Source organism: Primulina tabacum, chromosome 15 (assembly GCF_025594145.1).
Source record: "Primulina tabacum isolate GXHZ01 chromosome 15, ASM2559414v2, whole genome shotgun sequence".
NCBI lineage: Eukaryota > Viridiplantae > Streptophyta > Magnoliopsida > Lamiales > Gesneriaceae > Primulina > Primulina tabacum.
Window position 1 is genome coordinate 17,354,414 of NC_134564.1, and position 72,089 is coordinate 17,426,502.

Genomic DNA, 72,089 nt, shown 5'->3' on the forward strand with positions numbered 1-72,089 from the left:
GTGTTTATGCTATGATCGATGTCTCGTGTCATTCCAATGGCCATTTGATTGACCATGGCACGATCTAGACATCTAGGAGCATGATATGAACCGTGGCTAAGGGCCATAGGCCAACCAAGATCCATACCAAGCAACAAAAGAAACGAAACCATATGCTGAAAAATGGAAGGGGCCGAATGGGGAAAGGGGCTGTTCTTGTTGATTATTTAAAAACCGATGAGCCATGGACCAAGCCACCAAAAGGGAGACTTAGTCACGTCTTAGACATGCTAGGGAAGTGATCCAACCATGGCTAAAGGCCCTTGGGGCAGCCAAGATCAGATCCACAACCCTTGACACAAAACTGAAATTTCGAATCACATTTCTGCACTTATGGGGAACTTGCTGTCATTTCGGTTTTCCAGCAAGTATGGGGCTGGTTTGAATGGACCAACATGGTCCTAATGCATCCTACTACATGTATACAAGCCGCCTTGGGAGCCTAGAGTCGATCCAATACCTGAAACCATCAAAACTCAGAAAAACGTGAAGCTTGTCAAGGGAAGTCGAAAATTCTGCATGTGTGCTCCAAAATATTTTGACATGGATCTCGATTTTTACTTGCTAAAACATGATCATGTACTGAAAAATAAATGATAATATGACTTGATTGAGGTTTGAAAGAAATCTAGACATGCCTGGTTTCGTTTCGAAAGAAAACGAAAAGAAGAGACGAGACGGCGCGGAGGAGACGGAGTGGCTTGCTTCTCTACCTTTCTTGGCTCTCGATTTTTCTCCCTTTCTCCCTAGCTGTTATTCACGTTTTTTCTACTGAAAAGGGGTCTTATTTTCGGTGGAGGTGGAGGGGGGAGTGATGGTTATGAAGGTGAGGAGAAGGGTGCACAAAAATAGGATCATATCAAGACCAAGTCTTCATGCATTTGAATTTTGAATTTTGAATTGCTATCAAATGATCTCTTGGGTGGTTCTAGACTATAGTGGCCGATTTTATCATGCCAAACAAGGGTTAGGATAGTGGTCTAGTATTAATTAATTAAGGTGAAAAAATAGCTAAAAGAATTAGCATGCTAATCAACCAAGAATGGGTCAAAGGTGAGTTGGCAAGTCCTAGTTTGTTCTTCTAGGGGTGTGGCCGAAAATGCATGATAAATGGTAGGGGGAAAATTGATTATCTAGTAATTTAATAACCCTTAAAAGCCTTACTAATCCTTTAATTAATTTAGTGAACTAACCCCTTAATTAAGTAACTTAAATGAGCTCATTTCTTAATCACCTCCAATAATTAAATTAAAATCCTCAACTAACTTAAATAATTCCTTAAACTTCTTTTTAACTTAAATGAACTTACTTGCTAGCTAAATTAACTTCTGGAAATATTTCTCAAATCTTAAATTCTATCTCAAAACTCCAACTCCAGTCCGGCCTCACTGAAATAACTGAAATGCTAAAAAAATCAAACTACTGAACTGAAATAATGAATAATTAACTTCAAATAAATGCATTTAAAATAATTATGCAATGAAGTCAATTAAATTTTAAAAATCTAGAATTATACATGGATTATACGTCTACTGATTTACGGGTTCTACAATCCTTCCCCCCTTAAAATAAATTTCGTCCTTGAAATTAGAACTTACCGAAAAACTCAGGGTATCGACTTCTCATCTCCTGCTCAGACTCCCACGTAGCTTCCTCCTCTGAATGGTTGAGCCATTTGACTTTGACTCGCTTAACGAGCTTGTTCCGAAGTTTCTTCTCCTGTCTGTCTAGGATCTGCACGGGTCTCTCCTCATAAGATAAGGTCGGAGTAAGCTGCAACGGCTCGAAATTCAGCACATGCGAAGGATTTGCCATATACTTCCTCAGCATGGAGACGTGAAAGACATTGTGTACTCCGGCCAGATTTGGTGGAAGAGCCACACGATACGCTAGCGTCCCAACTCTGTCGAGGATCTCAAACGGTCCAATGAATCTCGGACTGAGCTTCCCTTTCTTGCCAAATCTCATGACACCCTTCATAGGTGCCACTTTCACGAAGACATGATCGCCCACTGCAAACTCTAAGTCTCTCCTCCGCTGATCGGCATAACTCTTCTGTCGGCTCTGAGCAGTCCTCATCCTATCACGGATCTTGACTACTACATCTTCTGCCTGCTGAACAATCTCTGGACCCAACTCTGCTCTCTCTCCTACTTCATCCCAATGAACAGGAGATCTACACTTGCGGCCATACAGTGCTTCATACGGAGCCATACCTATAGACGACTGGAAACTGTTGTTATAGGTGAACTCTACCAATGGTAAGTTCGACTCCCAACTCCCAGAGAAATCAATGACGCAAGCGCGAAGAAGATCCTCCAAAATCTGAATAACTCGCTCTGACTGCCCATCCGTCTGCGGATGGAAAGCTGTGCTAAACAGCAACTTCGTACCCAAAATCGAATGCAAACTCTTCCAAAATGAGGAAGTGAATCTGGGATCTCTGTCGGATACGATCGAAACTGGAATACCATGGAGTCGGACTATCTCTCGGATATACAGCTCTGCATACTGAACCATGGTGAAAGTCGTCTTAATAGGCAAGAAGTGCGCTGATTTGGTAAGACGATCTACAATCACCCAGATGGCATTCGATCCTCTGGCTGACCTCGGCAATCCGGTCACAAAGTCCATGGTAACATTCTCCCACTTCCACTCGGGAATAGGGAGAGTCTTGAGCAAACCTGCTGGTCTCTGATGCTCGGCCTTCACTAACTGGCAAGTCAGGCACTCGGATACAAAACGCCTGATGTCCTTCTTCATCCCTGGCCACCAATACAATAGCTGCAGATCTTTGTACATCTTCGTACTCCCAGGGTGAATGGAGTACGGGGACGTATGGGCCTCTGATAAGATGTCTGCTCGGATAGAATCACTGCTGAGAACCCATATCCTATCTCGGTATCTCACAATACCGTCGCTGACTGCATACAAAACACTGCCCTTGGCTTCATCTCTCTTCTTCCACTGTGCCAACTGCTCATCTGCGGTCTGACCACTGCAAATACGGTCCAAAAGAGAAGATTGAATGGTCAAGGTAGATAAACGAGGAACTCTACCTCGCGGATAAGTCTCAAGATCGAACTTCTGCATCTCAATCTGAAGAGGTTTTTGAATCGTCAAGTGAGCCATCACTGCGACTTTCCTGCTCAAAGCATCCGCAACTACGTTAGCTTTACCCGGGTGGTAGCTAATGTCACAATCGTAGTCTTTCACAAGCTCCAACCAACGCCTCTGACGCATGTTCTGCTCCTTCTGCGTAAAGAAATACTTGAGGCTTTTGTGGTCGGTAAAGATCTGACACTTCTCTCCATACAGATAGTGCCTCCAAATCTTCAAAGCAAAAACTACGGCCGCTAACTCCAGATCATGGGTGGGGTAGTTCTTCTCGTGGATTTTCAGCTGTCGAGAAGCATACGCTATCACTCTCCCATGCTGCATCAAAACTGCACCTAAACCAAGCTTCGAAGCATCGGTATAAAGGACAAACTCACCAGATCCTGACGGTACAGCCAAAACGGGTGCTGAGATAAGAGCTTGCTTCAAAGTATCGAAGCTCTTCTGACACTCCTCGCTCCACACAAACTTCACATTTTTCTTTGTCAGTGCTGTGAGTGGAACGGCAATAGAGGAAAATCCTTGGATGAATTTTCTGTAATATCCTGCTAGCCCAAGGAAACTGCGGATCTCGGATGCATTCTGAGGCACAACCCAATCTCTGACTGCTACAACTTTTGCGGGGTCTACCTCAATACCACTGCTAGAAACAATGTGGCCCAAGAACGCCACCTTCTCTAACCAGAATTCGCACTTACTGAACTTTGCGAATAGTTTATGTTTCTGCAATGTCTGCAACACTGTGGTCAGATGCCTGCTGTGCTCCTCCCGACTCTTGGAGTAGACGAGAATGTCATCTATGAACACTATCACAAACTGGTCGAGGTACGGCTGAAATACGCGATTCATTAGATCCATGAAGATCGCTGGCGCATTCGTCAGACCGAACGGCATCACTAGGAACTCGTAGTGGCCATAACGAGTCCTGAAAGCTGTCTTTGAGACATCAGCATCTCTCACCCTCAACTGGTGATAACCAGAACGCAGATCTATCTTGGAGAAAATCGAAGCTCCCTGCAACTGGTCAAACAGATCCTCAATCCTCGGCAGTGGGTATTTATTCTTCACTGTAACCCTGTTCAACTCCCGGTAGTCAATGCAAAGCCTCATCGTGCCATCCTTCTTTTTCACGAATAAAACTGGCGCGCCCCATGGAGAAAAGCTCGGGCGAATGAACTCCTTGTCGAGAAGTTCCTGAATCTGCTTCTTAAGCTCTGCCATCTCTGTCGGTGCTAGTCGGTATGGCGCTTTGGATATCGAAGCCGTACCTGGCATAAGCTCAATGGAAAACTCCACCTCTCTCTCTGGTGGCATACCAGAGACGTCTTCGGGAAAAACGTCTAAGAAATCTCTAACTATCGGAACATCTGAGGCTGACTGGCTGGGTTCCTCGGGGACAGATAAAAGGGTTGCTAGAAATGCCCGACACCCTCTATGCATGAGCTTCCTAGCCTGAACATAAGGAATAATGCGCGGTAAAGGAAAGTACCTGTCCGGCTCAAATAAGAACTGCTCCATTCCAGGCGGTCGGACAAGAACGGATCTCCGCTGGAAGTCTATCAACACTCTGTTCCTCAATAGCCAGTCCATCCCTAGGATGATGTCAAATTCCGGCATCGGTAGCACAATCAGATCCGCATAAACAAGATTACCGTGCAGCTCAAGGTCTATATCTCGGATAACATTGGTAGCTGCCATCTCCTCGCCTGACGGCAACACTACTGAAAAGGCTGTATCTAGCCCAATGGTCTGGATCTTGAGAAAGTTTGCAAAGATCTCCAAAATAAACGAGTGAGTGGCCCCTGAATCTATCAAGGCCTTGGTAGCGGAACCAGATATAAAAATTCTCCCTGAAAGAGCGGAGCTCTAAGTTGAATCCCACTACAAGATCTAAACTTATAGACATGCAAAGGTCTAGGTTCCTCTAGCTTAATTTCCCCGAAATAAATCTGAGTAGAGCATGCAATCCTATAACAGTTCTAAGTTCAAAATCTAAATCCCGATTCCCAAAATGCTGAAATTCGAAGAATAACTTAAAGTTTAAAGGTACCTGTCAACAACATAGTCTCCGGGTTGGTTTCCGCGGCATGGAGAGCAAAAACTCTGCCTTGGGTAGGCAGATTCCTCTGAGGACACTGCAGCAACATGTGGTCTGGACTGCCACACTTAAAACACTTTCCTGAGCCAGCCATACATGCTCCAGGATGGCGACGTGAGCACCTGGGACAGACTGGGTGCTCCTGAGTCCTCGGGGCTAGGCGTCCCCGCTGCTGCTGCTGCTGCTGCTGCTGGCCTCTGTTCCTAGGCGGTCCATGAAAAGGCCTCTTATTCTGCTGCTGATGCTGAAGAGGAGGAGGGCGGTGCGGTGCCTGGACTGGGCGCTTGCCCTGGCGATCCCTCTCGATATCCCGCAGATCCTGCTCTGCGGCTAAGGCCTTGGAGACGGCAATCTCATAAGTAGCAGGGTCAGATACCCTAACATCCCGGCGCAAGATCGGCCGTAAACCCACCAGGAAGTGCATCAGCTTGGCTTTGGCATCATTCGCTATCAGGGGCACAAAGTGACAGCCCCTCTCGAACTTACGGATAAACTCCGTAACCGACATATCCCCCTGTCTCAGACTCATGAACTCGGTGGTCAGCCTGGTGCGAACCTCCTCAGCAAAATACTTGGAGTAGAAAACCTCCGTAAAGCGGGTCCAAGAAAGTGTAGCCAAGGTCAGGGCTACCGAAGCTCCTTCCCACCATAAGCGGGCGTCTCCAGTGAACAAGTAGGTGGCACATCGGACTCGGTCTGCATCTCCCAGCTCCATAAAATCGAAGATAACCTCGAGGGATTTGATCCATCCCTCGGCAACCATGGGGTCAGATGTCCCAGAGAATTCCTTCGGGCGCATCTTCATGAATCGCTCATAAACAGCCTCGGGCCCTGTCGGCCTGGCTGCGGCTGCGGCTACGGCTGCGGCATTGCCCCCCGCAAACTGTGCGAAGAACTGTGCCTTGGGCAGGCAGATTCCTCTGAGGACACTGCAGCAACATGTGGTCTGGACTGCCACACTTAAAACACTTTCCTGAGCCAGCCATACATGCTCCAGGATGGCGACGTGAGCACCTGGGACAGACTGGGTGCTCCTGAGTCCTCGGGGCTAGGCGTCCCCGCTGCTGCTGCTGCTGCTGCTGCTGGCCTCTGTTCCTGGGCGGTCCATGAAAAGGCCTCTTATTCTGCTGCTGATGCTGAAGAGGAGGAGGGCGGTGCGGTGCCTGGACTGGGCGCTTGCCCTGGCGATCCCTCTCGATATCCCGCAGATCCTGCTCTGCGGCTAAGGCCTTGGAGACGGCAATCTCATAAGTAGCAGGGTCAGATACCCTAACATCCCGGCGCAAGATCGGCCGTAAACCCACCAGGAAGTGCATCAGCTTGGCTTTGGCATCATTCGCTATCAGGGGCACAAAGTGACAGCCCCTCTCGAACTTACGGATAAACTCCGTAACCGACATATCCCCCTGTCTCAGACTCATGAACTCGGTGGTCAGCCTGGTGCGAACCTCCTCAGCAAAATACTTGGAGTAGAAAACCTCCGTAAAGCGGGTCCAAGAAAGTGTAGCCAAGGTCAGGGCTACCGAAGCTCCTTCCCACCATAAGCGGGCGTCTCCAGTGAACAAGTAGGTGGCACATCGGACTCGGTCTGCATCTCCCAGCTCCATAAAATCGAAGATAACCTCGAGGGATTTGATCCATCCCTCGGCAACCATGGGGTCAGATGTCCCAGAGAATTCCTTCGGGCGCATCTTCATGAATCGCTCATAAACAGCCTCGGGCCCTGTCGGCCTGGCTGCGGCTGCGGCTACGGCTGCGGCATTGCCCCCCGCAAACTGTGCGAAGAACTGTGCCATCCCAGCTAACATCTGGGCACTCATGTCCGGTGGGGGCGGTGGAGGAGGTGGTAGGTCTCCCTCCGGTCTATGCTCCTCTCTGTCCTCTCGGCGAGGCTCCACCTCTCTGTTGCGCTCTAAAATGCGTCTAGGGGGCATACTGTTCCAACATAACCCATACGTAACTAACATGCATAATTCCATACTTTATTTTAAATGAACTCTGAAATACTGAAAATCTGGAAGCATGCTGACAAAATAATTCATGCTATAACTGAAATGCTGAACAAAATGCTGAACTGAAAAAAACTTACAGACCAAAGGCGTGGCTTCGTGAGCTTCTCGCGGTCAGTAGTAGTGAAACCCTATACAGAACCACCGCTCTGATACCAACTGCAAAGGCCCTCGAACTACTTGCTTGAAAATTTGCGGAAAATTAAAAAAAATTTTTTTTTTTTTTTAAAAAAGAACTTAATGGCCTCGCTCATAAAATCACTGGTGAAACAAGTTCAATATTTCAAAATAATTGCAGCGGAAGAAGATAAAGTTTGCCAAAAATCACAATTTAAAAATATCCAACAACTGATAAAATTGTTTGCGGAAAAACATAACAACTGCTGCACTGAGGTCCTCGGGTGCCACTACTGCCGACCCAAGCTGGCTCACTGGTCCCCGCCCTCGGCCCTGGCCTCATCAGTACCTACAACAATCAAGTCTAGTGAGCCTAAAGACTCAGCATGCATAAATCGCAGGTAACGAGTAAAAATCTGAATTTAAAATATACATGTGATAAAATATCCTGTCCTGAGGCATACTGAAAATAATCTGTACTGAGCAATTATAATACGTGCATAACTGAACTGGAAGTCACTGTAAAAATATTTGCTCCTTGGAGCCTGTACTGAAATAACTGATAAAATTTTCTGTTGAGATTATGTTTTACGCCTGTGGCCACTGCACTAAGCTGAACTGATCGGTAACTGGCTACCGGGGAGGCTGAAACTGAACTGAGCTGGCCGGTCACTGGCGACCGGGTGGTACCATACTGAACTGATCGGTCACTGGCGACCGTATAAAATAACACTCCCACATAGTGAATGAACCACAAGCCATATCGCATAAATCTCAAAAATAATCATTTTCTATTTAATGCACGTAAAATAATTAACTGGCATAATGAAAATTCCTGTAATTTTACCAACTGGATTGGATTGGATCGTTCCCAGGCTCGCTGCAACCTAACTGTGCCATGAAAAATATGCAATAGCTTAAACATGACCAACTATGCAATTTACGTTCAAAAGATGCGACTATGACGCCTAATGACTTCGCATTTAATCATGACTCCGAGCCAACCTGAACCGACACTGAACCGACGTATAGTCATGATTAAAATACGCTGAAAAATCATAAAATAATGTTCCTAAAATGATAGGGTCGAAATCTAGGTGGAATGGAGGCCAAAACACGAAACGCTCTTTCGAGAGTCAATTTGGCACATTGCACCGTAAATTCTCGTACGACCTCAAAAATGATCCAAATGACGAACGGTCAAAAACATGACCTTCCCAACTCAATGAGGCACTGTCCAGTCCAAGGCCATGGGCTAAAAGCCAACCAAGAACTCAAACGATGCTTCTGAATAGTAGCATACTTGCTGTCAAAAAAATACAGCAGCTGCGCACTACAAGACTTGCATTGGTTTCGAGACTATCGGCCATTAGGGGCGTGAACCACCGACCAGAGACTCTTACCAACATCCCAAGGAATGATTTGAACCATGGCTAAGGGCCCTAGGCCAGCCACAATCCGCATCATACCAAAACTCAACCGAAGGGTCCAACCGAGAGCAACGTGCATGCGTGTGTAGTGTTTATGCTATGATCGATGTCTCGTGTCATTCCAATGGCCATTTGATTGACCATGGCACGATCTAGACATCTAGGAGCATGATATGAACCGTGGCTAAGGGCCATAGGCCAACCAAGATCCATACCAAGCAACAAAAGAAACGAAACCATATGCTGAAAAATGGAAGGGGCCGAATGGGGAAAGGGGCTGTTCTTGTTGATTATTTAAAAAACCGATGAGCCATGGACCAAGCCACCAAAAGGGAGACTTAGTCACGTCTTAGACATGCTAGGGAAGTGATCCAACCATGGCTAAAGGCCCTTGGGGCAGCCAAGATCAGATCCACAACCCTTGACACAAAACTGAAATTTCGAATCACATTTCTGCACTTATGGGGAACTTGCTGTCATTTCGGTTTTCCAGCAAGTATGGGGCTGGTTTGAATGGACCAACATGGTCCTAATGCATCCTACTACATGTATACAAGCCGCCTTTGGAGCCTAGAGTCGATCCAATACCTGAAACCATCAAAACTCAGAAAAACGTGAAGCTTGTCAAGGGAAGTCGAAAATTCTGCATGTGTGCTCCAAAATATTTTGACATGGATCTCGATTTTTACTTGCTAAAACATGATCATGTACTGAAAAATAAATGATAATATGACTTGATTGAGGTTTGAAAGAAATCTAGACATGCCTGGTTTCGTTTCGAAAGAAAACGAAAAGAAGAGACGAGACGGCGCGGAGGAGACGGAGTGGCTTGCTTCTCTACCTTTCTTGGCTCTCGATTTTTCTCCCTTTCTCCCTAGCTGTTATTCACGTTTTTTCTACTGAAAAGGGGTCTTATTTTCGGTGGAGGTGGAGGGGGGAGTGATGGTTATGAAGGTGAGGAGAAGGGTGCACAAAAATAGGATCATATCAAGACCAAGTCTTCATGCATTTGAATTTTGAATTTTGAATTGCTATCAAATGATCTCTTGGGTGGTTCTAGACTATAGTGGCCGATTTTATCATGCCAAACAAGGGTTAGGATAGTGGTCTAGTATTAATTAATTAAGGTGAAAAAATAGCTAAAAGAATTAGCATGCTAATCAACCAAGAATGGGTCAAAGGTGAGTTGGCAAGTCCTAGTTTGTTCTTCTAGGGGTGTGGCCGAAAATGCATGATAAATGGTAGGGGGAAAATTGATTATCTAGTAATTTAATAACCCTTAAAAGCCTTACTAATCCTTTAATTAATTTAGTGAACTAACCCCTTAATTAAGTAACTTAAATGAGCTCATTTCTTAATCACCTCCAATAATTAAATTAAAATCCTCAACTAACTTAAATAATTCCTTAAACTTCTTTTTAACTTAAATGAACTTACTTGCTAGCTAAATTAACTTCTGGAAATATTTCTCAAATCTTAAATTCTATCTCAAAACTCCAACTCCAGTCCGGCCTCACTGAAATAACTGAAATGCTAAAAAAATCAAACTACTGAACTGAAATAATGAATAATTAACTTCAAATAAATGCATTTAAAATAATTATGCAATGAAGTCAATTAAATTTTAAAAATCTAGAATTATACATGGATTATACGTCTACTGATTTACGGGTTCTACAGTATATATGTTGAAAACCTTACGTAGCTGTATGTCTTGAAGCTAAAATGCTTTTAAGAACATGCTCGATATGTGTAACAATGTCACGTACCAAAATTTTAAAGAAAAAGATGTTTTTGAAAATTTTAGAAAAATTGGGGAGTTAAAACAAAGAAATAAAGGGGTGGGAGTAAGGAGAAAGTTGAGAATAGTAATACTGAGTAAATTCAAATTTCCCCATCCTTTTATATAGCTAACTGTGTTTTTTCTAAATTATTACTATAACGAAATGAGAAATATCGGGAGCAGGGGAGGGTGCCCGAGCTGAGGAGAAATTCGGGTGTCAGAGTAGGGATGGCAACTTTTTCCACGGGTTTGGGGCCCTGCGGGGAAAGCCCGAAACGGAGATAGGGATCTCCGATTTTTTCGGGTTTGGATTCGGGTTCGGGGATTTAAAAAAATCCCCGATGTAATTCGGGACAGGTATGAGATTACTATCCTCATCCCCGAAATCCCCGAACTCGCCCCGAAAATAATATCAATAATAAAATAATAGTATTATTTATAATAATAACATTATTTTTTAAAATATTAATAATCTTATTATTATTAATATTGATATTGATATTGATATTGATATTAATATTAATGTTATCTCTAATAATAATAGATAATAATAAGTTTTGGTTTGAGAAAATATCTGAATTCGTCATCGTCTTGTCATATTAATATTTTGAAACTGGGGATGGGGATGAGAAGTTGATCCTCGAAGTTTCGGGTTTGGAGATTCTCCGAACCCGAAAAAGCGGGGATTGGGGCGGGTATGGGGGTGGGGATGGAATTCGGGGATGGGATGGGATGACAAACCCGCACCCGTCTCGGCCCATTGCCATCCCTATGTCAGAGTGACCCAATTTAATGCTGATTTTTTTATAATTCTTTTAAGATAATTTTTTTTTAAAAGAATAATCAAGAGAAATTTGTGAAACGCTGTATAACATTGTAATCGTTCACATCTTCGCGCATCTCAAATTCAAAACTTAGTGAAATTTTGAGTTGGATGCCGAAATATGCAGTAAAATTTATTATTATTATTATTACAATAACTTTTTTGTATCGTTTCTGAGAAACAATAGCATCATCAATGTTCACATTTAAGATCGCATCGTGTAATCTTTTCCGAAAATTACGTGATTTACTAAAAAATATTTGATATGATTTCAATAGATGTCATTTATCTCCAATATTCCACCGCTATATTTACCAAAAATATATATAATTTTAACCGTGACAACTTAACATATTGATCAATCATCTGTCCCAAATAAAAAAATCTAACTTATCTCTTATTATGTTATTAAGAATCAGTAACTATTTTTGTATGACTATTTTCTTATTATAGAAATAAAAAAATCTAACTTATATCTCTTATTATGTCACATATTTTTTTTATTAGTTTAATTATCGCCCTTTCATATAAATTACTCGTGCACTTTTAACAACTGAAATTCAAATATCATACAGCTCCATAAGTATAAAGAAACCAAGAAGCTATCTTTTATTTTACAGCTTTTGGCATTGGTAACAAAAAATCATAAGAAAAACCTTAAAACATATAATAATATCCACAAGAAATTACACCCCAAAAAAAATTACGGTGAAAAATTAAATGAACACACAATTTACACAAGCAGCACTAACCTGTTTGTTTATAAAGGCAAAAAATTGTAAAAGCGACCCAACTACGGCTGAGCCTGTGCTAAATTAGTAGACTATAATAATCCAAGTACAAGGAAAGGTAACTAAGATATAGAATTATACAACAGAGTTGAAACAATCCATGAAATTCCCATTTACTCAAATCTGGATATTACCATATCGACTATTACTCAGATACGGCAAAACGAATTGCTTCTCTTTCTATATGCGGTTTCTTGACATGAATGAAGTCATTGTTCGATTCAAGTAACATCCTTTTCCGCACCACCCCACATGCAAGCTCCGACTCCTTCCCCATTCAATTTTCATCCAAAATATATCACTACTTCAGTCTTGCTACTCTCTCTTTGCTTGCCCGTGTAGAAAGTGGCGACCCTCGTCTGTCACAAGAATTACCAAAAGAGAAGTGGATACTCATCCAGGAAGTTTTCATGAGAACCAAGATCATGAATAAGTTTTAACAAAAGAAATACCACTAGAGAAGTATTGAGTTATAGAGCTTTTACTAGAGAGTAGGTTACGATAAGGGAAAAGCACACCATTCAATTTAGCAGTGAAACATCAGAAAACAAGTGTGGTATACAACTCCAAGGGAAAAATTAACATATTGTCTATGATAAAACCAGAAACAACATAGGGCCAACACAAAAAAAAATATACCAGTTTCATTGTCAGATATGTCAGCAAGCTTCGAAATGGCATCAGTTAGTGCCTGTTCATGCTCCTGATAAGCACCAAAAGGCGAATTGGGAATTTTTATCGATGAGCCAATCTAAACAAAAGTTCAAATTTAGGCAAAAAAAATAGTAGATATTGGTGCTCTATCTAACCTTCAGCACTTTCATTGCTTTCTCCATCTCCAAAGGGTCTGGATGACTAGCACCAAAGACCCTCTCCACCTGTCAAATATCAACAATCAATTGATAGCACATGGCATCTTACATGTGCACTGTGAGAAACTGTTTTGTACCTCCTTAATTAGAGTATCAGTTTGAAGCAACTGTATATCATCTTGTGCCTTCTTTCCGATGCCATTCTGCGACGGTGGAAAGTCCTTTCTGGATTGACTTTTAGTTAGCCCTCTTCCTCGTCCTCTTCCTGCACCTGGAACATTCTCTCTCCCAACAGGCCGTTCCAACCCATGGCCCGGTTCGCCATAACCTTCATCCCATTGTATATCTTCAGGAGAAATCTTCATAGCAAAAACAACCAAAATAAGAAAGACATCTTTGTATTTCACAATTGAACATTTTAGTTTCATACACAAATTCCAGGGAATTCTTTCACTGATTTTTCTTCCATGGTGCTGCCACTACTATGCGAAAAGGAAACGTATCCCATGTCTTGTAGAGATTGCATACCAGTACACAGCTAGGCTTCCATTTTCTTTTTTCCATTTTGTTACAACTCATATTGGGATTATGCGGTCAGTTAAGGGTCCTGGTCCATATCAAACATAAAATTTACCTTATGCCAAGACATCCCTAAGCATCATATAACATTTCAAGTCCTTCCTACAAATGCTTAAGCCAAGACCATTGGTTACAATGCAAAGACATATATCAGTAACTACAAAATGAGAACATGTGTTTCAATGTAAAGCCAATATACAAAGAAATGAACATTAAAACTTGGTGTCGTCGTACGCACTTGAAAACATAAAATCTTTGGCATTACATAGTGCCCGATAATACTCCATTGGTGGCTCACTAAAAGTATGCCCACCTCATTATTTTCCATGAAATTATAGTGCTTTCACAATAATGCAAGCAACGCCAACCCAGATAAGATTGCAATTCATTGGAATGAAAAAAAAATATACGGTGTAAAAAATTATTTTAACATTAGCAAAAGATATCATCACAAAAAAACAAAAGTTAGCATGATTCCCAAGGAAAGGAGAAACCAATGACTAGAAAAATCTAATGGTCTCACCGGTAACGACATGAACCAATTCAGACCATAAACCCCTGTTGCAAACCTCAATTCTAAGCTTTTTAACTACAATTTAAATAGTAAAAAACTAACCAAACACCACATGTCTTAACAAAGGCACATTTTAAAAAAATACTGTAGCAAAGCTTTTTCATCCAAAAAAGCCAAAATACCAACAAGTGAAACTCAAAATGTAAATTCAAATCATTACTCAGTCATGATTCAATTAAAAGACATGACCAAAAACGCAACCCAAAAATTTATGATTCCATGCTCAGAATCTAACCATTACAAGATCAATAAAAGATTAATGCAAAGCTAAGGTTCCACATGTTTGATCATTTGCACTTATTCTGCCTATTCTCGAGTAATCTTTTCTTCACCAATATTATGATCGAATAGAGAATATTGTTTTAATAGAAATAATAGAAAACAATGGAAACTAATGAAGCATTCGTGAACACATCCACCAATTGCTAAAATATAGGCACTGAATGCATCGATATTTTAGTTGTAGATAAAGACAAACTCATTCAGTGGTTTCCAGCTATACACAAAAGTACAAAGCAATTGTCCAGTCAAAGGACCATAATGAACGTTGCATCAGAACATAAAAGACAAACGTTTCAGAAGGGCAGTCAAAGTCGAGACACAAAGCCCAAGGAACGAATTCAAAATGCAACGAATACAATTATTGAGTCTCACTTAACGATCAGTTCCCACGTATATAAATAGAGGCTCAGTGAAGACTCGATAGAAGTGAAATTTGTGGAAAACAAAAGAAAAGAGAGGGCACGCTAAATGCTTATCAGCTTTCAAGAAGCAAACCAGCCCAGAGGGACACTTCAACGTGTTATCAGCTTAGTTTAAGAAACTTATTTCCCTCAGTGTGTGAGAACATCCTTGCTCAGTTCTCACTCACGTGAGAACATCCTTGTTCAGTTCTCACTCACGTACATACTCAACACCACACAAATACAGTCTTGCACAAAGACGTTAAACTTGTGTATTTAGTCTTTCTCACATAGACGTTAAAGAAGTGTTGCCTGAGAGGTGTTGCCTTCAGTCTAGACTAGGAGTTCAGTTAGGCAGTGGATGAGTCCTAAACTGGGTGGGTTTGTACAAGTAGTTGTATAAATCAAAGTCTTATAGTGGATCCTACCCGAGGTGGTAGAAAGGGTGACATAGGAGCAGTTGAAGTCTCCGAACATCCATAAACATATCTTGTGTATTTAACTGATTAACTGTTGTTTTCAAACTGAGTTGATCAATTAAAGCATCCATCAGTTCAGTTCTTGCCATAACTGAACTGATATATGCGACAACTGATCCCCTGCTTTTCAGTTATTCAGTTTACATAAGTTAAAACGTTTTCTAATTTAATAGTCTTCTTCACGAAAGATTACTTTGAGTTTCTTCCGCTTGGTTTTTAACCAAACTCGATTTAATTCATCGGTGTTAACATTCTTAGAACACGAGCTATTGCAGCTCATTGGAGAATATTGTGTTTAAAATGCCTTCAAAGGCACCAGCACACGATCCTTCAATTGGTATCAGAGCTAGCTGTTCTAAGAAGAACATTTGAAGAAAACTGTGTTTTAAAATATGTTACTTTAAAATAGTGTTAAAAGCTATTTAAAAGTATTTCATACAATTTTCAAAACTATTTGAAAATGTTTATCTATCACTCATTGTGAAGGGTTGAGAGGATTGTTTCTGCAACTAACGTTGTAGCCACTTCTCTCGACTCCTAGCTTTGGGGCTTTAATCAGCCTGCAGGGTCCTGAGCTTCACATGTCAAGATGCACAGCTAAATTGTTCGATGAACAAGATTTCAGTTGCAAGCCTACCAGGTCAGCTGTTCTTCAGACGAAACTCATCCTTGCTGGGACGTTGGTTGATTCAATCACCAGATGTACTTCGTTTAAGCCTAGTTTGAGTCTGCTCGACCAGTTGGGTAAGCACAGAGATCAAGTGCAAGACAAATTAGCTCATTTCTCTAGCAAATTGAACTCACGACCAGTGCAACATTTCAAGCAGTCAAGGCAACCAGTTGTTGGTATATTCAGTTCTGTCACACATAAACCGACTGATATCTGATGTTGTTTAAAATATGCTATTGTAGCAATTTTCCTTTCAACTGATGTTTATACTCAAACGTAAAATACAAGGAAGTTTATTTGATTAAATAAACATCATGCTTATTTAGCTGTGATTCGTTGTGACTGAATGGATATTTCCAGATTTTTTGTCTACGTTGCTTGAATGATTATAATCTCTGAATGAACGATTAAATAATTACTTTTCAAATATGAGCTTTTATTCAATTTTTCAGGGGGAGTTTTTCTTGTACTCTCAAACTGAATAATTGTTTCTCAATCAGTTTTTAAAATTCAGTTGTTAAGGAGGAGCTTTCTTCAACTGAAGGTGCTCTCTTAACTCTATTTTTCAAGAGGTTTTCAATTCAGTCTTTGAGGGGGAGTTTTTCTTTTAGCCTCAATCCTTAAATTGTTTTTCAAAACCGTCTTTAATTCAGTTCTTGAGGGGAGCCTTTAACGATGTTTAAATGGACTAACCTTGAACTGAATATATTGTTCCTAACTGCTCAAGTTTTGTGATCATCAAAAAGGGGGAGATTGTTAAGACTTTTCAGTTCGCAATCTTAATTTTGATGTTAACAAAACTTGTTATTTTGTGTTACAAATGATTTACCTTAGTATGCAGAAGCTAGGATCAGTTACGAGTTGTTTACATCGCAAACTGAAGATCCAACTGATCGCACAAATCAAATTAGGGGAACTGATACGTCAAATGAGCAATTCAGCTGATCGTCCAGTTGATAGGTGGTTCAGCAGGGCCGAAAGAGTGTTCAACTGATGAAGAAGCCCAGCTGATCGGTTCAACTGAATGAGAGTGAAATCAGTTCAACTGACAAGTCAACTGATTTCACCAGCCCAACTGAAGATCAGTTCAGCTGACTAGTTCGGAGCGTCAGTTAAGAATCTTTCAGTTGTAGATGAAGACAATCTCATTCAGTGGTTTCCAGCTATACACAAAGGTACAAAGAAATTGTCCAGTCAAAGAACAATAATGAACGTTGGATCAGAGCATAAAAGACGAACGTTTCAGAAGGGCAGTCAAAGTCGAGACACAAAGCCCAATGAACGAATTCAAAATGCAACGAATACAATTATTGAGTCTCACTGTACGATCAGTTCCCGCGTATATAATAGAAGATCAGTGAAGACTCGATAGAAGTGAGAAGTGTGGAAAACAAAATAAAAGAGAGGGCACGCTGAATGCTTGTCAGCTTTCAAAAAGCATACCAGCCCAGAGGGACACTTCAACGTGTTATCAGCTTAGTTTAAGAAGCTTATTTCCCTCAGTGTGTGAGAACATTCTTGTTCAGTTCTCACACACGTACATACTCACCACCCACCAAATACAGTCTTGCACAAAGACGTTAAACTTGTGTATGTAGTCTTTCTCACATAGATGTTAAAGAAGTGTTGCCTGAGAGGTGCTGCCTTCAGTCTAGACTAGGAGTTCAGTTAGGCAGTGGATAAGTCCAAAGCTGGGTGGGTTTGTACAAGTAGTTGTATAAATCAAAGTCTTCTAGTGGATCCTACTCGAGGTGGTAGAAGGGATGACGTAGGAGCAGTTGAAATCTCAGAACATCCATAAACATATCTTGTGTATTTAACTGATTAACTGTTGTTTTCAAACTGACATGATCAGTTAGAGCATCCGTCAGTTCAGTTCTTCAGTTAGAGCATCTGTCAATTCAGTTCTTGCCATAACTGAACTGATATATGCGACAACTGATCCCCTGCTTTTCAGTTATTCAGTTTACATAAGTTAAAACGTTTTCCAATTTAAGAGTATTATTCACGAAGGATTACTTTGAGTTTCTTCCGCTTGGTTTTTAACCAAACTCGATTTAATTTATCGGTGTTAACATTCTTAGAACACGAGCTATTGCAGCTCATTGGAGAATATTGTGTTTGAAATGCATTCACAGGCACCAGCACACGATCCTTCACAATCCCATAGATGCTATTTTTAAATGATATATAACTGGAGAAAAGAGTGTGTATCTACCTCTGACAGGTTGACCCATTCCCATGTTTCATATGAAGTGCCTATATCATACACAAGGGCATGTCTCTCCTGGAAAACCACACAGACAAAGTTACGCATAAACTGAGCATAATTAAGTCGTCAAACCACAAAATTTGTACATATACCTTTTCTGGATCATAATTAGTTATTACAGCTTCATAGAAACTATTATCGTCAGGCCATCTGGTTCTGACTTTCCTTCCAATCAATGGATCAAATGAAGCAGCTTCTGCGGGCTCATTCGTAAGGCCACCAGATGACATGCGGTTACCAAATTTACCTCTTACAGCTGGACCAAAGGGATACTGCATTTTCATTGACGATGCCCCGGCCGGTACCTGACCCATAAAACAAATTGTAACTAAAAATAAATATCTGTAGATGTGCAGCAGAATTAAACTGAGCAAATTGTAACTAAAAATAAATATCTGTAGATGTGCAGCAGAATTAAACTGAGCAAATAATGAACCCTAAACTCACAGATTTATGCTTTTTGCCTTTTGCACCCATCGTGGGTGCACGCTTTGCAGCTGATGAAGACGGCTGGTTGTTTGTAGCCATCACCTGTGGGTGGAAAGCAGGAGATGGCACACCAAAGGACTGAGAAGTTAGTGAAGGAGCTATCTTCTGTTTCTTACGAGAAGCTGAGATGGAAGGACTAGGTATTGGATCATGGACAGCTTGACTGGCTCCTCGCATGGCTGGTTGAAGCCCACAAGACTGTCTCCACTCCCTGATTTTTATTCCCGCGATTGTTGTAGGAAAACGTGGAAAAACATGAGTTTTATATAAGCTTGAAAACAGGGTATGGTTCCCATAAAAGGACAAAGCTTTCACAAACCTTATTCTTTGGATTGTTTCATCTGCATTAACCCTACTAAGAAGATCCCTGTGCTCTTCATTTGATAATCTCAATTCTCTTCTGAGCTCGGTAATTAAACCTTCCTTCTCCTGAAGAAATTAAATGAAATCAAGATTCAGTCATATCTTATCAAAATTTCATGCCAAAATTTACATAATGAATGCCATAAAAATTACCCAACTAATGGCATCAGCTTGAGCTTTAAAGGCTCTTAGAATTGAAACGTATGCTTCCTGCTCGAGCTGATGAATTTTAGCTTCCATATCAGTCTCCTCATACACCCTGGGGTACGGCATTGAACCAAAGGTAGCTGGTCTTCCATTACCGGAAATGCGGCCACCTCGTGACATTCTATTTTGATGTGGTGGAGGAAAATCATCATCAGTTCCTGCAACAGCGACAAAACGGGAAAAATCAATTGTTTTGCCAAACAAGGTACAAAGAACGAAATGATAAAAATTCCCATGGCAAGTGGAAAAACAAACATGTAATCTGAACATGGGTCGGCATATAAATAGTTTAATAAAAGAAATTATTATCCTAGACTTAGGTTGCTCATCTAAAATTTATTAATATTGTAACCTGTGATTCTCTCAAATACCCCAATTCTTACACTAAACTCACCTTCCCAAATCAGCGCAATATTGTAGCCTTGGCATATGCTTATAAGTGAATGTGTAAGGTGATCCAATACAATATTTCCTCAAATAATAACTTTCCAACATACATAATATAAGGGAACAAAAACAACTTAACAAGGATCAGGACATCAGCTTATCTAATCTAAATCAGTGCCAGACTGTAAAGAAAGTACAGCACACTATAATAAGATTTGAAAACTAAACAAACACTAGGTATCCAAGTTATTGCCATCAAAAGAGACTATTTTTTCCCAAATTACAGTAATGGCATGGAACAGAAAACGCAGAATAAGCAAAGGATTGGCTGCATCATAACTTAAGTTTGCACCTGTTTCCAAGATGTAAAACATAGGATCTCTTTATTATGCATGAGACTACAAGGGATCAAATATCCATCAGCACAATACAAGTCAACAACGGTTATAGTAAATACCACCAACGGTGACTTTGGTCAACCAATGGAATGCATCAAATGAAACACAACACAATGTGGAACAGTAAAGTGTGAAAATGAATATGCATATATTTTGAAATTGGTTACAATAATGTACGTGGATGACTTATTCTAGCTTTCTCACTAGTGTGGTCTAAACTGATTGACCAGAACGAAAAGGATCAGACACTGCAAATTGGGAAAAAAATGATCAAACAGTTTCCAAACAATTCAAAGTTCACATTCATGAGTCAAATGTGGTATAATAATAACCTAAAACTTAACATGTGTGCATACGACCATAGTCCCACTACTCCCCAAATAACAAGCACTAATAAAACCAAATCTACTTGTGCTTTATTTTGACAAAGATTAGCAAATTTGCACGTGTACACTAATTGGAGTCAATCATAAAAACTCTTTTTTGTTTATTCTCATTAGAAGGCTGATCCTTAATATCAGTGTTAGCATAATAATTCATTCTGCAAAGTATCAAAGTACTACGACAATATTTTGTTGGCACATAAAGTCTCGAACAAACACTAATTGCAGAGCAGAGACTTTTAATGAAACATATGGTACAATGAAGGGACGCATGGGATCAAACCATATCTTTTCTCAGACAAAATCAATTAATCTAAACTTATTATTACTTTTCTTCCCACAGCCGCATCATGAAAACCCGCAACATCTTTTACAATTTTTGATAATTCAGTGACCGCTAAATTGGAAAACTAAGTGCTAATCCTATTTTCTCATTTATCATTAAATTTCTCTAAAAGTTTCAGAAATTATTTGGCATAGCTATCAAGTTCGAAACAAACAGACTAAACACTGTAGTATAAATTTCCCTGACACGCGAACCAACCAAAATAACCAAACTTTAACCAGAATCCAGAAAGTTTTACAAAAGGAAATCAACAAAGAATTATCAAATAACATTGTAACAAATAATTTGCTAAACCGCCCAAAAAGATAAAGACAAAATGCCTGCTTTAATCAAAGACCCCTGGCGACATTTTCCAATTTCCAGCTAGACATCTGAGGATCTCATGAAATTCTGAAGTGGAAAAGAAAATAAAATTTCTATTTTTCGAAGAAACACTCAATACTTGATACCCAAACCCCTAATTGAACTGTCATAACAAACATAGTTAAATAAACCCTCATCAAGACGACAATGCACATAACTTTCACAAAACCTAATCCCAACTTTTCAAACCCCGACATCAATAAACTACGCAAATCGATATAAATACAATTTACTGGCAGAAACCGAAATTTCATGCACTTCAGAGAGAATTACGCACCACTGCTGTCGTACGGCTCGTAGTCCATAGACAGCTTTTGCTTTTGCACACCGAAATCGAAATACGTCGCAGTTCAAAATAACGAAACCCTAGAATTCATCCTCGAAACTACAGAAACTCGCAGAAAATCCTACTAAAGATCGCAACTTTACCAAGTTAACACAACGAAACGAGCATAAAACGAGAAGCTTAGATTCGATTTTGTATGATTTTGCGAACTTTCGAGTGTGCGCAAGAGTCTGCACCCGGACGTGAAATTGGTCGATGAAATTAGGTTTTGAATTGTGGGGTTTGAGTCCACGCTTGTTCGCACGTGCGAATTAGAAAGAATTGGAAGATGGATTGTTATTAATTATAAGTTTACCTTTTAAGTGATAATGACTTGTGCAATGAGTTAGTCAACAATATCAAGAGACATGGTTCGATTAAAGAATGGCCACCAAATTTGACATAAAAAATTTATCAAGAGAAAATTACTTCAGTCTCTGATGAATCACAATGAAGGGTCTATTGGTGCTGAAAAACATATTTTATTTTTTAATTATTTTTTTATATTGATATTATCTATTTAAAGTTTTTCATTTCTATATTATAAGATTTTGCTAGATTCATATCTGAAAATTAGAGGATTTGTTTTTAATTTAATATTTATCTCTAAGATATGTTGTCCTTATTTAAAAGAGTTTATTCCTAACAAAACTCTAATAGTTCTATATATCATGGGACTCTTGTATAGAATGTGGAGGAAGTCAAACAAAGGAATACATATAGAGAGCTTGAGGGACGCACGGAAGGATGTTCTTGAACATAAGAAAAATATGAGAGCCGAGCTTATTTTGGTGAGAAATTTTTGTGGGATAAGTGATCACTTTGCTATGTTACTGATCCGTGTTGAGGACACTTGAATGACAACAATCGTGTGGAGTGTTTCTTGAAGAGTCTCGGTCGTCTTTATTTTATGTGACATAAGATTTGCATATGTGGTTATATTAATTGGTTTTAGTTGCAATTTATTTCCTTGGGTTGTCAAGATATATAGTTTTTATATTTGTGATTAGTATTGATTTTTGTAAACAATTTACAAGTTTTCGAGTGATAATTTTTTCCATGAGGCAAATACTCGTACATAATTTAATCTGTCTTATTCTGGTTATAAAAATTTACGCATGTGTTAAATAATTTATTTCGCTACATGTTGTGAATGGTGTTGACAACACCGACACACAACATTATAATTTGGTACACGCATTTTATCGTTTCTGCACTTTTATGTTAAACAACCCTTTCCAAATGTATCAGAGCAAACTCTTGATATACTAAGTGATTGATTTTGGTTATTTTTTGTTTATACAAACGAAAGTGCAATGGACGTGTTGTAAGCTAAATCTGCTTTTCGACCACCGATTCTATATGGATCTAACTATGCCATTTGGAAAGTGAAGATTAGGGTTTGCATCAAATCCATTGAAAAAAGGGCGTGACAACGAGTTTTGGATGGTTGGATCTCTCCTAGATCTGTTGATGCTGACGGAAACAGTCGTATAAAAGCAGAGAGTGCGTGGACAATTGATAAAGTTCAAACTCAAATTTTACCTCGAAGGCGCTCATTACAACAAAAATGGCTTTTTCGCAGCGCACATATGGGCTTTCCGCAGCACGCATTGCACACTGCAAAGTTGCAAGCTATTGAAAGTTCAAGATTATCCGCGGCGTACATGTACACGTTGTTAATACTATTATTCACGGCATGCATATGTACGCCATTCATACAACTATCTGCAGCATGCAATGTACGCCGTTAATATTCATAGAACATCTAAAAATTAGCGACGATTTTTGACAAAACCGTCGCTAATCGACGACGGTTCATAACTGAAGACGCCGTCGTTAATTTAGCGACAGTTTATAATTCGTCGCTAGTTTAGCGACGATCTTTAAATTTAGCGACGGTTATAACCATCGCTAAATTTTCGCGACGGTTTAAAAACAGTCGCTAAATTTTTAGTAAAAATAAAAACAATTACTTTTATAATTTAATAAATTTTAAAAAAAACTATAATACAACTATGATAACTAACAGTTGAAAAATTAACCAAAAATTGAAACAAAAAAACGTACCTAAATGGAAACTAAAATCGTATTAGAAAAAATTTTAAGTGTTGTAAAGTGGTGTGGAGTAAAATGGAACGAAAATCGGATATTTATAGATAATTTGCGACTATTAGCGACGGTTGTCCATTAAACCGTTGCTATTGGCGATGGTTAAAAGAGAACCGTCGCACATAGCAACGGTTTTTTATTAAACCGTCGCTGATCTACGGCTATTAGCAACGGTTGAAGAGAATCGTCGCTAAAAGCGACAGTGTTTTTATTAAACCGTCACCGATCTTAAATATGCGATGGTTTATTGTAAACCAGTCGCAACCTTTAAAGTAGCGACGGATTTCACAAAGCCGTCGCTCATTTAAAAATTCGAACCCATTTTCCGCAGCGTGCTAATAATATGCATGCCGTGAATAATACTATTGACGGCGTGCGATTAATGTACGCCGTTAATGTCTAAACACGATTTTTTTTAAAAAATTATTTACTTTTAACAGCGCACATAAACATACACGCTGTTAATAATACTATTAATGGCGTACCTTTATTGTGCGCTGCAAAAATCGCATAGGTTATTAACAACTCACATATAACTGAACACTGTCGTTTATATAATTTATTAACAGTACACATAAATGCATGCTGCGGATTTTACTATCCGCAGTGTGATTTTAATGCACACTGTTATTTCTTTCAAGTGCAACACTATTAACAGCGCACATATGGGTGCACGCCATGAAAAGTAGTATTCGCAGCGTGCTTTTAATGCATTCTATTGATGACGTGCTGCGGAAAATCATTTTTCTTGTAGTGGCTTAATGCTATTTTCACCTCTGTTGATGTCAACATGTTCAGCCTTATAACCAATTGCATCTCTGCCAAAGAAGCATGAGACATCCTTCAGAAGCACTGTGAAGGGTCTGAGAGTGTACGCAGAACCAAACTCATGATGCTAACCTCCAAATTTGAAAGCTTGAGAATGGAGGAGAACGAGAGTATTGTTGAATATAATCGAAGATGGCGTGATATTGCAAATGAAGCTTTCAGTCTTTGTGATCCTATGTCGAATGAAAGACTGGTTAGCAAAGTCCTGAGATCCCTTCCAGAACGCATCAACATCAAAATATGTGTTATTGATGAGTCTAAGAATACTTTTACACTTAACCTGGAAGATTTGATCATCTCGCTCAGAAAATTTGAGATAAACCTAGACTTTCAAAAAACGGATAAAGGGAAGGCAGTTGCAATTCAAGTTTCTGACAATTCATTCCATGATCTGATTCAGGAAGTAAATGAATCTGACCTGTGTGAAGATTCAATCTCTCTGATAACGAAAAAATTCGGTGATTACCTCAAAAGGATGAGGGACAAAAAGAAAATCGTTCAAACACCAAAACCTTCATTTGTTTTTTCTGAAAAGAACAAAAGACATGCATCTTCTCAAGGAAAGTTTAGGCCAAGGAATGAATTGATGGCTCGACCAGACCTTAAGAGATTAGACTCATTCCGGTGTGGATTCGTCCATTATGCAAAAGAATGTGCCAAAAACTCCATGTGAACAAATTCATGGCAGTTTCCTTGATTGATGAAGACTTAGAAGAAGAACTGAAATCTTGTAAAGGAGAAGATCTGTAGATCTCAAATTCAGTATACATAAAACCCATGCATTTATTTTAATTGTTAAATTATCTATTTAAGTTTAAAATTGAATTTAGTGATGCATAATTTGTGAAATTGCATTACTTTAAATTATTTATGTTTATGTGATACAAGTTAAATTGTTTTCTTGAGTTTCATGTTGAGGCGATTTTTCGATGCGGGATCGAGGAACAGGAGACTGACGACGATTTTGGCGATTTTTAAAATATGGTAATTTATTCTAGGTTAGGGTTGGGGCATTTTCAAAGATATATTTAATTTTTAGCATTTTAAAAGCCTAACTTGTTTATTAAGTGATTTTAAAGTTTCAGAATTTTAAAAGGTTTATCAATTGTGTATTTTAACTTGAAAATTTGGGAGTTGTTAGTAAAGTCCATAGTGGGTTATCATTTTATTAGTATTTTTAATTAACATTTTAATGGTGTGATTAAGCAATTTCTTTCCCTAATTTAATCTGAAACTCAGTGATTAAGCAATTTCTTTCCCTAATTTAATCTGAAACTCACGCACACACACACTTTGTCACACACTCACTCACGTTAACACACACACATTTCATTACACTCTCATTTGTTTTTTTAGAGAAGAAAAGTAGGATACTTAGAGCAAGAGCAGCCGCCCCTCTCCTCTGTATTTTCCAGCAATTCTCGTTCGTTGTCTTCAAAGAAAATCGTGCCACGTTCGTCTCGGATCAACCCTCGCATCCTTCCCGCTTCGGTGTCGTCGTTTCGGTAACTTTAAAAATCAAAGGCATGTATATTCTTTCGTTTATGCATCGATCTCGTCATACTATATGTTTTTATATGTAAAAATTTATGTATGCTGTACAAAGTTTGAGCGAAAATTGGTTGGATCGATTTTGAAACGATTTTAGATCTGGAAACCTGAATTCTGCTGTCATTTCGATTTTTTCTAAAATTCGGTCGACTTTTTGACAAAACTTTCAACATATAAAACATAGTACTTTTCGATACCTCCTATTAATTTTTGGACAAGAAACGAGTGAGTTATGATCGTTTTTGTGGAACTGCTCAAACTGTAATTTTCTGAAAATGTGTTCTTGACGTGTTCTTGAAGTTTATTTGTTGCAGGCTTCGTTGGGAACCATTGGGTGATCGCTGCTGTGTTTAAGTCTTGTGAGTATGATGTTGGGATTATTTTTTGTGCTTCGTTTCGTGTCGATAGGCACTTGGTTGCACTAGAAGTCGTAGGAGGCATTTTGGTGTTAAAATAGCGTGTTCACGGTTTGAGTTGCGTTTTATGATTCGTATCGTTGTTTGAGGCGTCATCGGGAGTTTAAATCATTGTCATAGCATCCTAGGATGGGTCTCGAGGTGTTGGTTCACGGTTCGCACGATCGAGTTAAAAGGATTAAGCCACAAGTGTAGTGATTTCCGTTGGTTACCATTTTCAGAGTCTACACAGACCCATAGCCGAACCCTGACACGGGGTGTAGAGCCCAAAATTCAGTACACGTAAAACCAATGCATTTATTTAATTGTTAAATTATTTATCTAAGTTTAAAATGATTTATAGCGATGCATCATCTATTTAAATCGCATTATTTTAATTATTTATATTTATGTGATGCACGTTAAATATTTTCTTGAGTTTCATGTTTCAGGAGATTATTCGATGCGGGATCGAGGAAAAGAGATCGACGACGATTTTGGAAATTTTAAAATGCGGTATTTTATTATAAGCTAAGAATAGGGCATTTTAAATGATTTACTTAGTTTTCGCATTTTAAAAGCCTAATTTATTTATTTAATGATTGTAGGATTTTAAAAATTTTTAAGTTTAGCAAGTGTGCATTTTATTTTAAATCAGGGGACTTGGCTTAATAGTGAGAATTAACATTTTAATTAATATTGTTAATGGTGTAATTAACCCATTTAATTCCCTAATTAAACCTAAAACTCACGCACACACACACCTACCAACACACTTACACGTTAAACACAAAAACACACACACAATTCCTTACACTCTATTTCAGATTTTGAGAGAAAAATATTAGGGTTCTTAGAGCAAGAGTGCAGCCGCCCTCTCTGAATATTACCAACGAGTTTTCGTTGATTGTTCTTCAATAAAAAAATAGTGCCACGTTCGTCCCGGAACAAGCCTCGCACTGTTTCCGTTTCGGTATCGCCGTATCGTGAGTTTTAAATATCAAAATGCATGTATATTCTATTTTTCCTGTGTTGATCTCGTCATATTGTGCGTTGTGTTGTTTATTATGCGTAAAAATCCATGTGTAATGTGCAAAGTTTGAGCAGAAAATTGTTGGATCGATTTTTGAAACGTTTTTAGATCTAAAACTCGTAATTTGCTGTCATTTGAATTACTGCGTTTTTTCGGTCGAGTTTCTGGAAAAACTTTCAACATGTGAAACTTATAACTTTTCGATACCTTCGATTTGACAGTAAATTCAAAATATTTGGACAAGAATTGAGTGAGTTATGATTGTTTTTGTGGGACTGCTCAAACTGCGTTTTTTTGGAAAATATGTTATTGATGTGTTCTTGAAGTGTTTGAGTTGCAGGCTTCGTTGGACATCGCTAGGCCATCACTACTGCATTTAGACATGATGTGGGATGTGTTTAAGTACTATTTGAGGTTTTGTTGGAGTCAGGGATGGCTTGCGAGACAATAGAAGTCGTAGGAAGATAATGGTGTCGAATTTTGGAATTGTGTCGGGACCCCGTGTACCTCCTGTTTGGGAATAGTTTAGGCTTCCCTTTGAGATTTGTTTTTGGGATTCTATATCATGGTTTAGTACGATTAAACGAGGTCAAGTCCCGAGTGATCTAGAATGTCATAAGCTACTTATTTGCTTCGATAGTGAGCTCGAGTACCTACGTCTAAGTTATGAAAGATAAGGGTTTGAACTCACGTTAGTATGTGCAGCATTGGCCCCAAGCGAGATCCAATGAATCCCTCAACGCCAAATAAGTATGTTCGACGTGGAAGGAAAATACTTTTAAGTTTTTGAGGTATGCTAATTGTCTTGTGACCAAATTATGCATGAGATTGGAAAGCAGGTAAAGTATGACCAGAGACCAATCCACCCCATTAAATTATGAACGGGTTTAGATCAGGATTGGAAAGCGGTAAAGTATGACCAGGGACCAATCCACTTGTTAAATTATGAATGGGGATCTCATGTATGTGGCAGTGGATCTTCCCTGTCAGCCCAGTACTGTGGTTTAGTCTGATCAGGCGTATTTATGTATGGGTCACTTTGCTTTGAAATATGCCTCTACGCAAAATGATTAAGTTCATGTATGTTCAAGTATGTTCGATGCAAGCATGTTTAAGAAAAGTTTTACGTTTATGGCACGTCTATGATATGTATGTTTGTTAGAGCTTTTATATGCACGTTCAAGTTCAAGTATGTACGTTCTATTTTAAAGTTGCATGTGATTTTATTACGTATTACTCGTTACTTCCAGTTTATACATGTTAAGTCTTTAGACTCACTAGATTTGATCGATGCAGGTGAGGATGAATTTGAGGAGACAAGGGGTGAGGACCAGTGAGCTGGCTTGGACTGAGCATGAGGCTAAACCCGAGGACCGCCATATTTTAAGTTTTTATGCAATGTTCAAAATACTTTGATTTCACGTTTTGGTTTACGATATTTAAACAAGTATTTTTCTTTATCAACTTTACTGGACGTCTTTTGCCGCATATATTTTGGGATGAGCAGTTTATTTTTAAATCAAAATTTGAGAGTTTATTTCTTATTTAAGAAATTTTTTATTTTTCCGCAAAATTTAAGTAGTTCAAAATACGGTACGTTACAGTTGGTATCAGAGCCGTGTTCTTGTAAAGGGTTACGCCTACTGCCAGTTGCGAGAAGCTCACGAAGCCACACCTCAAGTCTGTAAGTTTTAAAATTTTGAATTATGTTATGTATTAAGCATTAAATCATGATTTCAGCATGTCCATGTTTTAATTTCGAATTACGTGCATCTTATGTTATTGATATTATGTTCATGCATATTGGGTTTACGCGTTGGGTAAATTGTTGGACCAGTATGCCTCCTAGACGCTTGATTAACCGTGAAGTGAGGGATGAGGACAGAGAAGCTCGAGAGGAGGGGAGAGACGCTCCTCCTCCACCACCGCCAGATATGCAAGCACAGATGCTTGCAGGTATGACTCAGTTCTTTGCACAGTTTGCAGGGAACCAGGCTGCAGTTGATATGTGGGCTAGGCCCAGACCAGAGGCGGTGTATGAGAGGTTCGGGAGGATGAACCCAAAGGAGTTTTCGGGGACTACTGACCCGATGATAGCTGAAGGATGGATTAAGTCCATCGAAGTGATTTTTAATTTTATGGAGCTGCAAGATGCAGATAGGGTCAGATGTGCCACATTCTTTCTGACAGGGGACACCAGACTGTGGTGGGATAGTGCGTCGGTGTCAGTAAACTTGCAGACACTGACGTGGAATGGGTTCAAGGAGGTTCTCTACTCCAAGTACTTCAATGAGGAAGTACGATCCAGATTGACAAGGGAGTTTATGATGCTGCGACAGGGAGTCAGCAGCGTGTCAGACCTCGTCAGAAAGTTCGAAAGGGGGTGTCACTTTGTGCCCCTGATAGCCAATGATGCCCAGGGAAAGCTGAGGCATTTTATGGATGGGTTGCGGCCGATCTTGCGCCGTGACGTCTGGGTTGCTGGTCCTACTACCTATGCCATTGCCGTATCTAGAGCCTTGGAGGCAGAGCAGGACCAAAGGGATATCGAGAGTGATAGGCAGGGAAAGAGGCCCTATCAAGCACCGCAGCAGCAGCAGCAGCAGCAACAGCAACCTCAGTTCAAGAGACCATTCCAGGGGACGAGCTTAGTTCAAGAGGCCATTCCAGGGGGAGCCAGGGAAAAAGCCATTTCAAGGAACGCCGAAAGGCAAGGGTCATGTTCCACAGCAGAAGGCTCCTCAGAGGTCGGTTGAGTACCCAGTGTGCCCGAAGTGCCACCGCTAGCATCTGAGACAGTGTCTATAAAGATCGGGCAAGTGCTTTAAGTGTGGAGCCAACGATCACATGTTAAAGGAGTGCCCACAGTGGAGGCAGCCGACCCAGGGAAGAGTGTTCGCCATGCATGCACAGGAGACGAACCCAGACACTACAGTATTGACCGGTAAACTTATTTAATTAAGCACCGCATTGTTCTTGCTATGCATGTTTTGAATTTTATTTGGGATTATTATTGTGCTAGTTAATATTTTGATGACTTGGGATAGAAATTTTTTGCTATGCTTGAGGTTAAGGTTAGAATTTTGGGATATAAATTGTAGAGGCCCGTATTTCGTATTTGAAAATTTGCGGAATAATTTAAAATTTTTCTCTTTAAATAAATAACATGCATCATCCATAAATAAACTGATAAAAGATTTAATGTTTAGAGTAGCAGCGGAAGTAAATAATGTTTTCAAAACCACAACTTAAAATAATTTTTCAAAGTAAAAACTGAGTTTGAACAAAAATAGTAAATGATAAACATGAGGTCCTCGGGTTCCTACTACTGCAGACCCAAGCTAACTCACTGGTCCCCGCCATCGGTCCCGACCTCATCAGTACCTACAACAATCAAGTCTAGTGAGTCTAAAGACTCAGCATGCATATATCGTGACTAACAAGTAAAATATATCATAAAATTTCGTGCCATTTAAAGATTTCATATCGTAAAGCGTGAGGTAAAAATCGTGTCATAGATAATTATAAATACGTGTGTAACTGATAATCGTACGTAAAATGTTTGCTCGATAGAGCCTTGTCATAAAATAGCATATCATAATTTTCTATTGAGATAATGTTCTATACAAGTGGTCCATAACATAACATAACATAACATGCATCAGACTAAACCACAGTATACTGGGCGGTAGAGATCATCGCAGCCCTTGGACTGAATATCCGTACCCATACATGAACATGAACTGATCGTAAGTCACCGGGTGAAGTAATAATCCCATAAGCTGAATCCCATAAGCGTGAGGTGGCCACAAGACATATCGCATATATCTCAAAAATAAACATTTTCTATTTTTATGCACGTAATATAATTAGAATCACATTTTTTTATATCGAAGGAGTTGGATCGTTCCCAGGCTCACTGCGACCTAATTCTAGCATGAGACACACGCAAATAATCTCAACTTGACCAACATATCATAGTCGAACAAAAAGCGAGACAATTACGCCCAACTAACTTAGTATCTAACCATGACTCCGTACCAACCCGAACCAAAATCGAACCATTGTTTATTCATGATTAAAATACACCTAAAATACTGGAAAATATATATGAAGGGCTGTAATACACGAAAATTGTGCATGGAGGCCAAAATCATGAAACGCTCTTTCGAGAGTCACTTTGGCACATCGCACCGTAAATTCTCGTACGACCTCTAAACTTAACCAAATCACGAACGGCCAAAAACATGACCTTCCTAACTCAATGAGGTACTGTCCAGTCCAAGGCCATAGGCCAAAATCCAAACAAGAACACGAAACAAGCCTCTGAACCGAAGCGATGCTGCTGTCAAAAATGCGTGACAGCAGCTGCGCTCGCTTGCCTTCGTTTAAGAGGCTGCTGGTCATTGGGGTTTGAACCACCGACCAGAGTCCCTTACCAATATCCTAAGGTGTGGCTTGAACCAAGGCTAAGGGTCCTAGGCCAACCACAATCCAAGCAAACACCCAAGACAATCCAACGCTTCACCCGAGAACGCATCCTGCACGCGTTGGGTGTTGCATTTGTTTTGTTGTCAAATAATGGATCCAATGGATATGAGGTTAACCATGGTCCATGCTAGACATACTAAGGTGTCATATGAGTCATGGCTAAGGGCTAGAAGCCAACCAAGATCCACCCAACACCTAAATTCGAAAACCAACTCACACAACAACAACCAGAAAATTGAAACCGAAGGGGCACTTGTCTTGTTTATTTTAAAAACCGATGGGACCATGAACCAAGCCATGAAATATCATCTTGGTCACATCCTAGACATGCTAAGGAGGGGTTCTAACCATGGCTACAGCCCCTAGGGCAGCCAATATCCGAACCCTCACCTTAGGCAATAAACCATGCAAATCGAGACTCATAAATTGCAACATGGAGAGTTGCTGTCAAAAATGGTTTTGCTGGGGCAAAATGGCTCAAACCAATGGACTAATCCCTTCCTAACACACCCTATAACATGACCATAAGCAGCCTTGAATGCTTGGAACCGAGCCAACCCATGAAATCAAAAGAACAAGCCAACCCATGAAGGCATAGGTGGAAGCCGAAAATATTCTGCACGGATTTTTCGAAAAATGCTGTGATGATTTCGGTTTTGCCATAAAAATCATGGACATGTGATGTTTAAAAATCATTATATGACTTGATTGAAGAGAAAAGAAAGACATATACATGCCTGAAATTTGTTTGGAAAGATTAATACGACGACACGGCGCGGGGGAGACGGAGTTTTCTTCTCTTGTTTTCTCTCTTATTCTTCTTGTGTTTTCTCTCGATTTTTATCTGCTGAATATGCTCTGAAATTCGAAGGAATGGATGGAGGAAATGGCTAGGGAATGAAGGGAAGTTTACTAATTAAATGGGATTTTTGAATGGTAATCAATATCCTTCTATCCTAGTTGTTTGTTAGATAGGAAATGATATGATATCATAGGATTTGGGGTTTGATTTAGGAGGTGAGATGACCGATTATTTCTTATCAAAAGTAGGGGAGAATATTGTTTAAATCATGATTTATTGATGATTAAAAATGAAGGGATTTTCTACCTAGAGAAGAATAAGGAAATGGATCAAAATGGTGAGTTGTCAAACTAATTAAATCCCATCAAGGGGGTGGCCGAAATCTTGTTATTAAATGGAGGGAAAAATTGCTTAATTATTGAATTTTATCTCCTTAAAGTTTTAAACACTAATTATGTATTTTAGTGAATTAATAAATTAATATGGGATAGTAATTTTCTTGCATGCATGGCTAATTCGTTAAAATAAATTACTAACATGTTAAGTTACAATTTCTTAAATAAAATAAGCCTAGATTAACTTATCTCAATTGGTCACACATTTTCATTTAGGCTTTTAATTAAATTATTGGACATAAAAGAATTTATTTACTACTTATCTCTAATTAATTAAATAAATTCTTAAACATTATTTTACATTAAAATAACTTATTCTTTGACTTAAATTAAATTTAAGAATATTTTCTTATCATTGAATTTTATCTCAATACTCCAACTCCAGTCTGGCCTCGCTTATTTAACTGAAAAGACAAAAACTAAACTTCTGCGATTAAAATAAATGATCATGACTAAACAACTTTTAAAATGCTTTAAATATAAAAGAAATCATTTTAATTTTTTCATAATAGTAATTATGCATGGCTAATACGTAGTCTGATTTAACGGGTTCTACAACTCCCCTCCTTAAAAGAAATTTCGTCCTCGAAATTAAAACTCACCAAATAACTCGGGGTAACGACTCCTCATCTCTGGCTCAGATTCCCACGTAGCTTCCTCCTCCGAATGATTAAGCCACTTGACCTTCACTAGCTTCACCAGTTTGTTCCGAAGCTTCTTCTCCTGTCTGTCTAAGATCTGCAATGGTCTTTCTTCATAAGACAGGTTCGGAGTGAGCTGCAACAGTTCGAAGTTCAAGACGTGCGAAGGATTCGCCATATACTTCCTCAGCATAGAGACGTGGAACACATTGTGTCCTCCGGCCAGATTCGGCGGAAGAGCAACACGATAAGCTAACGTCCCAACCCTGTCGAGGATCTCAAATGGTCCAATGAATCTCGGACTAAGCTTTCCTTTCTTCCCAAACCGCATGACACCTTTCATAGGTGCTATCTTCACGAAAACATGGTCGCCAACGGCAAACTCTAGATCTCTCCTCCTCTGATCCGCATAACTCTTCTGTCGGCTCTGCGCAGTCCTCATTCTATCACGGATCTTGACTACTATATCGGCAGTCTGCTGAATGATCTCTGGACCCAATTCTACTCTTTTCCCTACTTCATCCCAATGGATAGGCGACGTGCTTCATACGGAGCCATACCTATAGACGACTGAAAACTGTTGTTATAGGTGAACTCTACCAATGGCAACTTCGACTTCCAATTCCCTGAGAAGTCGATGACACATGCACGGAGAAGGTCCTCCAAGATCTACATAACTCTCTCTGACTGACCATCTGTCTGTGGGTGGAAAGCTGTGCTAAACAACAACTTCGTACTCATAGCCGAATGCAAACTCCTCCAGAATGAGGAAGTGAATCTAGGATCTCGGTCAGACACTATAGAAACGGGAATACCATGAAGTCTGACTATCTCTCGGATATACAACTCTGCATACTGAATCATGGTGAAAGTCGTCTTAATAGGCAAGAAGTGCGCTGATTTGGTAAGACGATCAACAAGCACCCAGATAGCATTTGATCCTCTGATTGACTTCGGCAAACCGACAAAGAAGTCCATGGTAACATTCTCCCAGTTTCACTCGGGAATAGGAAGAGGCTTGAGCATACCTGCTGGTCTCTGATGCTCTGCTTTCACTAGCTGACACGTCAGACACTCGGATACGAAACGTCTGATATCCTTCTTCATTCCGGGCCACCAATACAACAACTGCAAGTCTTTGTACATCGTCGTACTCCCCGGATGAATAGAGTACGGTGACATGTGGGCCTCTAATAAAATATCTGCTCGAATAGAATCGATGCTCAGAACCCACATTCTGTCTCGATATCTCACAATACCGTCGTTAATTGTATACAAGATACTGCCCTTGGCCTCATCTCTCTGCCTCCACTTCGCCAACTGCTCATCTGCTGACTGTCCACTGCGAATACGGTCTAGAAGAGAAGAATGAATCGTCAAAGTAGATAGACGGGGAACTCTACCTCGAGGATATGTCTCTAGATCAAACCTCTGCATCTCAAACTGAAGGGGTCTCGAAATTACCGAATGAGCCATCGCTGTGACTTTCCTGCTCAATGCATCTGCAACTACATTAGCTTTGCCAGGGTGGTAGCTAATGTCACAGTCATAGTCCTTCACTAACTCCAACCAACGCCTCTGACGCATATTCAGCTCTTTCTGCGTAAAGAAGTACTTGAGGCTCTTATGGTCTGTAAAGATATGGCATTTCTCTCCGTACAAATAATGCCTCCAAATCTTCAAGGCAAAAACTACGGCTGCCAACTATAGATCGTGGGTAGGGTAATTCTTCTCATGGATTTTCAACTGACGAGAAGCATACGCTATCACCTTCCCATGCTGCATCAACACTGCGCCTAAACCGAGCTTCGAAGCATCGGTGTACAAGACAAAGTATCCGGGCCCTGACGGCATGGCCAATACTGGTGCTGAGATAAGAGCTTGCTTCAAAGTATCGAAGCTCCTCTGACACTCATCGCTCCACACAAATTTAACATTCTTCTTTGTCAACTACATGAGTGGAACTGCGATAGAGGAGAATCCTTGAATAAACTTCCGATAATATCCTGCTAGCCCAAGGAAACTACGGATCTCTAATGCATTCTGCGGCACAATCAAATCCCTGACTGCTGCAACTTTCGCTGGGTCTACCTCAATACCGCTACTAGAAACGATGTGGCCTAAGAACGCCACCTTCTCTAACCAAAATTCGCATTTACTGAACTTCGCGAATAGCTTATTCTTCTGTAAGGTCTGCAAAACTGCGGTCAGATGCCTGCTATGATCCTCTTGATTCTTGGAGTAGACGAGAATGTCGTCTATGAATACTATCACAAACTGATCAAGATACGGCTGAAATACGCGATTCATGAGATCCATGAAGATCGCTGGCGCATTCGTCAAACCGAACGGCATCACAAGGAACTCGAAGCGGCCATAACGAGTCCTAAAAGCAGTCTTGAGAACATTGGCATCTTTCACCCTCAACTGGTGATAACCAAGCGCAGATCAATCTTCGAGAAAACTGAAGCTCCCTGCAATTGATCAAATAAATCTTCAATCCTCGGGAATGGGTATTTGTTCTTCACTGTAACCCTGTTCAATTCCCGGTAATCAATACAGAGCCTCATTAAACCATCATTCTTCTTCACAAATAAGACTAGGCGCGCCCCATGGTGAAAAACTCGACCGAATGAACTCCTTGTCGAGAAGTTCCTGAATCTGCTTCTTAAGTTCTGCCATCTCTGTCGGCGCTAATCGGTACGGTGCTTTTGAGATCGGTGCGGTACCTAGCATAAGCTCAATAGAAAACTCCACTTCCCGCACTGGTGGCATACCAGAGACGACCTCAAGAAACACGTCTAGAAAGTCCCTAACAACTGGGACATCGGAGGCTGACTGACTGGGTGCCTCGGGAATGGATACAAAAGTCACCAAAAATGCCCGACACCCTCTATGCATGAGCTTCCTAGCTTGGACACAAGGTATAATGCGCGGTAAAGGAAAATACCTGTCTGGCTCGAATAAGAACTGCTCTCTCCCTGGAGGTCGGACTAGCACAGATCTCCGCTGGAAGTCAATCAAAACTCTGTTCCGTAATAGCCAGTTCATCCCCAGAATGATGTCGAACTCTGGCATCGGCAGCACGATAAGATCCGCATAAACAAGATTGCCATGAAGCTCAAAGTCTATGTCTCGGATCACATTAGTGGCTGTCAGCTCCTCTCCAGAAGGTAGTACTACTGAATACGCCACATCTAGCCCAATGGTTTTGACCTTGAGGAAATTAGCAAAGACCTCTGAAATGAACGAATGAGTAGCCCCTGAATCTATCAAGGCATTCGTAGCTGAACCAGCTATAAAAATTCTCCCTGAATGGTTGGAACACCAAGCTGAACCCAATAATCACACGAACTAAACTTATAGACATGCGGAGGTTAAGGTTCTTCTAACCTAATTTCCGAAAGTAACACTGATTAGAGCATGCAATCCTATCGCAATTCTAAGTTCAAAATCTTAACCCAGACTCCCAAAATATTGAATTTCAAATACAAACTTAAAGCTTTAAGATACCTGTCATGAGCATGGTCTCCGAGTTCGTCTCCGCTGCATGGAGAGCAAAAACTCTGCCTTGAGTAGGCAGACTCCCCTGAGGGCAATTCTTCAGCAAGTGGTCAGGAATCGCACACTTGTAGCACTTTCCTGAGCCATACATACAAGCTCCAACATAACGACGCGCGTACTTAGCGCAGACTGGGTACTCAACGGCTCTCGGGACTGCCCGTCCCTGCTGCTGCTGCTGTCCTCTGTTCCTGGGTGGGCCGTGGAAAGGCCTCTTATTCTGATGCTGCTGCTGAGGAGGGCGGTGCGGCACTTGGACTGGTCGCTTGCCCTGGCGGTCTCTCTCTATATCATTCTGGTCCTGCTCTGCAGCTAGAGCTCTGGGGACAGCGACGTCATAAGTAATAGGGCCAGCCACCCTAACATCACGGTGCAAGATCGGCCGCAGACCATCTAGAAAATGCCTCAGTTTGGCTCCAGCATCATTCACAATCAGGGGTACGAAATGGCAACCCCTCTCAAACTTACTGATGAACTCCGTAACAATCATATCTTCCCTGCCTCAGGGTCATGAACTCCCTGGTCAACCTGGAACGCACATCATGTGAGGCCCGGGGCCGAAGAGGGCGGGGGGTGATCGTCCGGTGCCATCAGTTGCACGGACAATGAGCGGCTCCTGGCAGGCTTCTAGGTGGAGGGAACATGGATGAACCGACCCACACAGGAATGAGAGGGATTCCGAGACTGTTCAATGTAATAGACTGTACAGTTGAAGAGGGCTTAAAAAATTTGATTTGTACTACTCATATCACGAAGGTGCATCTTCTTTTCGGTAGCTCATCACATAAGAACTCCAAAGTTAAGCGTGCTTGACTTGGGGCAATTTTGGGATGGGTGACCTCCTGGGAAGTTTCACAGGGTGCGTGTGAGTGAGGACATAAGCACGCTGAAAGACACGTCTTGATACAGTGAGGACAGTCGTCGAATCTGGGACGTTACAGTTGGTATCAGAGCCGACCTCTCTTAGTACGGTGTGGTTCGGGGACGAACCAAGCGGAAGCTGGTGGGCATGTGAGGCCCGGGGCCGAAGAGGGCGGGGGGTGATCGTCGGTGCCATCAGTTGCACGGACAATGAGCGGCTCCTGGCAGGCTTCTAGGTGGAGGGAACATGAATGAACCGACCCACACGGGAATGAGAGCGATTCCGAGACTGTTCAATGTAATGGACTGTACAGTTGAAGAGGGCTTAAAAGATTTGATTTATACTACTCATATCACGAAGGTGCATCTTCTTTTCGGTAGCTCATCACATAAGAACTTCAAAGTTAAGCGTGCTTGACTTGGGGCAATTTTGGGATGGGTGACCTGGGAAGTTTCCCAGGGTGCGTGCGAGTGAGGACATAAGCACGCTGGAAAGACTCGTCTTGATACAGTGAGGACAGTCGTCGAATCTGGGACGTTACACCTCGTCAGTAAAATATTTAGAGTATAATACCTCTGTAAAGCGCGTCCAGCTCAGAGTAGCCAAGTTCAAGGCTACGGATGCTCCTTCCCACCATAAGCGGGCGTCTCCTCCAAACAGATAGGTTGCACAACGAACCCTATCTTCATCTCCGAGCTCCATGAATTCGAAAATAACCTCGAGGGACTTAATCCAGCCCTCGGCAATCATAGGATCTGCGGTCCCTGAGAACTCCTTAGGTCTCTTCTTCATGAATCGCTCATAGGTCGCCTCAGGCCTCGTCGGCCTGGATGCCACAGCGTTATTCCCCTCAAACTGTGCGAAGAACCTAGTCATCCCAGCTAACATCTGGGCGTTCATGTACTGGTGGAGGGGTGGAGGTACATTCCTCTCTTGCCTTTGATTCTTGCCGTCCTCCTGGCAAGGCTCATCATCTCTCGTGCGCTCAAGAATGCGTCTAGGAGGCATAGTGTTCTATACATACAACCCATACGTAACCAACATGTATAATCTCATTATTTCTTTAAATTTAAATAAATACTGCATAATCATAATATGATCATAAAATATTTCATGAAATCATGGTGTCAAAATATTTCATGCTTTAAACGAAATGCGTAAACGTAAAACTTACAGACCGAAGACGTGACTTCGTGAGCTTCTTGAGGTCGGTAGTAGTACAACCCTTTACAAGAACATAGGCCTGATACCAACTGTAGAGGCCAGTATTTTGTATTTGAAAATTTGCGGAATAATTTAAAATTTTTCTCTTTAAATAAATAACATGCCTCATCCATAATTAAACTGATAAAAGATTTAATGTTTAAAGTAGCAGCGGAAGTAAATAAAGTTTTCAAAACCACAACTTAAAATAATTCTTCAAAGTAAAAACTGAGTTTGAACAAAAATAGTAAATGATAAACATGAGGTCCTCGGGTTCCTACTACTGCCGACCCAAGCTAGCTAACTGGTCCCCGCCCTCGGTCCCGACCTCATCAGTACCTACAACAATCAAGTCTAGTGAGTCTAAAGATTCAGCATGCATATATCGTGAATAACAAGTAAAATATATCATAAAATTTCGTGCCATGTAAAGATATCATATCGTAAAGCGTGAGGTAAAAATTGTGTCATAGATAATTATAAATACGTGCATAACTGATAATCGTACGTAAAATGTTTGCTCGATAGAGCCCTGTCATAAAATAGCATATCATAATTTTCTGTTGAGATAATGTTCTATACAAGTGGCCCATAACATAACATAACATAACATAACATGCACGTCTGATCAGACTAAACCACAGTATACTGGGCAGTAGAGATCATCACAGCCCTTGGACTGGATATCCGTACCCATACATGAACATGAACCGGTTGTAAGTCACCGGGTGAAGTAATAATCCCATAAGCTGAATCCCATAAGCGTGAGGTGGCCACAAGACATATCGCATATATCTAAAAAATAAACATTTTCTATTTTTATGCATGTAATATAATTAGAATCACATTTTTTTATATCGAAGGAGTTGGATCGTTTTAGCATGAGACACACGCAAATAATCTCAACTTGACCAACATATCATAGTCGAACAAAAAACGAGACAATTACGCCCAACAAACTTAGTATCTAACCATGACTCCGTACCAACCAGAACCAACATCGAACCATCGTTTAGTCATGATTAAAATACACCTAAAATACTGGAAAATATATATGAAGGGCTGTAATACACGAAAATTGTGCATGGAGGCCAAAATCATGAAACGCTCTTTCGAGAGTCACTTTGGCACATCGCACCGTAAATTCTTGTACGACCTCTAAACTTAACCAAATCACAAACGGCCAAAAACATGACCTTCCTAACTCAATGAGGTACTGTCCAGTCCAAGGCCATAGGCTAAAAGCCAACCAAGAACTCGAAACAAGCCTCTGAAGCGATGCTGCTGTCAAAAATGCGTGACAGCAGCTGCGCTTGCCTGCCTTTGTTTAAGAGGCTGCTGGTCATTGGGGGTTGAACCACCGACCAGAGTCCCTTACCAACATCCTAAGGTGTGGCTTGAACCATGGCTAAGGGCCCTAGGCCAACCACAATCCAAGCAAACACCCAAGAAAATCCAACGGTTCACCCGATAATGCATCATGCACGCGTGGGGTGTTGCGTTTGTTTTACTGTCAAATAATGGATCCAATGGATATGAGGTTAACCATGGTCCATGCTAGATATACTAAGGTGTCGTATGAGTCATGGATAAGGGCTAGAAGCCAACCAAGATCCACCCAACACCTAAATTCGAAAACCAACTCACACAACAACAACCAGAAAATTGAAACCGAAGGGGCACTTGTCTTGTTTATTTTAAAAACCGATGGGACCATGAACCAAGCCATGAAAGGTCATCTTGGTCATGTCCTAGACATGCTAAGGAGGGGTTCTAACCATGGCTACAGCCCATAGGGCAGCCAAGATCCGAACCCTCACCTTAGGCAATAAACCATGCAAATCGAGACTCATAAATTGCAAGATCCGAACCCTCACCTTATGGCTACAGCCCATAGGGCAGCTAAGATGGCTACAGCCCATAGGGCAGCCAAGATCCGAACCCTCACCTTCTATCCTAGTTGTTTGTTAGAGAGGAGATGATATGATATCATAGGATTTGGGGGTTGATTTTGGAGGTGAGATGACCGATTATTTCTTATCAAAAGTAGGGGAGAATATTGTTTAAATCATGATTTATTGATGATTAAAAATGAAGGGATTTTCTACCAAGAAAAGAATAAGGAAATGGATCAAAATGGTGAGTTGTCAAATTAATTAAATCCCATCAAGGGGGTGGCCGAAATCTTGTTATTAAATGGAGGGAAAAATTGCTTAATTATTGAATTTTATCTTTTTAAAGATTTAAACACTAATTATGTATTTTAGTGAATTAATAAATTAATTTGGGATAGTAATTTTCTTGCATGCATGGCTAATTCTTAAAATAAATTACTAACATGTTAAGTTACAATTTCTTAAATAAAATAAGCCTAGATTAACTTATCTCAATTGGTCACACATTTTCATTTAGGCTTTTAATTAAATTATTGGACATAAAAGAATTTATTTACTACTTATCTCTAATTAATTAAATAAATATTTAAACATTCTTTTACATTAAAATAACTTATTTCTTGACTTAAATTAAATTTAAGAATATTTTCTTATCATTAAATTTTATCTCAATACTCCAACTCCAGTCCGGCCTCCCTTATTTAACTGAAAAAGACAAAAACTAAACTTCTGCGATTAAAATAAATGATCATGACTAAACAACTTTTAAAATGTTTTAAATATAAAAGACATCGTTTTAATTTTTTTATAATAGTAATTATGCATGGCTAATACGTAGTTTGATTTAACGGGTTCTACATAAATTTAGTGTGGTGCTGACGTCTCTTAGGGAACATTTTTATAAAAAGAGTCGCCACGAAGGCCTTGAGAGATTCAGGGGCCACCCACTCTTTTATCTCAGAGACATTCGCCAATCATCTAGACGTCCAGCCTATTGGACTCGACGTGAGCTATTTAGCGACAGTCCCATCTGGGGAAGAATTATCAACTACTAGTGTGGTCAGAGACATCGATTTGGAATTGCAAGGCCACCTAGTGTATGCCGATTTGATTGTGCTACCAATGCCAGAGTTTGATATCATTTTGGGAATGGACTGGCTGACGAAGAACAGAGTTCTTATTGATTTCCAGAAAAGATCGGTGTTAGTAAGACCTTTGGGTATGGAGCAGTTCCTCTTTGAGCCAGCTCGATGGAGGAGTTTCCCTCGCATGATCTCTTGTATGCAGGCGCATAGACTCATTCACAAAGGGTGCCAGGCCTTCTTGGCCAGTGTTACTTCTGCACCTGACGTAACCACTCCTTCTATAGCTGATGTACCAGTAGTCAGAGATTTTCCTGACGTCTTTTCGTATGACGTTACAGGCCTTCCACCAGAGAGAGAGGTGAAGTTTTCAATTGACCTTGTGCCAGGCACCATGCCAATCTCTAAGGCACCGTACCGGTTAGCTCTAGCTGAGATGTTAAAACTAAAACAGCAGATTCAGGAGCTTCTAGATAAAGAATTCATCCGCCCTAGTTTCTCACCATGGGACGCACTAGTGCTCTTTGTGAAGAAGAAATACGGGAGCATGAGGCTGTGTATCGATTACCGAGAACTGAACAAAGTAACGATCAAGAATAAATACCCACTTCCAAGGATCGAGGACTTGTTCGATCAGCTGCAGGGAGTTACAGTGTTCTCTAAGATAGATCTTCGATCAAGGTATCATCGGCTGAAGGTGAAAGATGAAGATGTTCATAAGACAGCCTTCAGAACCAGGTATGGGCATTACGAGTTCTTAGTGATGCCATTCGGACTGACGAATGCTCCAGCAATTTTTATGAACTTGATGAATCAAGTATTTCAGCCTTACCTAGATCAGTTCGTCATAGTATTCATTGACGACATCTTTATCTACTCTAAGAGCCATGAGGAGCACAGTCAGCACTTGGGTACAGTTTTGTAGGTCTTGCAGAGTCGCAAGTTGTTTGCAAAATTCAGTAAGTGTGAATTCTGGTTGGAGAAGGTAGCATTTTTGGGTCATATAATATCTAGCAGTGGTATTGAGGTGGATCCAGCTAAGTTAGCAGCAGTCAAGGATTGGGTTGAGCCGAAGAATGCGTCAGAGATTCGCAGTTTCCTAGACCTAGCAGGCTACTACAGGAAATTTATTTAGGGATTTTCTTCGATAGCAATGCCACTCACTTCATTGACTAAGAAGAATGCTAAATTCGTATGGAATGATGAATGTCAGAAGAGCTTCGATACTTTGAAGCAAGCTCTTATTTCAGCGCCAGTGTTAGCCATGCCATCAGGGCAAGGAGATTTTGTGTTATAAACCGATGCATCTAAGCTCGGGTTAGGCGCAGTGTTGATGCAGCATGGTCGGGTTATAGCTTATGCTTCCAGGCAATTGAAGGTGCATGAGAAGAACAACCCGACTCATGATCTTGAGTTAGCTACCGTTGTCTTTGCGTTGAAGCTATGGAGACATTACTTGTACGGCGAGAAATGCCAGATATTCACTTATCACAAGAGTCTCAAGTATTTCTTCACGCAGAAAGAATTGAATATGAGACAAAGACGGTGGTTGGAGTTGGTAAAAGACTATGATTGCGAAATTAGCTACCATCCAGGGAAAGATAATGTTGTGGCAGATGCCTTGAGCCGAAAAGTTGCAGTTGTAGCACAGTTGGCACTGCAGAGATCTCTTCAGTCAGAGATTCAGAGATTTGGGTTAGAGGTTTATCATAAGGACAGGGCTCCTAAACTGTCTAATCTGACAGTCCAGTCTTCCTTGCTAGACCGAATCCGTGCAGGTCAGCCTTCAGATGAGCAGTTACAGAAATGGCGACTGAAGTATAAAGCCAAAGGCAGTGTACTCTACTCAGTGTCTGATGGTATTGTGAGATACAGAGGTAGAATATGGGTGCCTAGTGTTGATTCGATCAGAGTGGATATTCTGACAGAGGCACATGCATCTCCGTATTCTATCCATCCAGGAGGTACCAAGATATATAAGGATTTGCAGATTTTTTATTGGTGGCCATGTATGAAGCGAGACATCCGTCGATTTGTGTCTGAATGTCTCACTTGTCAGCAGGTGAGGGCAGAGCATCAAAGTCCAGCAGGAATGCTCAAGCCACTCCCTATCCCCGAGTGGAAATGGGAGAATATCACCATGGACTTTGTTGTTGGGTTGCTGAGGTCAGTCAGGGGATCCAATGCTATTTGGGTCATAGTTGATCGACTTACTAAGTCGGCACACTTCTTGCAAGTAAAGACGACTTTCTCCATGACACAGTATGCAGAGCTCTATATCAGGGAGATAGTCCGATTGCATGGAATCCTAGTTTCTATTGTGTCCGATAGGGACCCGAGGTTTACATCGTACTTTTGGAAGAGTTTGTATGCAACCATGGGGACGAGTTGCTATTCAGTACAGCTTTTCACCCGCAGACAGATGGCCAATCTGAGCGATTGATTCATATTTTAGAGGATCTATTGCGAGCCTGTATGATCTATTTCCATGGGACTTGGGAATCCAAGCTACCTCTAGTGGAGTTTACCTACAACAACAGTTTCCAAGCATCTATTGGTATGGCTCCCTACGAGGCATTGTATGTAGGAAATAATTTTTATTATTTTTTTTTTAAAATTTAAGTTCGGTATACCGAAAAAATGTCGGTATACCGAATGAACTTTTTCCATACCGAAAATTCGGTATACCGAATGTGCGGTATACCGAAATTTCGGTATCGGTATCGGTATCGGTATGGAAAAATTCCATACCGATATTTTCGGTACGGTATACGGTACCGTAGTTCGGTACGGTATACCGTACCGTACCCACCCCTAATTGTATGGGAGGAAGTGCAGATCGCCGATTCATTGGGATGAAATCGGTGAGAGAGCAGAAATTGGTCCCGAAATAGTTCAGCAGACTGCAGATGTGGTGGTCAAGATCCGAGACAGGATGAAGACCGTACAGAGTCGTCAAAAGAGTTATGCTGACAAGAGAAGAAGAGATCTAGAGTTTGCCGTAGGTGATCACGTCTTTGTAAAGATAGCACCCATGAAGGGTGTTATGAGATTTGGGAAGAGAGGCAAGCTTAGTCCGAGATTTATTGGATCGTTCGAAATTCTTGACAGAGTTGGGACACTAGCTTATCGTGTTGCCTTCCCGCCGAATCTGGCCGGGGTACACAATGTGTTCCATGTCTCGATGCTGAGGAAGTACCTAGGGAACCCTTCACATGTTTTGAGCTATGAGCCGTTGCAGCTTGCTCCAGATCTGTCGTATGAGAAAATACTTGTCCACATCCTAGACAGACAGGAGCGGAGACTTCGGAACAAGGTGACCAAGTTGGTCAAAGTCAGGTGGCTAAATCAATTAGTAGAGGAGGTCACTTGGGAGACCGAAGCAGATATGAGAAATCGCTACCCGGAGTTGTTTGGTAAGACATAATTTTGGGGACGAAATTTATATAAGTGGGAGAGGAACTGTAGAGCCCAAAATTCAGTACACGTAAAACCCATGCATTTATTTAATTTTAAATTATTTATCTAAGTTTAAAATTATTTATAGCGATGCATGATCTATTTAAATTGCATTATTTTAATTATTTATGTTTATGTGATGCACGTTAAATATTTTCTTGAGTTTCATGTTTCAGACGATTAATCGATACGGGATCGAGGAAAAGAGATCGGAGACGATTTTGACAATTTTAAAATGCGATATTTTATTATAAGCTAAGAATGGGACATTTTAAATGATTTACTTAGTTTTAACATTTTAAAAGCCTTATTTATTTATTTAATGATTGTAGGATTTTAAAACTTTTCAAGTTTAGCAAGTGTGCATTTTATTTTAAATTAGGGGACTTGGCTTAGTAATGAGAATTAACGTTTTAATTAGCATTTTAATTAATATTGTTAATGGTGTAATTAACCCATTTAATTCCCTAATTAAACCTAAAACTCACGCACACACACACCTACCCACACACTTACATGTTAAACACACAAAAACACACACACACAATTCCTTACATGCTATTTCAGATTTTGAGAGAAAAATATTAGGGTTCTTAGAGCAAGAATGCAGCCGCCCTCTCTGAATATTCCCAACGAGTTTTCGTTGATTCTTCTTCAATAAAAAATAGTAGTACGTTCGTCCCGGATCAAGCCTTGCACCGTTTCCGCTTCGGTAACGCCGTATAGTGAGTTTTAAATATCAAAAGGCATTTATATTCTATTTTTCCTACGTCGATCTCATCATATTATACGTTGTGTTGTTTATTATGCGTAAAAATCCATGTGTGATGTGCAAAGTTTGAGCAGAAAATTGTTGGATCGATTTTTGAAACGTTTTTATATCTAAAACTCGTAATTTGCTCTCATTTGAATTACTGCGATTTTTCGGTCGAGTTTCTGGAAAAACATTCAACATATGAAACACAGAACTTTTTGATACCTTTGATTTGAAAGTAAATTCGAAATTATTTGACTAGAATTGAGTGAGTTATGTTCGTTTTTTTGGGACTGCTCAAACCGCGTTTTTTTGAAAAATATGTTATTGATGTGTTCTTGAAGTGCTTGAGTTGCAGGCTTCGTTGGACATTGCTAGGCCATCACTACTGCATTTAGACATGATGTTGGATGTGTGTTAAGTACTATTTGAGGTTTTGTTCGAGTCGGGGATGGCTTGGGAGACAATAGAAGTCGTAGGAAGATAATGGTGTCGAATTTTGGAATTGTGTCGTTTTGTTGTTGATTGTCGACGTTGGGGTTGTTGGATTGTTGGCACAGGTTGGAGTCAATATTGTAGCATCCTAAGATGAGTATCGAAGTATCGATTCTTAGTCCATTCAATTGAGTTGGGGGAATTAAGCACAATATAAGAATTTCCGCAGGTTTGTTTTCAACCGAGGCTAGCCGGACCCCTACACGGACCCTGGCACGGGGTCCGTGCACTTGTTTCTTCCGGAGTGCCATTTTCCAGTGCCTACACGGACTCCTAGACAGACCCTAGCACGGGGTTGTGTCCTTCCTTCTTTTCGGTGTGTCTTTCCAGAACCTACACGGACCCAGAGCCGGACCTGGGCACGGGGTCCTTGTACCTCCTGTTTGGGACTAGATCAGGATTAGAAAACGGTAAAGCATGACCAGAGACCAATCCACCTGGTAAAGCATGACCGGGGATCTCATGTATGTGGTAGTGGATTTTCCCTGTCAGCACAGTACTGTGGTTTAGTCTGATCAGGCACATTTATGTATGGGTCACTTGCTTTGAAACATATCTCTACGAAAAATGATAATGTTATGCATGTTTAAGTATGTACGATGCAAGTATGTTTATGAAAAGTTTTATGGTGACTGGACGTCTATGTTTATGTTATTACGTTCAAGTTTATATATGTACGTTCTACTTTTAAGTTGCATGTGATTTTATTACGTATTACTTGTTATCTCCAGTTTATACGTGTTGAGTCTTTGGACTAACTAGACTTGATCGATGCAGGTAAGGAAGACTTTGAGGAGACGAGGGGTGGGGACTAATGAGCCGACTGGGACTGTGCAGGAGGCTAAACCCGAGGACCGCCCATGTTTTAAGACTTTATACATGTTCAAGCACTTGATTTTCATGAGTTATGTTGACGATGTTTAAACGTTTCCCTTTTTCAAACTTTGATGGTATTTGTTTTATTCCAACTATTTTAGACGATCAAATATTTGTTAACGCAATTTTTTGATTACGATTTATCTAAGAAAATTTTTATTTTTTCGCAAATTTCAAATAGTTTAAAGTACGGTACGTTACAAGATCATTCTTCCCTATCTACGGTTTTGGAGGAGAATAGATGGCTGCAAATCAACCTCCTTGTTGTTGCCTCTGGTGTTGCAACATCGGTCGCAACACCACTTCAAAATCTTTGTGTCTAAATGATAAATCTCACGATGACTCAAGCATTCAATAGAAAGTGAAACATCCGGTACTCGTTTTTTTTAAAAATATAATTGAATTTTTTTTATAAACATACTCTCGACCCTATTCATATATAAACATAATTTTTGCAACTCCTTTAAAATAAATTTACCAACTGACCATTTAAAAATCCAAAAGAAAGAAATTCAAATATAAATTCGTAAAATGTCAACCAAACCTAACTTTAACATTTTCAACATGAACTTAACTCTAACATACTTTCAAAAACCTCTCAAATCATCATAAATCATAAAATCTTAAAAGTAACTCAAATAATTAGCATAAGTCATAAACGTAAGTCGTAAGTGCGAAAAAACTAGCGCTGGTCCTCGGGTTGTGTGCACCTTCAGCCCAACAAGATCAACCATCAAGTCCATCATTATCTTCAACATCATGCTCACCTGCATCGATCACACCTAGTGAGTCTATTGACTCAGCAAATCTTAACCATGATAACAAGTAATACATATACAATAACATGCAACAGTGAAAATACTTTTACTTAAAATAGCTTTTCATGATCATGCATAAACTTAAACATTTTTCCTTTCATTATATACATATATGTTTTCCTTTTATTGAATTCGGATCGTTAATTGTGACTTTCGTATCAGCTGAAGGTTGATGGATCTATCTACGTGTAACAACAGTACTGGGCGACGGGGACATCAGCGACACTCTCACCTGTCAATTGAGCTTTGGCCTTACATATCATCATGTCATGTCGATGGAAATACGATTGGCGGGCGACCTCTGGGACCTTCTCCCGTAAAAGGGCTCCCTATGGGGCCTTTTCCCTCACGATATCTCCAATCATATCATCTTATCATCGTATTAGTCACAATCATTTCACCTCCTTCAACTTTTCATATTTTGATCACTTATAAAAATTCATGCATATATAAATCATTTTTCTTTTAAACCAAGCATGCAACATGTCTTTCAGCATTAACTTTTCATCATATAATTTCATTAACATTTAAAACAAAAAATTTAGCATATTTTATAGCATTCAGGGCATTGCCAGGAGGTCTATTATTTTTCAGGTGTAAAATGACCGTTTTACCCCTAGGCTTAGAATTTCTTGATTTTGACTTTTCTTACTTTCATTGACTCTAGACCATCCCAAATAGTTATTTAAGATTAAATAAATTTCTAACATTTTTATTTAGTTTAAGTTCGAGGCTTTCGATTTATTTCCTACTTGTTTATTCGTAAAGCATTTAATTCCCAAACTAATTCAAATGTTAATATTTTAATCCCAAAATTTTATCATGGACTTTTCTACCTAAATTACCCTCGTGAACCATGAATCGACCCCGTGGACCATGGTTCGACCCTTAACCATTTAACTCAAAAACCGAACCCTGGTTTATTTTCCCCTTGAGCCATCTCGCGATTTCTTTGAGCCACACCTGAGCCACCTCGAGCCAACCCCTGACCAGGCCACCTAAGGCCCTATTGACCAGTCCTGACCCATTTACCAGCCCCTAGCCCACGCCACAGTTCCAGCATGATCCGCGGCCGAGACATGCAATATAAAACTCCAACTCGACGAGGACTCCTCACCCGAGCCACCACCCGAGTCCGAATCCTCATGACCATCACGTGACCACCCTCAGACCTAGTCTGGACCCCCTGGCCAAGCATTGACCCCCCTCGCACAGCTGCTGCCCTCGATTTGCATGGGCAAAGTCCCATTGTGCATGGACTCTTCCCTAGCCTCTGTGTATGAGTCCTAGCATGGCTAGGAATCTTCCTCACACCTAACCACATATAGCCTGAGCCCTGGTCGTGCTACACACGCTGCTTCTTCCTAGCCGAACCCTAGTGCACAAACATGGAATTTTCGTTCAAGCCTTGGCTCACCTATGGTCCAGCCCTTATTCATCCTTGCCTAGGCTCCTAACCCTCTGAAATTCATCCTTTTCATTGACCTAGGAAGGCAGCCCCTTTATGCATCATATACATGGGTTTTAAATCATATAATTATAGATTTTTGATCAGGGCATGTCAAAAAACGAAAATAAAAGATATGCATCATGTTTTTCATGCAAGAATGGTTAAATACACATAATATGGTGTGAAAGATGTTTGAAAGAAAGTTAAGACATGCCTTTGTGTTTATTACACATGAGAACGAGTTGGCGATGCGAAGAACGGCGAAGTAGAAAACCCTAGGCTATAATCCTCTCAAAACCATGGCTTTTTCTTCTTCAATATCTTGTGTGGGTGTGTGGTGAGGGGGAGAGAGAGTCCTTGTGTGATTATGAGGGGTGGGGCGTGAGTTGTGAGGAGTGGGGAAAGGGTTTGGGGCTTTTATTTTTAATTAAAACTCCTAGTTTAAGCTTAGACCCATTAACATGGTAAAACAGGTCCATTAAGCCAATTAGTTAATATTTAAAATATATTGTTTAGGAAAGTTCGTGAAAATATTAGCCAAGTTCTCAAAAAGTTCATATTTTCGTTGAAAATCAAATACCATTTAAAATTACGTCCCTGCGTGTAAAATCATCTCAAAACACCTCATTTTCAAAAATATCATATAGCATGTACCATATTTTAAATAATTAAAAACAATTATCTAATAAATTTTTTTTCTTTTTCAGCCCTCGGTCTCCATTCCTCGATTGCGTCTCGAATTAGTTTTGAAACATAGTTTCATGAATTCGGGTCAAAAGTAAATTTTAAACATGTAAGCATGCATCGTATATTTAATTCATGCAATTAAAACCCTTTAATTAGTCATTTTCCATTTTTTCCTAGATTCGCATGCGGTTAGGTTACGTTATCGCATTTTTGGACCTTACAATTCCTCCCTCCCATAAATTAAATTTCGTCCTCGAAATTAAAACTTACCGAATAGCTCCGGGTAGCGACTTCTCATTTCTCACTCAGTTTCCCAAGTAGCTTCTTCCTCCGAGTGGTTTAGCCACTTGACTTTGACCATTAGTATGACTTCATTTCGTAGTTTTCTTTCTTGTCTTCCTAGGATTTGGGTAGGTCTTTGCTCGTAGGACATATTTGGATTTAATTGTAGGGGCTTATAATTTAGTACATGTGAAGGGTTTGATATGTACTTTCGCAGCATCGAGATGTGGAACACATTATGTACTCTGGCAAGCATCGGTGGCAACGACACTCTATAGGCTAGTGTTCCAACCCTCTCCAAAATCTCAAATGACCCTATGAATCTCGGACTAAGCTTGCCTTTCTTACCAAATCTCATAACACCCTTCAAGGGTGCTACTTTCACAAACACGTGGTCACCCGCTGCAAACTTCAACTCTCTTCGACGCTTATCGACATAGCATTTCTGTCAGCTTTGTGCAGTCTTTATCCTATCTCGGATTTCGACTATTAGCTCCGCTGTTTGTTTAATCGAGTCCGGACCAAATTCTCCTCTTTCACCAACCTCGTCCCAATGTTTGAGTGATCTACACTTCCTCCCATATAATGCCTCGTAAGGAGCCATTCTTATTGATGATTTATAGCTATTATTATAGGTAAACTCCCCACTAGAGGTGTAAGGCCCGAGATTATATTATTTTAATCCGAGATTATCTAATTGACGAATTTTGGAATGATGAATTAGATTCCACGGTTTTTGTAATTAATTAGGATTGAAATTGAATTAAAAAGAGTTATTGAGGGCTGAATTGCAAATAGTGAAGAATTCAGGGGCTAAAGTGCTAATATTGAAATTTGAGTGGGACACATGTCTTGCCATGCATTTGAACGTGTAAACCCCTCCATCCAATTAAGATTTTGAGCATCAAGAACCGAGACAAACTCCATGGTTAGAATTCTCAAGCTTCCACGCATCTTAAAAATTTGATGGTGCAAGATTCAGCCGTCCGATTTTTAATCCGAGCTTAGTTCTGTGTTTCTCTCTTCAAGAGCTTCGAAGTGATGTAAGTGTTCTTATTTTCTACATGGTTCGAAATTTAGGTGTTGGAAAATTATAATTTGATTGATGTTATATGTTCTTGAGTTTATGGTGAGTCTATAATCGAAAACGGATCGCAAAATGGACAATGTATGCAATTGTTTTAATTTCCCAGCTTATGTTCGAAAATGGGGCTGTCCAGATTTTGAATTGTGGTTTGGAAATTGTTGATGGTTATGAGTTGTTGGTATTAATCTATGGATGTTTGATTTGCCGGGTATCTCGAGATTTGCGCCGTTATGCCGTCAAAATTTAACTAGATTGATTATTGATCAAGCCAAATCTCGCTTTGAATTGTATGTTGATATTGTGCTTCTCGAAATGTCATTTCCAGATTTGGTATTGAAGGCTTCGAACTCGAGAATTCAACTTCGAAACCGGTAGACGAAAGATCAAAGTTTCCAAACTTTTGTACCTTGAAGAGTGAGAGGTTGTTGAGCAAGACTTAGATCAGTTTGACACAATCAACAAACCACGAAAAGAAAGGTATAAATCGACGTTAATCTGGGATAGATAACTCGAGTAAGATATGACTTGAGTTCCCAAAACCACATACTTAATTGTTATTGTTTTGATATATTCGAACTCCTTAGATTTATGTGCTTTTTATATTGAGTTATAGAAAAGCATGAAATATGAGATAAATATCTTGGAAGAGTCTTTGGCAGAAGTGCCAAGTCACTGGACGTTTGGTTTATATCGATGAGCTTAGGAGAAAGATCGATTCCTAATGTAGACACTCGATATAGTGTGCCGAAATCCGGGAATAGTAACGTACCACCACCTCGAACGGGAGAGTAGTTGGGACACTTGTTACGTTTTTATTCAAATCGGGATCTCTAGATAGGAGTCGAGATGAAATTAAGAATTAAAGAGTTTGATTTATAACTTTGTATCGAATTATGTTATCCTAGAATATGATACATGTTGTTGGACAAATGCTTTATGCTTTTGTATATGTTTATATGAGGCGCATATATATGTTGTTTATATTGGGAAATATATTTCTCACTGGAGTTATCCGACTGTTGTTGTGTTTGTATGTGTGCATGACAACATGTGGGACAGGATCAGGGTCGAGAAGAGTATCAAAAATCGAGATTAGAGTGGTGATCCGGGCCTAGACATAGATCTGGTTGTTCAACACTTGAAATGTAGTTGATAAACACTTGTTTGTTATGACTTTATTTTGAACAAGGTGTGTATCTCTGGAGTTGATCATGTTGTAAATATTGAACTTGATCATGTAAATTGGAATAAGAGGGAGCACATCTTAATGTAGTATCATGTACACTTTATTATGAAGCGTTATATTTTTTTTTAAAAAAATTTCGACCTAGTTGATTTAATTGATCCATTTAATCCCAATAATGATTTAAGAAAATGAGATTAGCACCCGGGTCCTCACAAGAGGTGGTATCAGAGCTGAATGTTCCTTCGACTGAAATAGAAGCGAGTGAGCGGGGTACATTGAGTTTTCTTTCTGGCTTCTGTGATACTAGCATGCGATTTATTGCAACGTTGATTTGCATAATTTTATGCTAGTATGAAAGCATGTTTTACTGCTTTAGAAAGTACATGTTTACCTGATTATCTGATTTAATTGGAAGCGTGTATTATTGGAGAATGAATCAGAACCGATTCTTGATCACAGGTATGATGATCAGAAGAGGACTGAGACAGATTTAATATATTTGATTACTAACCATTTTGATAATCAGATATGCTTCCTCGAAGATTACCCGCTGTACACCAACCAGTCGCAGTTCCTCTGCCAGAACTGGGTCGTGCTCCGAATAATCCGATGGATGTTACAGCGACACCCATGGAAACACTGTTAAAGAGATTTCAGTCATTCAAACCGCTGACTTAAAATGGCACTGAGAATTCTATCGATTGTGAGAGCTGGCTTGATGATATTTAAATGTTATTTGATTCACTTGACTATACAGATGAGCGTACAGTCAGACTGATTGGGCACCAGTTACATGAGGTTGCGAAGAGTTGGTGGCTCACAACCAAGAGAGCTTTGGATCATAGAGGTATGGTTATTACTTGGGGGATCTTTAAAGCCGAATTTTATCAACGATTTTTCCCAGTATCGTACCGAAAGGACAAAGATGCAGAGTTTGCTAACTTGAAACAGGGTCATCTGAACATTGAAGAATATGTGGTCAAATTCTCTACTTTGCTACGATTTGCTCCACATGTGGCTAATAATGATGAGGCAATGGCTGATCAATTCATCAATAGATTGAATCCTGATATTTTTACACTGGTAAATACAGGGCAACCAAATAATTTTGCTGATGCTTTGAACAGAGCAAAGGGAGTTGAAGCGGGCTTGATCAAGCAACAAGGAGCTTCATATGTCGCCCAGAAACAGAAACAGCAACAACCCTCAGCCCAATTCTACCAACCACCTCCCAGAATTGATAGTGGTGGTAGCAGCAGTGGGAAGAAGGATATCCTGAAAGCTCGAAGAAAACAGTTTAAGAAATCCGGAAGCAGTTCATTTAGTTCCAGTGGCTCAAAACAGACTGGTTCTGGCCAGAGTTCCAATTATACAGGGGTTTATTGCAGAACATGTGGAGGAAGACATCCAACAGAGCAATGCCAAGGAGTGTTTGGTATTTGCAACATCTGTCGACAGCCGGGACATTTTGCCAAAGTCTGTCCACAGCGAGGTTCTCAACGATCTCAGGGTGCAGGATCATCTGGATCAGTGGCTCAGGCTGATAGGCAATCATCTTCTGTTCACTCCTTCCAGCCACCACCTGCACAATCACAATCAAGGCCAGGAGGTAGCCAGACTGTTAGCCAACCTCCGACACAGCAGGCCAGAGTGTTTTCCTTGACCGAGGAACAGGCCCAGGAAGCACCTGATGATGTGATTGCAGGTAACTGTTCTCTTTGTGGTTATCCTGCTTATGTGTTGATAGATACTGGTGCATCTCATACTTTTATCTCTTAGCGATTTGCATTGGTACATGCTTTGCTTGTTGAGTCTTTATCTGTTGTAGTATCTGTCTCTTCACCTTTGGGGAGAGGTCTTATATCAGTGAATTATGTTAGACATTGTATGCTACAGTATGAAGGTAATGAGATAGAGCTAGATTGTATTGTACTCGGTTTGTCTGATTTTGACTGCATTATCGGTATTGATATGCTAACCAAGTACAGAGCCACCGTAGATCGTTTTCAGAAAATTGTAAGATTCAGACCTGGGATGGCTGATGAGTGGAAATTTTACGGTAAGGGTTCCAGAGCTCGGATTCCCTTGGTATCGGTTTTGTCTATGACTCGATTATTGCAGCAGGGAGCAGAGGGGTTCCTCATGTATATAGTAGATGTACTGAAATCGAGCCTTTCATTGGCAGATTTGCCAGTGGTTTGTGAGTTTGCTGACGTCTTCCCAGATGAGATTCCGGGTTTGCCTCCAGTCCGAGAAATAGACTTCAGCATTGAACTGATACCAGGTACAGTACCTATTTTTAAAGCTCCATACAGAAGGGCACCAGTTGAACTGAAAGAATTGAAAGATCAGCTAGAGGATTTACTTGCCAAAGGTTACATCAGACCGAGTGTTTCTCCTTGGGGCGCTCCCGTACTGTTTTTCAGAAAGAAAGACGGTTCAATGAGACTCTGCATTGACTATCGGCAATTGAACAAGGCTACTATAAAGAATAAATACCCTTTGCCTCGTATTGATGACTTATTTGATCAGTTGCAGGGTTCTTCTGTTTATTCCAAGATCGATTTGAGATCTGGATATCATCAATTGCGAGTTAGAGATTCTGATATATCGAAAACAGCTTTCAGAACCAGGTATGGCCACTATGAGTTTATAGTCATGCCGTTTGGTCTAACAAATGCTCCAGCTGTGTTTATGGGGTTGATGAACCGTATATTTCAGAAATATCTTGATGACTTCGTGATTATCTTTATTGACGATATTCTGATTTATTCGAAGAATCTGAATGATCATGCTGAGCATCTGAGAATTGTATTGAAGACGCTAAGAGCTGAGAAACTATACTCAAAGCTATCGAAATGTGAGTTTTGGCTGAAACAAGTTGTATTTATGGGGCACATTATATCTGAAGATGGTATTTCTGTTGATCCTAGCAAAGTTGAGGCTGTGATTAATTGGCCTAGACCGACATCAGTGCTAGAGATACGCAGTTTCATGGATTTAGCTGGCTATTATGGTCGATTCATCAAGGATTTCTCCAGTATTGCTAAGCCGATTACTCAGCTGACCCAGAAGAATGCCCCTTTTATTTGGTCAGAGGCTTGTGAATCCAGTTTCCTGGAGTTGAAAAAGAGATTAACCAGTGCTCCGGTGTTGACTATCCCGTCATGTACTGGTGATTTTGTCATTTATTGTGATGCTTCTCACAGGGGATTAGGTTGTGTTTTGATGCAGCGAGGACATGTTATTGCTTATGCCTCGAGACAATTAAAACCACATGAGATTCGCTACTCGATTCATGATCTTGAATTGGCTACCATCATGTTTGCATTGAAGATCTGGCAACACTATCTATATGGTGAGAAGTTTGAAATTTATTCTGATCACAAGAGTTTGAAATATTTATTTTCACAGTCAGAACTGAATATGAGGCAACGTAGATGGCTTGATTTGCTGAAAGACTTTGATTGTGAAATCAAATACTACCCGAGGAAATGAAATGCAGCAGCTGATGCACTGAGTCGAAAAGTATGTTCTTTATCCCTATCGACGATTGGTGTAACGAATTTGATTGAAGATTGCTGTCTTCCTGGATTAGTATTTGAGACAGATTGTAAACCTCTGAGACTTTGTACCATTTAAGTTGAACCAGAGCTGATTTTAAAAATTAAGCAAACACAAAAAGTCGATCAGAATATTCAAAATTCAGTTGCGGTGGTCAGATCAGGGCATCAATCAGAATATCAGGTTCGTGATAATGTGTTATATGTGAATAACTGTCTTGTTGTGCAAAATGTTTCAGACTTGAAAGAACAGATTTTGACAGAAGCACACTGTTGTCGTTTTAGTATTCATCCTGGTGGCAGAAAGATGTACAATGATCTAAAGAATCAATTTTGGTGGAAACAGATGAAATCAGATATCGCAGATTTTGTGTCCAGATGCTTGAATTGTCAACAGTGAAAGGGATCGATTTTAGGTGCCCGAAAGCGCAACGGAAGTTCAAAAATTAATTTTTAACAAGAAAATTTCGGCCACTTATGTACTAGTGTTGTATATTCCAAAGGCATCCCATGCCTTGGAAGTTGCAAAAGTTGTCTCCCAACTTTTCACCTCCCATGCATGCAAATCTATTTGAGCTTGTAACAATTACAAGGCCCATGAACTTTTATTTTAAATGTCTCAAACACATTTGAGTCCATTTAAAGTTTACTTGATTTTACTCAAGCCCACTAGTTTAATAATTTAATTATTTGCACTCTACTAGGCCCACTAGTGTTTAATTAATTCAACACTTGAATTAATTTAATTTAGTCCACAATAATGTTTATGAAAATCACAATTTTCAAATACATTATTTATTTGGCCAACTTTTTAATTTAGGAACACATTCATAAATTAAAAGTTATATTTCTCTCATAGAAGTCATACTTCTATTTTTCTTTAGGCTTATAAACTCCTTTATAAGCCGTTCAACACATTGAACTATTTTTACTTCTCAACGAGATCTAGAAAGCTAGTACTTGTGTGGTCCTCAATGGTTCATTGATACAACTAGCCGTGGGTTCACATCTCCATGTGATTCAGACTAAACATGTCCTTATACGAGCATACCCCAATTGCTCCATTCTTACTTATCAACTCCTTGATAACAAGAACGTCAGAACTCAAGTCTGATAGTACCCAACCAATCATGTTAAACGCCTAGCAGCATCGCTTACATGATTCCCTAGGTATCAAATGATAGTGCCTGCAAGAACCATTCAATTATGGTTAGCGTACAATACGGTCCCTTCAACTCATATATCCCGATCGATTCGACAACCATTGGTTTATCGAGAGTTGTCAATGAATCGATACTATGTGTCATGTTGTAGTTGCATCGATGGTGTAATCTATGAAACCCCTTTCATAATTAACACCATACTCTGATCAGAGATTTCAACCTACATACACATGAGAACACATAGGATATCCATACCCGAAGGTAAGCGGTGAATCCCCGACTACAATGCATCGACTCCTATATGTTTCGACAGAACACCCAACCTTGACACCTGATGACCCCATGAGAGTCGGTAAACAAATCAAAGTGTAATTCTAGCACATAGAGTCTCAATGTTGTCCCGGGTCATAAGGACTAATGGTGTACAACCATAAACTAGGACGTTTCCACTCGATAAGTGAGAACCACTTGGAAAGTCCTTTATGGAGGGTTGTTCAGTGCACTCTACCAGGAGCACCTATCTGCATGCTCGGACATCACAATGTCCCCTACCAATGAAACATGGTACTCACATCGCAGATACCAGTCTCGAACTCGAGCGGCCTATATCCTTCTTAGCGGCGACTGAATCGACTAGGAACTGTTTAGAATATACAGTATTCCAAATATGAGTTTCATGATACTCATCATATAAGCATATCATATTCTTTCTACTATTTGTATATTCAAGGGCTTTATCTATGCAACTAGCATGGGTATACAGATAAAGATGTGCCAAAAATAATAATTTCAAATATTATTAAAATAAAGACTGTTTATACATAGTGTTTCATTGTGAACACTCGGCCAACACTTGGCTCGACGAGCACCTACTCTAACAATCTCCCACTTGCACTAGAGCCAACTACCCATATGCTTCAAACCCATTGATTCGCGATGCATCTCGAATAATGGTCCAGGTAAAGGCTTAGTTAGTGGATCAGCATCATTATCTGCGGAGCCGACTTTGTCATCGAGACATCTCCTCTTTCCACATTCTCTCGGAGGATGTGGTACTTTCTCAATACATGTTTGGACTTCTGATGAGACCTTGGCTCCTTTGCTTGAGCTATAGCTCCCGTGTTGTCACACAACACCGGGACAGGAGCAACTCCATTAGGAATGACGTCCAACTCTTGGACGAAATTCCTTATCCAAACAGCCTCCTTTGCTGCATCTTATGCAGCAATGTATTCGGCCTCAGTGGTTGAATCCGCAGTACTGTCTTGCTTGGAACTCTTCCAAGAGACAGCAACACCATTGAGCATGAATACGAACCCAGAGGTTGACTTTGAGTCATCGATATCGCTTTGGAAGCTAGAGTCGGTATAACCTTCCAATTTCAGTTCTCCACCCCATAGACCAAGAACAACTTATTGGTCCTTCTCAAATACTTGAGGATATCTTTCACAACTTTCCAATGTGGAAGACCAGGGTCTGATTGATATCTACTCACTACACTTTGTGCGAAAGCCACGTCAGGACGTGCAGATATCATCCCATACATGATGCTACCAATTGTATATGCATAAGGAATGCTTGTCATCGCCGCTATCTCTGCATCAGTCTTGGGAGACATAGACTTTGATAGGGACACGCCATGACACATTGGTAGATGTCCTCTCTTGGACACATCCATCGAGAACCGCTTCACGATGGTATTAATGTATGTGGACTGGGTGAGACCAAGCAATCTTTTTGATCTATCTCTATAGATCTGTATTCCCAATACAAAAGATGCTTCACCCAAGTCCTGCATCGAGAACTTACTCGCTAACCATATCTTAGTTGATTGCAACATTCCTACATCATTCCCAATGAGTAGAATGTCATCAACATACAACACCAGGAATGTCACAGCACTCCCACTGACCTTCTTATACACACAGGGTTCCTCAGGATTCCTAGTAAAACCAAACTCTTTGATTGTACTATCGAATCTAAGGTTCCAACTGCTAGATGCCTGCTTTAGACCATAAATAGATCTATGAAGTTTGCATACCATATGCTCACTTCCGACAGATGTAAACCCTTCGGGTTGAGACATGTAAATCTCTTCCTTAATATCCCCATTAAGAAAGGCTGTCTTAACATCCATCTTCCATATCTCATAGTCATACCATGCAGCTATGGCTAGCAATATCCTAATGGACTTGAACATTGCAACTGGAGAAAATGTTTCCTCAAAGTCAACTCCTTCTCTTTGAGTATATCCTTTTGCAACCAATCGCGCCTTGAAGGTCAATACCTTCCCATCCGCCCCAAGTTTCCTCTTGTAAATCCATTTACGCCCTATGGGAACAATTCCCTCAGGTGGATCCACGAGATTCCACACTTGGTTTGAATGCATGGAATTCATCTCAGATTCCATTGCTTCAAGCCACTTGGATGAATCGGCATCAGATAATGCTTCCTTGAAGGTCCTTGGATCACATCCATGGATAGGCTCATCATGGACTTCTTCAAGAAGCAGACCATACCTCATAGGTGGTCTCGAGACTCTCTCGGATCTTCTAGGAGCTTGTATCTCCTCTCTTGGCTCTTCGGGTGTGGGTTCTATAATTGTGGGTGTCTCTCGAACCTCTTCGAGTTTTATCATCTCCCTTTTTCTATCCAATAGAAATTCCCTTTCGAAAAAGGTTGCATTTCTAGAAACAAACACCTTTGTTTCTTTGGGATGATAGAAGTAGTATCCAACCGAATTCTTTGGATATCCCACGAAGTAACATAAAATGGATCGACTATCCAATTTATCTCCCACTACCTGCTTCACATAAGCAGGGCACCCCCATATTCTAAGATAAGAATATTTGGGTGGCTTACCCATCCATATCTCATATGGTGTCTTGTCAACTGCCTTTGAATGGACATTGTTCAACAACAGTGCCGCTGTCTCAAGCGCATATCCCCAAAAGGATGGCGGCAACTCCGTGAACCCCATCATAGACCGAACCATGTCCATCAAAGTCCGGTTACGACGCTACGAAACACCATTCAACTGTGGTGTAGCGGGTGGAGTCCATTGCGAGAGAATCCCATTCTCCATAAGATACTCTTGGAACTCGGCACTCAAGTACTCACCACCTCGATCCGATCGAAGTGCCTTGATGCTTCGTTCCAATTGCTTCTCTACTTCACTTCTGAATTCTTTGAACCTTTCAAAGGCTTCAGACTTGTATTTCATCAAATACACATACCCATATCTCGAAAATTCATCGGTAAAGGTGATGGAGTAGGCATGTCCATGCTTAGTGGTGATGCTAAGCGGACCGCACACATCGGTATGGATCAAATCCAATAACCCTTTGGCTCGCTCCACATGGCCCTTAAAGGGAATTTTGGTCATCTTTCCTTTTAGACAGGATTCACAAGTCGTGAGAGCATTAATATCAAACATATCAAACATGCCCACTCCCACTAGCTTGTTCATCTTTCTTAAGGAAATATGTCCTAATCGAGCATGCCATAATTGTGCCGAATTTAGAGTATCTTGTTTGCGCTTGTTTGTTGTTATAGCTTGGACATTGTTAAGTGGAATATCTTTCAATTTTAAGGTGTAGAGATCGTTTTCAAGTTCTCCAGTACCAATTAAACATTCATTCTTGTAAATGTTGCAAACATCTTTGGTAAATAAACAAGAAAATCCATCTTTATCTAACATAGAAATGGAAATAATGTTCTTCACCAAGTCTGGTACAAACAAAACATCTCTCAAAATCAACTTAAAATCATTGTTCAAATGCAAGTAAACATCTCCCACAGCCTTGGCAGCAACCTTTGCTCCATTGCCCATCCTCAAGAAGGTCTCACCTTCCCTGAGCCTCCTACTTCTTCCCATCGCCTGCAAATCATTACAGAGATGTGAGCCACATCCGGTATCCAATAACCAAGAAGTAGAGTTAATTGAAATGTTTACTTCAATATAGAACATACCGTTTCCAGAACTCTTCTGGGCCAGATATTCCCTGCAATTACGCCTCCAATGTCCAGGCTTCTTGCAGTGATGACAGATGTCAACAGTCTTGTCAGCCTTCACTCGTATGGTTGCCAAAACGGGACCCGGAGTTTGCTTCTTCAAGGACACGTTCTTCTTGGGACGTTGGAAAGAACGCTTCTTTCCCTTCCCAGGTGGACCGGTCTTCGTACCAGATGACGAGCCCACAAAAAGAACCGGCTTCTCTTTCTTGATGGTGGACTCAAAGGTCACAAGCATGTTCACCAACTCCTCAAGGGACGGCTCCATCTTGTTCATGTTGAAGTTCACCACAAAAGGATCAAATGAGCTAGGCAGCGATAACAGCAACACGTCGGTGGTCAACTCCGAAGGCAACATCAGATCCATGCCAACGAGCTTGTCCATGAGCCCAATCAACTTCAGGCCATGCTCATGGACCGAGGCCTCATCTCGCATGCGCAAAGTGATCAGCTCCTTGACGGTAGCGTGCCTAAGAGGCCGTGTTTGCTCACCAAAGAGCTCCTTGAGATGCAAATGAATGTCAGCAGCACTCTTTGCATCCTCAAAACGCCTCTGCAGCTCATCATTCATAGAAGCCTGAATATAACACCTGGCTTTCAAGTCATGGTCACACCATTCCTTGTAACTCTGCAATTCCTCAGGAGTGCAGTCAGTCGGAGCTTTAACAGGGGGCGACTCAGTCAGTGTATATGCTATCCTTTCCGAATTCAAGACAATTTTTAGGTTTCTTAGCCAATTGAGGTAGTTAGGTCCGGTTAATACGTGTTTGTCGAGTATTGCAGATAGCGGATTGCGAATCGAAGACATTGTCAAAAATTGTACTGAAAAGTATAACAGATAAATGTTAATGACTATTTTAAAATTTTTAGTAAGATATAAAGTATGGACTTTTACTTTATAAATGTTTACTCCCACTGTTTTGACATCTTTCACTACCCTCTAGTGAAAACGGGAAACTCCTTTCCTCAGTAGGTACGCAAGGTTCAATTAGCGAATCATGATCCCGAATAATATCAGCCAATCACAATTCCTAAAAGGTAGTTTCCAATTGCATCTCAATGCAACCCTCTACGTAAGCTTTTGTCTCACGTTTGATTTGGACCCAATAATATGACGTCGTTCATCTTTACGTGTCAAGCCTTACCCATTGATGTTGAACCTTAATGGACGGTCGCCATGAGTTCCCCCAATAATATGAGCCGAAATCATGGGAGTTCCACGTAGCTCACATCACCATGTCAATGGATGTCACAGCTTTCCGGCACCCAGGGCCCCCCCAATAATATGAGCCGAGCCCCGAGTACGGGTAGCGTTCATCATGCACCCATTGTCGATGGAAGACATGGAAATTATAAACAAATTTATAATTCCCCTTTTCGGGCTTGATATTAATTTTGAATCTTATTCAAAATGAGGGTTTTTAATCTTGAAAGGTCTCATTATTAATTTTATTTAAAAGCTCGCCATGTTTGATCGTATGTTTGCCGGATTCATGCAATTTGTTATTATCATAATAATAACGCACATACTCATTATTTATAACATATCATGCATGTATTATAAACAGTAAACAAGCAAGGATGAACAATCGCCCCAATACTAATGGCCCGTGTGAGCTAAATACGAGCCTAGGTCCAATCCTAGGGTAATGCAAGGGATACAAATGCAACTATTACATTAACTTCCAATATTTACATGTGTTCGATCTTCATAATCATCATGGCCACCATCTTCTAATCTTGATCATCTTCTATACTAATATTTACAAATAAATATCCATGACAAATAGGGATACATCTCATGGGGTGGGAACGGGCCATAAACCAAGCCAACTTTAAATGTGATAATTATTACAATCATTCAACACAAAATATCCTAGCATACACCTATCAAATTGGGCTTTGGGCTTTTGATCATCCTTCATGCATAATATCACATATCATACACCATCAATTAATTATCACAATAATTAATTGATCCAATATTATATATCTAGATCCAATCACTAACCGCCACGATTATAAACTAAATTAACAAAGTATACAAACACCTTTGTCTACTTTTTAATTAATTTATTTATAACCGAATTTCTTGTAAATCACTATTTACTATAAATAATTAAAGTCCAACTTCAATTATTTATTTCCTGAGAAAATATTTGCAACTTTTGTAAATTTAAACTTAAGGGCCCAAAAATTCATTTTTCACCCAAAAACATTTTAGCCCATTTAAATTTCACAAATGTGTTAGCCATCCAATGGCCCAACAACTCAAGGCCCATGACACTTTGATAATCCAAAACACTTTTGGAAACCCTAGTCGTCATCGCCGTCGCCGGAGCTCCGTCGCCGGATTCCGGCAACAAATATTTTTTTATTAAAAATAGGGGCTGTTCGGGCAGCCCGAGCTGCCCGAAATGGGCAGCAACATGCTGCCCGAAATATCCCCTCACATGGCCTTGATTTTTGTTGCAAATTTTCATCTCATTAGGTTAGAAATTGATCTCAATATAATATTATGTATATGCTACAAAAAACAAGTACCCTTAGCTCTGATACCACTTGAAAGAGATCGATTTTAGGTGCCCGAAAGCGCAACGAAAGTTCAAAAATTAATTTTTAACAAGAAAATTTCGGCCACCTATGTACTAGTGTTGTATATTCCAAAGGCATCCCATGCCTTGGAAGTTGCAAAAGTTGTCTCCCAACTTTTCACCTCCCATGCATGCAAATCTATTTGGGCTTGTAACAATTACAAGGCACATGGACCTTTATTTTAAATGTCTCAAACACATTTGAGCCCATTTAAAGTTTACTTGATTTTACTCAAGCTCACTAGTTTAATAATTTAATTATTTAGACTCTACTAGGCCCACTAATGTTTAATTAATTCAACACTTGAATTAATTTAATTTAGTCCACAATAATGTTTATGAAAATCACAATTTTCAAATACATTATTTATTTGGCCAACTTTTTAATTTAGGAACACATTCATAAATTAAAAGTTATATTTCTCTCATAGAAGTCATACTTCTATTTTTCTTTACGCTTATAAACTCCTTTATAAGCCGTTCAACACATTGAACTATTTTTACTTCTCAACGGGATCTAGAAAGCTAGTACTTGTGTGGCCCTCAATGGTTCATTGATACAACTAGCTGTGGGTTGACATCTCCATGTGATTCGGACTAAACATGTCCTTATACGAGGATACCCCAATTGCTCCATTCTTACTTATCAACTCCTTGATAACAAGAACGTCAGAACTCATGTCTGGTAGTACCCAACCAATCATGTTAAACGCCTAGCAGCATCGCTTACATGATTCCCTAGGTATCAAATGATAGTGCCTGCAAGAACCATTCAATTATGGTTAGCGTACAGTACGGTCCCTTCAACTCATATATCCCGATCGATTCGACAACCATTGGTTTATCGAGAGTTGTCAATAAATCGATACTATGTGTCATGTTGTAGTTGCATCGATGGTGTAATCTATGAAACCCCTTTCATAATTAACACCATACTCTGATCAGAGATTTCAACCTACATACACATGAGAACACATAGGATATCCATACCCGAAGGTAAGCGGTGAATCCCCGACTACAATGCATGGACTTCTATATGTTTCGACAGAACACCCAACCTTGCCACCTGATGACCCCATGAGAGTCGGTAAACAAGTCAATGTGTAATTCTAGCACATAGAGTCTCAATGTTGTCCCGGGTCATAAGGACTAATGGTGTACAACCATAAACTAGGACGTTTCCACTCGATAAGTGAGAACCACTTGGAAAGTCCTTTATGGAGGGTTGTTCAGTGCACTCTACCAGGAGCACCTATCTGCATGCTCGGACATCACAATGTCCCCTACCAATGAAACATGGTACTCACATCGCAGATACCAGTCTCGAACTCGAGCGGCCTATATCCTTCTTAGCGGCGGCTAAATCGACTAGGAACTGTTTAGAATATACAGTATTCCAAATATGAGTTTCATGATACTCATCATATAAGCATCTCATATTCTTTCTACTATTTGTATATTCAAGGGCTTTATCTATGCAACTAGCATGGGTATACAGATAAAGATGTGCCAAAATAATAATTTCAAATATTATTAAAATAAAGACTGTTTATACATAGAGTTTCATTGTGAACATTCGGCCAACACTTGGCTCGACGGGCACCTACTCTAACAAACAGGTGAAAGCAAAAAGGAAGAAACCAGGAGGTCTGCTGCATAGCTTATCTATTCCAGAATGGAAATGGGATCAGGAGTTCTACTGCATAGCTTATCTATTTCAGAATAGAAATGGGATCACATTTCCATGGATTTTGTTACGAAGCTACCACGGTCTTCCCGAGGTTGTGATGCGATTTGGGTCGTTATTGACAGATTGACCAAATCAGCTTGTTTCATTCCATATCGAATGACGTACAGACACGACCAGATGGTAGAGGTCAGATTGCGTGGCGTGCCAAACTCCATTGTATCAGATCGTGACCCTCGATTTACTTCACACTTTTGGCACAGTTTGCAACAAGCTCTAAGTACAAAATTACACATGAGTACAACATATCATCCTCAGACAGATGGACAATCAGAAAGGACTATCCAAACATTGGAGGATATGCTTAGAGCTGTAGTTCTAGACTTTGGCACTAGTTGGCAAGATTCCTTACCACTTAGTGAATTCTCATACAACAACAGCTGCCATACGAGTATAGAGATGGCACCGTTTGAAGCTTTGTACAGCAAGAGGTGCAGATCTCCTCTTTACTGGGATGATATCTCAGAGGTACCTGAACTTGAGCCTGACATGATTCGAGATATGACTGAGAAAGTAAAGCTGATTCAACAGAGAATGAAGACAGCTCAGGATAGACAGGTCAAATATGAAAACGTTCGACGTCGACCTTTGTCTTTTGATCAAGGAGACATGGTATTTTTAAAAATTTCTCCTTTCAGAGGCGTTGTCATATTTGGCAAGCGAGGGAAGTTATCTCCACGTTATATCGGTCCGTATGAGATTCTGGAGAAGATAGGTAATCTCGCCTATCGACTCGCTCTTCCTCTGGCTCTATCTGGAATACATGGCGCCTTTCATGTGTCTATGCTACGGAAATTTCTTCTTGATGCTTCTCATTATCTTCAGCCTGATGAGGCCGAACTTGATGAAACTCTTAAGTTATTTTGAGAAGCCACTTCAGATTCTCGATCGTAAAGAAAAGCGGCTCAAAACGAAGACTATTCTGCTTGTAAAAGTTCAGTGGAGTCGTCATGGCATTGAAGAAGCTACCTGGGAGACTGAATCTGACATGAGACAGAAATTTCCAGAGTTGTTTCACTGATGTGAGTTTCTTATTTAGCTTCTGTTACATCTTTTTATCTTTTGTGATTTGATTGTCTGTCATTTCAAGGACGAAATCATGTCTCAGAGGGGGAGAATTGTAAGGCCCGAGATTATATTATTTTAATCCGAGATTATCTAATTGACAAATTTTGGAATGATGAATTAGATTCCACGGTTTTTGTAATTAATTAGGATTGAAATTGAATTAAAAAGAGTTATTGAGGGCTGAATTGCAAATAGTGAAGAATTCAGGGGCTAAAATTCTAATATTGAAATTTGAGTGGGACACATGTCTTGCCATGCATTTGAACGTGTAAACCCCTCCATCCAATTAAGATTTTGAGCATCAAGAACCGAGACAAACTCCATGGTTAGAATTCTCAAGCTTCCATGCATCTTAAAAATTTGATGGTGCAAGATTCGGCCGTCCGATTTTTAATCCGAGCTTAGTTCTGTGTTTCTCTCTTCAAGAGCTTCGAAGTGATGTAAGTGTTCTTATTTTCTACATGGTTCGAAATTTAGGTGTTGGAAAATTATAATTTGATTGATGTTATATGTTCTTGAGTTTATGGTGAGTCTATAATCGAAAACGGATCGCAAAATGGACAATGTATGCAATTGTTTTAATTTCTCAGCTTATGTTCGAAAATGGGGAGTCCAGATTTTGAATTGTGGTTTGGAAATTCTTGATGGTTATGAGTTGTTGGTATTAATCTATGGATGTTTGATTTGCCGGGTATCTCGAGATTTGCGCCGTTATGCCGTCAAAATTTAACTAGATTGATTATTGATCAAACCAAATCTCGCTTTGAATTGTATGTTGATATTGTGCTTCTCGAAATGTCATTTCCAGATTTGGTATTGAAGGCTTCGAACTCGAGAATTCAACTTCGAAACCGGTAGACGAAAGATCAAAGTTTCCAAACTTTTGTACCTTGAAGAGTGAGAGGTTGTTGAGCAAGACTTAGATCAGTTTGACACAATCAACAAACCACGAAAAGAAAGGTATAAATCGACGTTAATCTGGGATAGATAACTCGAGTAAGGTATGACTTGAGTTCCCAAAACCACATACTTAATTGTTATTGTTTTTATATATTCGAACTCCTTAGATTTATGTGCTTGTTATATTGAGTTATAGAAAAGCATGAAATATGAGATAAATATCTTGGAAGAGTATTTGGCAGAAGTGCCAAGTCACTGGACGTTTGATTTATATCGATGAGCTTAGGAGAAAGATCGATTCCTAATGTAGACACTCGATATAGTGTGCCCAAGTCCGGGAATAGGAACGTACCACCACCTCGAATGGGAGAGTAGTTGGGACACTTGTTACGTTCTTATTCAAATCGGGATCCCTAGATAGGAGTCGAGATGAAATTAAGAATTAAAGAGTTTGATTTATAACTTTGTATCGAATTATGTTTTCCTAGAACATGATACATGTTGTTGGACAAATGCTTTATGCTTTTGTATATGCTTATATGAGGCGCATATATATGTTTTTTATATTTGAAAATATATTTCTCACCGGAGTTATCCGGCTGTTGTTGTGTCTGTATGTGTGCATGACAACAGGTGGGACAGGATCAGGGTCGAGAAGAGGATGAAGATCGAGATTAGAGTGGTGATTCGGGCTTAGACATAGATCTGGTTGGTCAACACTTGAAATGTAGTTGATAAACACTTGTTTGTTATGACTTTATTTTGAACAAGGTGTGTATCTTTGGAGTTGATCATGTTGTAAATATTGAACTTGATCCTGTAAATTGGAATAAGATGGAGCACATCTTAATGTAGTATCATGTACACTTTATTATGAAGCGTTCTATTTAAAAAAAAAAAATTCGACCTAGTTGATTTAATTGATTCATTTAATCCCAATAATGATTTAAGAAAATGAGGTTAGCACCCGTGTCCTCACAAGAGGTAATTAGGCTCCCAACTTCCTTGAAATTCAATCACACAAGCTCGAAGTAGATTCTCCAATATTTGAATCACTCTTTCAGACTGACCGTCGGTTTGATGATGGAATGTTGTACTGAATAACAACTTAGTCCCCATTGCTGCGTGTAGACTCTTCCAAAAAGATGATGTGAACCTCAGATCTCTGTTAGAAACGATAGACATTGGAATCCTATGCAGTCAAACTATCTCTCGTATATACAGCTCGACATACTGTGTCATGGTGAAGGTCGTCTTAAGAGGTAGAAAGTTTGCCGACTTCGTAAGACGATCAACTATCATCCATGTAGCATTAAACCCCTTGATAGTTCTTGGTAATACCACAACAAAATCCATGGTGACATTTTCTCATTTCCACTCGGGAATAGGAATTGACTTAAGTTTTTCTGCTGGCCTCTGATGCTCTGCTATAACTTGTTGACATTTCAAACATTCGGATACAAATCGCAGGATATCTCGCTTCATGCCCAGCCACCAATATAATAATTGAATATCCTTATACATCTTCGTGCTTCCACGATGGATGGAATACGAAGTATCATGGGCTTCCTTCATAGTAATTTATCTCAAAGAATCACCGCTAGGAACCAAATTTCGATCTCAATATCGAACTATACCATCCACCTCAGAATACAACTTCTGGCCCTTAGCTTCATCTCTCAATCTCCATTTTTGCAGTTGCTCATCAGTAGACTGTCCCTCACGGATTCTATCTTTCAAAGTCGACTGTACTGTTGTGGTGGCAAGATTAGGGGCCTCCCCCTAGCATATACTGCCAGCTCAAATCGCTGTATCTCGGATTGCAGTGGCCTTTGAAGTGATAGTTGAATAATGATTGCTATCTTCTTACTCAATGCGTCTGCTACTACATTAGCTTTTTCTGGATGGTAGCTAATGTCACAATCGTAGTCTTTTACCAACTCTAGCTATCTTCGTTGCCTCATATTCAACTCTTTTTGGGTGAAGAAGTACTTCAAACTTTTATGGTCAATGAAAATTTTGCACTTCTCTCCATACAAATAATGTCTCCAAATCTTCAATGCAAATACCAATGCGGCAAGCTCAAGATCATGTTGTTAGAATAGGTATAGTCGAGTCAAGTGTTGGCCGAGAGTTCATGTTGAAACTCTTTGTATAAACAATCTTTATTTTAATAATATTTGAAATTATTGTTTTGGTACATGTTTATATGTATACTCATGCTTGTTGCATAGATAAAGTCCTTGAATATTTAAATAGTAGAAAGAAAATGAGATGCTCATACGATGAGTATCATGAAACTCATATTTGCAATACTGTATATTCTAAACAGTTCCTAGTCAATTCAACCGCCGTTAAGAAGGATAAAGGCCGTTCGAGTTTGAGAATAGTATCTGCGATGTGAGTACCATGTTTCATTGGTAGGGGACATTGTGATGTCCGAGCATGCAGATAGGTGTTCCCTGTAGAGTGCACTGAACAACCCACTTTCCAAGTGGTTCTCACTTATCGAGTGGAAACGTCCTAGTTTATGGTTATACACCATTAGTCCTTATGACCCGGGACAACATTGAGACTCTATATGCTAGCATTGCCCTTTGACTTGTTTACTTACTCTCATGGGGTCATCAGGTGGCAAGGTTGTGTGTTTTGTCGAACCATATATGAGTCGATGCATTGTAGTCGGGGATTCACCACTTACCTTAGGGTATAGATATCCTATGTGATCTCATGTGTATGTAGTTTGAAATTTCTGATCAAGGTGTTGGTGATAATTATGAAAGGGATTTCATAGATTACATCATCGATGCAACTACCACATGACACATAGTATCGATTCATTGACAGCTCTCGATATACCAATAGTTGTCGAATCGGTCGGGATATATGAGATGAAGGGACCATACTATACGCTAACCATAATAGATTGGTTCTTGCAGGCACTATCATTTGATATCTAGGAAATCATGTAAGCGATGCTGCTAGGCATTTAACATGATTGGTTGGGTACTATCAGAGTTGAGTTCTGACGTTCTTATTATCAAGGAGTTGATAAGTAAGAATGGAGCATTTGGGGTATGCTCATATAAGGACATGTTTAGTCCCGAATCACATTGAGATGTGAACCAATGGCTAGTTGTATCATTGAACCATTGAGGGCCACACATGTACTGGCTTTCTAGATCCCGTTGAGAAAAAAATAGTTCAATGTGTTGAACGCTTATATAGGAGTTATAAGCGCTAACAAAAATAGAAGTATGACTTCTATAAGAGGATTATGGGAATGTAACTTTTAATTTGTGAAAGTGTTCCTAAATTAAAAGTTGGCCAAATAAATATTGTATTTGAAAATTGTGATTTTCATAAACATTATTATGGACTAAGCTAAATTAATTCAAGTGTTGAATTAATTAAACACTAGTGGACCTAGTAGAGTCCAAATAATTAAATTAATTCAAGTGTTGAATTAATTAAATAACATTGGGCCTTGTAGAGCCCAATTAGAAATAAGGGCTTGAGTAAAATCAAGTAAAGTTTAAATGGTCTGAAATGTGTTTG

The 72,089-nt window shown here is 40.0% G+C and overlaps 1 protein-coding gene across 1 annotated transcript; it reads right to left on the bottom strand.

The window, feature by feature from the left end:
• Window positions 1-12,000: 12,000 nt before the first annotated feature.
• Window positions 12,001-21,804, bottom strand: LOC142526856 (protein EMSY-LIKE 3-like). Its single transcript, XM_075631489.1, has 10 exons — window positions 21,490-21,804; window positions 19,282-19,493; window positions 19,085-19,194; window positions 18,724-18,976; window positions 18,369-18,581; window positions 18,223-18,291; window positions 13,157-13,378; window positions 13,017-13,085; window positions 12,847-12,910; window positions 12,001-12,566 (listed from the first exon to the last, which is right to left on the bottom strand). The coding sequence occupies exons 1-10, from the start codon at window positions 21,515-21,517 to the stop codon at window positions 12,523-12,525; spliced, it is 1,284 nt and encodes a 427-aa protein (XP_075487604.1). The 5' UTR covers window positions 21,518-21,804; the 3' UTR covers window positions 12,001-12,522.
• Window positions 21,805-72,089: the final 50,285 nt, after the last annotated feature.

Coding starts and splice junctions, on each gene's coding strand:
- LOC142526856 (XM_075631489.1), bottom strand. CDS start 21,517: ATGGACTACGAGCCGTACGACAGCAGTG. Junction 18,582..18,723: donor AAGGCAAAAAGCATAAATCT/GTGAGTTTAGGG, acceptor TTTATGGGTCAG/GTACCGGCCGGGGCATCGTC. Junction 12,567..12,846: donor CATATCTGACAATGAAACTG/GTATATTTTTTT, acceptor TTCTTGTGACAG/ACGAGGGTCGCCACTTTCTA.